Raw genomic sequence first — 72,089 nt, 5'->3', positions numbered from 1 at the left:
AAAGCTATGAGATTAACAGCACTCAGCTAAAATATCATGACTAGGACATGATATCAGGACACAAGTCAAGATCACATGCCATCCTTACTTACCAGGAGGGACAGGTGTCAACAACCTGAACAGGGCTACCCACAAATGCCACCCCCAGCCTATTCCAGGGATCAAATGATCGTCCCTGGGAGCCATCCCTCTGAGTAACAAAGCTCAATAGTTGCAGATTGCAAATTTAAATTTTTTTGAGTTACTCTTCAGCTCACAGGCCCAGAGAGATGGGGGCCTTGCTACAAAGAAAAGGAAGGCATAACCCTGTGCCTGGCAAGTGGAGGCCTGCCAGTGGGGCCCTAATGGGGACTGAGTGCCTTTGAGCATGGCCACTCCAAGAGTCCTACAGATGCAGAAATGGACAGTGAGATTGTCTTCTTACTGTTTGGAGTCTTCCTTCAAAAAAGGCATAATTTGAATGCTGGCACGTGCTCCTCTGCTGTATATTTCAATGGCCACTGTGCTCCACTATGGGCAGCATGAAGAAGGACTAAAGAGATCTTATAGAAGAGTGTTACTTGCGATAATATTGCTCCTCAAAGCCACCAACTGTTGTTTTTCCATCAGCACAGTGGTTGCACCTGAATCTACAGCTGTTTTAGCCAGTAATTCGCAGCTCCACAGTTACTGACCCACTTCTCACGCAGCAGCCTGGCAGGACTTTAACATCCCGCCTGATTGGCCTCTTGCCACTGCCATCAAATATAGTTCTTAACAAAATCTCTACCATTCTACTTATTAAAAAGACTTGGGAGTCAGAGGCTGGGTGAAAACCTGCTAGCTCAGAGAGGTTAAGGAGCAGCTAGCTGACCTCCCCTCTTCGCCAGAGTCTCCGAAAGAGATTGTCCTGCCATTCTGCCAAACCAAAAAAAAAAAAAAAAAAAGGCCACCACACTCAAAGTCCCTCCTCACTACTTCCTGTACGTCTCTCTATTCATCTTCCAGAGTCCTTCTGACTCTTGCGATTACTTTCTGTCAACGAGTGGCTGATTCTGCCTCCTGACCCAAGGTTAATTTTATCTTATTAATGCAAACATAAACTTGGGAGTTCACAATGTGATTGAATATTTTACTCTGGCATGCTCTTGGAGAGACATCACTTCTGTGTCTTGCTTTAGTCATCCATCATGTTTCCTTAGCACTCCATACTGGCTTCAGGAACTAAAGCTTCCTGGCCATCACTGATTCCCCAACTCCAGTAGCCTCATGGGTGGCCAGCTCTAGTCTCTTCCTGAGATGCCAACTTCTTGGATCAACTTGAGCCCAGCTAAAGTATCTTTCCCTGGAATCTGCTGTGGAATGTTCAAGTATGTCAAATGTGTTGCTCTAATTGGTTAAAATAAAACACTCTGATTGGTTAAAATAAAACACTGGCCAGTAGCCAGGCAGGAAGTATAGGTGGGACAAACAGAGAAGAGAATTCTGGGAAGGGGAGGGCGGAGGCAGAGAGAGCTGCCGGCCACCACCATGACAAGCGAGATGTAAGGTACAGGTAAGCCACAAGCCACGTGGCAAAGTATAGATTATTAGAAATGGGCTGAATATAAAAGTAAGCTAGACAATGGTAGGCCTGAGCTAATGGCCAAGCAGTTTAAATAATATAAGCGTCTGTGTGTTCATTTTATAAGTGGGTTACCAGACTGCTGGGGCTTAGTGGGACCTGGAGAAAAGCTCTTCAGCTACAAGAATCTACTGACTCTTGGAAGTGATCAACAAAACCCTTGCACATTTTTATTCATGACTAGGAATTTTTCTAGAAGATAGCTCTTCCTAGGCTTCATCAATTACCCATAAAGTGACCCACTGTGAAGGTCAATCCCAGAATGGTTTGGCAATCCTTCTACAGAGCTTCCACCAGCACACACGGTGGAACAGAGTGGAGCACTTTCTAGCTTACACTGGCCAGTGCTATATAAGGAACTCAAACAGCCCAGCCTTGGAGGTCAACTTTATAATGAGTTCAATTTTTTTAATGAGGACTAGTTTTATTCACATTTGGTAACTGGACACTAGAGCTGTCAACACATTTATACAGGTCACAAAGTCCCTAAAAATAGCACTTGTAGCCAGCCACTGGATTCCACAATGCTGAGGATTTAATGAAACTATTCTTCCCACGTTGGGAAAATGTCTGCATGTTGATAAACATGTTGTCAACTGTGGAAGAGCAGTGAACAAACAATTAAGTTTTGGGGTTTGTTTGGTTGGCTTTTTAAAAATAATGGCATTGCTGTCTTGTAGGAAGAACTATTTATATTTCCAGATTAATTTTAGACTGGTGTATTTTAAGCAGAATTTTGAAGGGTGACAATTTGTTTTCTTCCACAGAAATAAAATTAGTAAAAAGGATCTTAAAGAAATACTTCCAATCTGGTTCCACGGTCTGCTGCCGGTTGCTAGCTGTACTGAGGGTTTCAGCAGTTAGTTAGAGATCCCAACAATTTAAAAGCAAGTAAAATAACACGTAAAACTGGATGCAGAGAAATGTGTGGCTGACTGTGGCTGGCTGCTTCATCCTCCTCTTCCCTTTCCTGACTTCCCCAATAGTTTTCTGAGCTCAGAACAAGGGATCTACTCCCAGCCAGCTTCCCACAGCCTACCACCATGCAAATAAAGTTAAGGAATTATTGATTCCTGTTTCCCCTGGACCCTACTGGCCTTTATTAGAGACATTTTAGTAAAAGATGATGAAGTGAAAATCTGATTGTGAAGAGAGACACGGCACACATGAAACAAACAAGAAATCCAAGGCAATAGCCAATGAACACTAAGTTGTGAAGTGTCAACTCAACAGGCTATTTCTTTAGAGAACAGAATCGATTTCAAGTAGAGAGGAGGGTAGGAAGCTGGCATGAGGACCTGAACTCAGATCCCCAGCACCTACTTAAAAAGTGAGACACTATAGTGAGTATGTGTCACCCCATTGCTGGGTCAGGTGGAAACAGGTCGATCACTGGAACTCACTGGGCAGCCATCTAGCTGAAGCAAGTCAGCTGCAGGTTCAGTAAGAGACCTTGTTTCAAAAAGTAAAGTGGAGACTGATAGAGGAGAGTGCCTAACATCACCACTGACCTACACACACACACACACACACACACACACACACACACACACACACACACACCAACCCACACACATCCATACACACAAAGAAAGAGATTTGAAATAGAACTACTGAGTTGGACCTTGAAATAAGATGATATTGATAGTATTGATAGATGATATTGATTAGTAGGAAAAAACCCAGACTTTGTATGTATGGCTTCGTTTAATACTCAGAACAACTCATTTCACAGATAAGGAAACCAAAGCTCAGAGAGGCAAAGGACTTTGGCCAGTGATGGAATTAAGTTTATCAGCAGTCTAAGCAGGGATCCTTCCCAGCACATCAGATGTGGCCCTCCCCCAGTGGTAAACAAGAGCTGAGTTTGTTTTCTCTCCATGAAAACTGTCTTGATATTGTGACATTGTAAAACTAACAGTAGTATGATTCAAGAGTCCCTGGCTCAACCTAGGCTTCCAAAAGAAAGGAAGTCATGGCTTGTTAACTGAGTTAGAGACTAGCTAGTCATTCATTTGTTCTGAATGGGTGCCAAATCCCCCACAGAGAGAAATGAGAAGTAGGAACTTCTATAAACCAGAAACAAAAGATGGGAGACCAAAACAAAAGACCTCACTCAGTGGAAAGAAGAGGAAGGAGTAACTTTAAAAATATTTTCTTCTTACATTCCTTCATTGTGTGTTGGCTTGCGCAAGCATGTATGTATCACTGCACACATGCAGCAGAGGTCCGAGGACATTGTATGGAAGTCTTCTCTCTCCTTCCTCCATATGGGTTCCAGAGAACAAACTCAGTTTTTCAGGCTTGGCAGATAGTGCTTTCTTTACCTGCTCAGCCAGCACTCTGGCCCCCAAAAAGGCTAGCTTCTGGGAGACCGATCCAATGATAATAGACTCTAGGTAGAGAAGAGGCATGGGTATCTAGGACCCACATCTGTGTGCTACTACACCTAGGATCATGGATGATGGAATCCAGTCTACCATAGGCTATGTGGGACCCAGTCTCCAAGATGAATCCACATTTGTGTCATCTCCTGCTCTACTGCACCAACACTGTGCTCCCTGCCTCCTCGTGTGTTTGTGTGTGTGTGTGTGTGTGTGTGTGTGTGTGTGTGTGTGTGTGTGTATCTCACTCCAATAGAAGTTAGCTATCATATTATGACAGGTCTATTTTTATAAGTACAAATCAGAGTCCAGAGGGGCATCCACTGAGATTTCCAAGTTGTGTGCCAAAATAACGAATTAGACCAGGAGTATGTGGCTAGTGATAGAAGTAAAGGCATTTTATGAAGAAAGAAAACACTCCAAAAGCTGCATGTCTCTGCCTTCTCAGACCACCATCCTGCAATTGTTAAACAGTCCGACATGGATCAGGTAATGCAGTTTGTTGAGCCAAGTCAGCAGTTTGTGAAGGACTCAATTCGGCTGGTGCACCAAACCCAATAGAAAAGAATTCCACGGAGAAGATTGCCAAGGCCACAGCCATAGGATTTGCTATCATGGGATTCACTGGCTTCTTCATGAAACTGATCCACATCCCTATTAATAACATTATTGTGGGTGGCTGAGTGCTTTCTCTTTGTTGGGAACTAGTGAACAAATGAGTGTGAGCTCATGAAGTAAAAAACTGCCTGTATGCTTTGTGCTTTTCTTTCCTCCTCCCTAAGTGGTTTTCTATTTCTAAATTAAAATAATTGCAAAATAAACATTTTTCCCATAAAAAAAAAAAAAAAAAAAAAAAACAGAAGGCACTCCAGAGGGTAGAAATGGGCCACTGAGCTGGGAAAATACAGAAGCTCAACAGCGCCAACACCTTGAGTTCTGATCCTTTATAGGTCAGTGTACGTATCTTCTCCGGATCTCTCAGGCTCTTCTCCAGCATGTTCTATTTTGTTTCATTTAGCCCAGTGAGCAAGAATTTCCAATCCTTCTGTCAACTGGCTTCTCTCTCTCTCTCTCTCTCTCTCTCTCTCTCTCTCTCTCTCTCTCTCTCTGTCTTTCTCTGTCTCTCTCTCTTTGTCTCTGTCTCTGTCTTTGTCTGTCTCTGTCTGTCTCTGTCTCTCTCTCTCTCACACACACACCTATTCTACTACCACTACTGTGAAGAAAAGCCAAAGCTTTGCCAACAACCAAATGGATTTGGAAGCAGATTCTCTGACCTGAGTCAAATTTCGAGAAGAACTGGCTCAGGGAGCATCTTGACTGTGACTTCATGAGCAATCCTGAGCCAGAACCACCCAGCTAAGCTGCTCTGAGACACTGTGGAGGACGATAAATGTTTGTCTTGTTGCCTGCTCCTTTTAGCATTAGACCTTAGAGGGCCGCTATAGGGGTGTGGGGGAGCTTGCCAATCAGGCAGAAGAGCTGCTCCTGACAAATGCAGAAGGAGGAAGGAGGCTTGGGATTCTGCTTCCTGCTTCCACATAGGCTACTCCTTCGCCTGCAGCAGCATCCTCACGTGACTACCTGTCTCCTCCTTCCGGTGCCTTCTCTCATCTCCTCCACTGGGTACTTCCTCTATAATCACCCTGGCAAGATTGAAGACTATTCTAGAACTCCATTTGTAGACCAGGCTGGCCTCGTACTCACAGAGATCCACCTGCCTCTGCCTCCCGAGTGCTGGGATTAAAGGCCTGCGCCACCACGACCGGCCGAAGATTGTTCTAATGAGAGATGCATGCCTCTCCCTTTGACTATCGTGCTCTAGAAACAATGGGCCACCCGGAATTGGAATTTCCTCAGGAATCCAGAGCCGGTGCTTGCTTCCCAGGAAGAGATTTCACATATTTCTGACAACTTGCTACCACCTTGGACTAGAGCCTGGAACCCCAACAATGATGGGTCTGTGATTGATGAGACCATACCTTGACCCAGACAACTTAGCTATGCATACCTTTTGCCTTCTTTTTGAACCTAAATCTCATGTCACAACCCTGAAAGTGGGCTTGGAGTCACGGGACGGCCTTGTTTGTCTCCTATCTCTGCTATTGCTCGTCTCTTTCTTTGGCATATTGAAGACAGCTGGCCCTAGGCCCTGTCCTAAAATGCCAATAACAATCCTGTGGCCCTTCCCCCACCCCCACTCCACTCGCCTCCTTTTTCACAGCCGGGACTCCTCAGGGCCTGCATCCTTGTCTGTCCACAGCGCAGAACAGGGCAGGGCTGATCCCAGCACCTAGCAAAGTGCTTGTCAGTTAAGAAGGACTTCCAAGTTTCAGTGGCTCTGGGAATGCGGAGCCGTTGCTAGTTCTGGGGAAAGGAAGCCCCTGCAAGAAAGAGCTAGAGGAGACTCTTTGGGTTATGCAGACAAAGGCCTCCCAGTTAGGAGAAGCCAGAATCAAGGCCACCAGGATGTCTGCCCTCAGAGCTGAAACATAATGCCAAGTGAGCTGAGACTAGGAAGCCAGCTCTGGACAGGATCCAGCGTCCATCCAGGCCTCGATGTTATTCCAACCAATTGACCTTGATCTGGAAGCTAAGCTCTCTTTATTTAGAAAACAGGAAGCTCTGCCATGAGGGACAGAGCCCAGTCTAGGTGTGTGACCTGTCGAGTCATCAAGTCTAATCCAGGACTAGGTTCTGGGTTAATCAGAAACTAGGTTTCTGGAAGACACCAGGCTAAGGCAAGGGAAGGGTACTCTAGCACAGTGGAGTTTTCAATTTCTTCCCTTTCTGTGATTTGATTTGGGAAATCAAACTCAAATGATGTTTTTCTTCATCTTGATCACAACCCAGAAGGAAAAGAAAGAAACCCTCTTGCATTCCAGAGTTTCCCTATTCAGTCTTGATTTGCACGCACCGGCTAAATCCAGGTGTGTGTGCTCCTTCAAAGCAACAGTAGCAGCAGCAATGGCTGCATGGGCGGTGCAACAGCAGTCTGCAAGAATGTGAGAGCCAGGCATAGGGGAGGCTAAGGCAAGAGGACTGTGTATAGGTGCCAGGGTACACTACAAGATAAGACCCAATCAAAAAGGATGAAACCAAAGTTTAATGTGGTTGGATGTTTTCAGTCCCTGGTGAAGGATTATACAAATAAAAACACTCTGGGATTGCCAAGCAATTTCTCCAGGAAGCCACGTTGTCCATGGTTAGCCCAGCCCCAGCTCCCTTTGCTACTCTCAGTTCTCAGAACCCAAGGGCCCTATTGCCCTCCCGGGCTCCATTTGGGCCAAGGTAGCTTTGTTCTAATGCCTTGTTTCAGGTAGGTTCTTTAAGAGACAAAGAAACCAATTGCAGATCTTTTTTTTCTAGCTTGTTTGTTTTTCTTCTTTGCAAATGTTTTTCCCAAAGAGAAAATCCTCATTTCTATAATTGAATTTATCTTTCTTTTTTATGACTTAAGCTATATTTAGGTGAGGTTCCATATCAAACTATTACGTATTTATTTTTTAAATCTTTCAAGTTTTATTGTAAACTCTTATTTTCTAATTTTAATCAAATTTCATATAAATCATATGCAATAAAATATAGCCATTTCAAGGATACCCTTCAATGAATTTTGAGAAAATGCATGCCATTAAATAGTCAACACTACAATTAGTATTTCCACCTCCCACTGAATATGTAGCCCTGTATAGACAATCCCCCTTCCTGCCTCCACAGCCAAGCATTGATCTCTTTCCTCACCCAAAAGAAGGGTGACGGAGGAGTTGAACAGTGTGTTCTTTGTATCTTATTCTCTCTTTGAGCCTAATGTCTGTGGATGTATTCATGCTGTCTGTCTTCTTTCTTTTTAGTTACTTCTCATGGTGCTGGAGATTGAACCGAGGGCTTTGCACATGCCAGGCAGGTCTTCCTCCACTGAGCTGCAGCCTTCACCATCCCTTCCCACTTTTTAAAAAAATCTTATTTTGTTTTGTTTTCTGAGACAAGATTTCTCTGTGAAACAGCCCTGGCTGTCCTGAGATTTGTTTTGTAGTCCAGGCTGGCCTCAAACTCACAGAGATCAGCCTGCCTCTGCCTCCCCAGTGCGGGGATAAAGACATGCACGACTACCACCAAACCCCTACTTTTTATTTTGAGATAGGGTCTCACTAAGTTCCTCCAGCTGGCAATAAATTCACTCTCACCTAGAGAGGCTATGAATGTCCCTCTTCCTGCCTCAGCTTCCAGAGTAGCTAGGGTTACAGACTATGCAACCATGCCCAGGTTTTCTTCCTTCTTTTTTTTTTAACTGTTAAATATAATTTCACTCTCTGAATAAACCAGAATTTGTTTATCTACTCACTAGTTGGACATTTCCCAGGGTTTTGTTTTGTCTTGTTTTTATTAATTATTCTTCTTGTCTTACAGTTTTGTTTTCTCATGGGTTAATTTTTAATAGATGTTTTTAAGTCAGAACAATAAAAAGCACAAAGTTCACATATACCACCTATCCTAGGTAAGTTCAGCCTAGCCCACTATCAACTTTCTACACCACAGTGGCACATTCGTTAAAATGAATCAACACAGCATTGTGGACCAATGTTCAAAGTTGACACTGAAGTTCACTCATGCTGTTTTTATATCCAGTGGATTTGGATGATGTATAGTATCACTTATCCCTCATTATAGCATCATATAGAGTGGGCACAAATCCTGTGTTCTGCCTGTTTATACTTGTCTAAACCTGACCACTGGCAACTAATCTTCCTACTGCCTGCCTAGTTTTGTTTATTTCTTTGTTTGTTTCTTTGTTTATGTTCTTTGCTTCCATCTGTATATCTTCTTTGGTTGGGGTGTCACATCTTATACTCACTTTGTAAAATGAGTTGAATAGATTTTTCTGTTGTTGAATTTTAAGACTTCTTCATATAATTTTGTGTTAATGTTTCATGACTGTGACAAAGCCCCAGAAAGAAGCAATGTAAAGGATGAAATGGATCTTCATTCCAGAGCTTTCAGTCCCAGGTCAACTGGATCTATGGCTTTAGGTATGATGCTGGCAAATGATTGTAAGATTAGGAGCATGGGGCAGGAAAGGCTACTCACCTTAAGGTAGTCAGGAAGCTGAGAGAGAAAAGAAAGAGGAATGGGGAAGGGAGATGGGGAGGGAGGATGGGGATGGAGAGGAGGGAAGAAGAAAGGGAAAAGAGGATGAAGGAAGGAGAGAGAGGAGGGTGGGGAGAGATGAAGGAGCCAGGGTAGGACACGTCCCCTGTAACCTACTTCCTCCAGCTCTCCCTACCTTCAGATAGTGCTATCAAATTATCAGCCCATCAGTGGACTCATCCACTGATCAGGTTTGAGACCTCACAATTCGATAAACTGTCAAATGGATCCAATAAATGATTCAATAAACTGTCAAATGGATGAAACATACCTGTAATCCCAGCACTGGAGACTCTGAAGCAAGAGAATTCTAAGTCTGAGAACAGCCTAAGTTAGTTACATAGTGAGTTTGAAGCCAGCCAGGGAGACATAGTAAGACCCTGTCATAGAAAGAACAACTTTGTCGGGTGGTGGTGGCATATACTTTTAATCCCAGCACTCAGGAGGCAGAAGCAGATGGATCTCTGTGAGTCTGAGGCCAGCCTGGTCTACAGAGAGAGTTCCAGGACAGGTTCCAAAGCTACACAGAGAAACCCTGTCTTGAAAGAAAGAGGGAGGGAGGGAGGGAGGGAGGGAGGGAGGGAGGGAGAGAGAGAGAGAGAGAGAAAGAAAGAAAGAAAGAAAGAAAGAAAGAAAGAAAGAAAGAAAGAAAGAAAGAAAGAAAGAAAGGCAGGAAGGAAGGAAGGAAGGAAGGAAGGAAGGAAGGAAGGAAGAAAGAAATTTTAAAAAACATATCTACCAGTAGGGACCAAGCCTTCAACACACAGACCTTTTGAAGAGATCCTTCATGTCTAAACTAAAACATCTTGGATAATAAATAGTCTTGTATTCTCTTGTTGCTGGGAGCAAATATCTGACAAGAAACCCCTTAAGGGATGAAGTGTTCATTTGGGCTTACAGTTCAAAGAACCAGTCCATCACCATGGAAGGGCATGACAGCCGGAGCAGAAGGTCACATCCCATCTACAGTCAGGAAGCAGAAAGCACACAGGAAACCCAGCTAGGCTCTGAAACTTTAAGGTCCACCTCCAGTGGTACACTTCCTCTGGTAAGACTCCACCTCCTAAAGACTCCTTGACCTTCTCAAACAAGATCACCAGCTAGGACCAAGAGTTCAATGAGCCTATAGGGAAGGGCACCTTTTTTTATCCAAGCCACAACACAGTTCTTATATGAGAATGTTTTGCAAATATTTTCTTGCATTCTGTGACACCTTCCAAATCTCTTGATTCGACTTCCATATTTAAAGTTTTGATCCATCCGTTTAAATCCCAAAGAGTGAGGTGGGGAAACCAAGTAAAGTTATTCATCATGTAACAGCATTTCAGCCAACAATGGATGATGATGATGATGATGATGAATCCCCAACACTGTAACCACCAGTAACACAATAGCCATCTTATTTTGTTTAAGTATACTCTATAAAGTTCGTACAATCATCAAATTACCTAAAGACAAATTTCTCAAAATACATCTACAATGTTAAGTGATAAGTGACTATAGTTTTGAAGGTGAGATATATAAATGCACCTTGGTCTAGAGAGAGAGTTCAGTAATTAAGAAAATTTGCAGCCAGGCTGTGTTGGCACACGCCTTTAATCCCAGCACTTAGGAGGCAGACGCAGGCAGATTTCTGTGAGTTCGAGGCCAGCCTGGTCTACAAAGCGAGCTCCAGGAAAGGTGCAAAGCTACACAGAGAAACCCTATCTCGAAAAAACAAAAAAAAAAGAAAGAAAGAAAGAAAGAAAAAAAGAAAATTTGCTGTTCTTGCAGATCACCTGGGTTCCATTCCCACATGGTGGCTCACAACCATCCATTGGCATGCACAAGGTGCACATCCATACACAGGCAAAACCCTCATACACATAAATTAAACAAAAATGTAAATCTAATAAAAAAAAAACATGTTTAAAGAAAGAAATTCACAGCCAGGCGGTGGTGGCACATGCCTTTAGTCCCAGCACTCGGGAGGCAGAGGCAGGTGAATCTCTCTGAGTTCCAGGCCAACCTGGTCTACAGAGCAAGATCCAGGATAGGCACCAAAGCTACACGGAGAAACCCTGTCTCAGAAAAAAGGAAGGAAGGAAGGAAGGAAGGAAGGAAGGAAGGAAGGAAGGAATTTGCTTTTAAAAACTAAGTGCTCATGTACATTTGGATCAGAGTCATTTCCTTGTAGTTGCTCAAAACAAAGGGTGCCTGAGAATCTTCAGACACTGTGAGAAACCAAATTATTCCAGGCATGAGCTCACCATATCCTGGAGTGTACATTTAAACCATTGTGGAACCACATCAGGCCAGAACTTTCCCAAAGGGAACTGGAGCGTCTCGGAGAGCAAAGACCATTAACCTGGAAGTTCTGAGTGCTTCTCTTCCTTTTCAAACTGACCGTTCCGTAAGGGCAGGAATAGTATCACATCTCTCAGAAAAAGATGGTCTTTCTCACAGTCAAAAGGGCTCCTGTGAAGGTGGCGATCCTCTAGGGCGGTCTGCACCACTTTCCTGAATCACTGGCTACCTGTCTGGAATATTGCTCACTCCCTTCCCCCTGTTGGCCTCCTCTCTCCCTGTTAAAACTGTTTCTGGTACTGTGGCTCCCTGTGACAGTGTGCCATAGGCCAAGAGAAATAATGATGTTTCTATGTTTGGTCCAGTGCTTACATTCCTTCTGGCCAGCAGAAAACCATTTGGGGATAGAACAGCCTCACCCCACAGCCAATCATCTCGGGAAGCTTAAATATGCCTCCTGTGACACCTCCTGCTGAGTCTGGGTGGGGAGAGAGTGTCTTCAGCTGGGCTCTGCCTGCCACATCCCTCATCTTTTTCTGGACTACCTTTCATTTTTCACCTTTACCCGCTGCCCTTTTCTTCTTTCTCTCTTTCTCTCTTTCTCTCTTTCTTTCTTTCTCTCTTTCTTTCTTTCTTTCATTTCCATCACTTTGTTTTCCTTCTCACAAAATAATAATAATAATAATAATAATAATAATAATAATAATAATGTTTGCAGCTTTAGTCAGAAGGACAAAGGACAGAACTAAGCAGAATCCTAGGGATGTTGGGACGTTCTGGAGGAACAGCAAAGAGGATCATGACATAGAATCCAATGTGGAAAACGCAAGATGGGGACTCTCAATAATGAAATAAACCAACCGGGCCAGTGGTGCAATGGATTACACATCTGGCAATGAGTCAGAAAAATGACACAAATTAAGTTTACTTAGTGCTGACCAGACTTGATGTCTGCGAGAATTCATGATTAACCTATGATAGAGAACACATTCATACACTGTGCACATAAATGGTCCTTTTTAGCAACACCATCTTAATAAGAGTCTAAAGTGATAATGCCTGGGGCACAAGACAGCACAGAGCACTGAGCTGTCATGGGCTGGGGTTACAGGCATCTACAGCTCCTCATCTTCACAGTGATGATGGTATCACTCAGTTTCCTCCTGAGACTGTCATGATGCTACAAAGTATCTTACATTGGTAAGCATGTGGCACATTCCTGGGACTGTACAGATTTGATTAATGGAAGTTTATTCTAGTCAAATCATCCAATACCTACTAAAGAGCCCTTGTCCTGGTCATGAAGCTAGCATGTCATAGGATAGCTTCTCTATGGTGATGAACTAATTTGGGTTAAACAATATTTTATTGGAGGTGCTGTGCATTTCCTTCCTTATTCCATCCACTCACTCTCCTCTTACTCCTGCCCACCCCCATCATCCGACAGAAAATGTTCTTTCCTCTGAGGTCACTGTCCGAGCTGCCATTGACTGTCCTGACAGATCTCCTAGCTCCTTTCCTGTCCCCCTTGAACCGAACTTCCACATGTTACCAGAGGGATTTTGAGAAAGTGAGAGCTAGGCCCTCACACCACCTCACTTAAAGCACCCGGCAGTTTTCACTTAAAGCCTGAGCTGGCCCGGTCTTGCCCTTCCTGTCTTCTCTGCTTCTACCCCACTGTCTGCCTCTCCCCTTAAACTTACTCAGGGCCTTCATGCTTTCTATGCTCAGATCATGCACTTGGCCTCTCTCTCGCTGTGAAGTGTACCCCCATCAAAAAAATTTTTTTTCCGCATGTTGAACTCCTCCACTCCCTGCAGGAATGTGATTGCTTTTGCAGACAGCACCTTTCTAGAGGTAGTTAAGGATAAAATTAAGTTATTCATGAGGCATCTAAGGCAAAATGATTTCTTTCTTTATTAGAGGAGATCTTGACACAAACACACTCAGGAACAACTCTGTGAGGTCACAATTAGAAGGCACTTATCTGCAAGCCAAGGAGAGGCCTCAGGAAAAAAACTAAACCTGTTGACATTTCGATTGAAGTTCTGTGTTGAAGCCCCTGGTTTGTGACGCTTCCTCTGGGCAGCCCTAATAAACTACTACCACCTCCACCCACGTGCTTGCTGCCTTTCATTCTCAGCTCTCAGCACAAATGGCACATCCTCACAGTATGTCTTGTTCGATGACCATCGTCCTGTCGGTTTTCCACTAGAAACAACTTTGGTAAGAGATGGCTGTCTTAATCTGCCACCTCAACTAGGGTAGTGCCCGGCACAGGGAAAACAACTGGAACATAGGTGTTAAATGTCCACATTGGCAAGTCCCCAAGAGGCTACAAATATAAGTTGCTGCAAGCCTGGAGAAGCATGCTGCCTGCCATGTGCCAGGAATGCTGGCACTCAAAGGGTGCCTGAGTGGAGGCTCTACGTGGAGCATGATCTGGCGAGGTCAGAGAACTGCGCAAGCACAGACAGTGAAGGAGTTGTTCCAGAGGAGCGTCTGCAAGCCCAGAGGAATGGAACAACTGTGCGACAGTGGGCACTGCCCATAGTGCCCTTGACCTGGAGTAACCTGTATTTACAGGAAGGAGGGAGAGGCAAGCGGGCACTTCAGTGGGGAAGGCCCAGTGCCAGAGTCAGTAACTTGAACTTTCTTCTCTCAAAAGCTACTCATTCTTCTGCTTTATAAGTGGGGGGGTGGGGGGGGGGACTACAACACATAGATTTGTTGATAAAAATTAACTAAATGAATTAGTTGCATACCTGTGTACACAAGTTTTGTTTCAGCCTTTGGCCCAAGTGGATTCTGCAGTTTCTCAGCCACATTCAGTTTGGCTAGTTAGTGACTTCTTCAGCTACTTAACCCTTACATGTACACACTTGGTAACTTCATGCCACTGACATGATTTGTTTGCACACCACAAAGTAAAGTTGTGCAGACAATTTATAGGAAACAAATTCTATCAGCTGTAAATTCACTCGAGCCTGAAACAATCCTATTGTTCAGCCCAGAGGACTAATTTCCAATTAGAACTTCTCTGTGCTCAAAGAATGTAGTCTGTGTCCCCAGTCCTCTTAAATTCAGTGTTTTATAGCTCTGATATGATCTGAGTGACATATGATATGGTGCATGTTCCACAAGGTAAATGTTTCATGTGTAAAGAATATGAATTCTTCTGGATATGTAGGAACATGCCTGTAATCTCAGCACTTTGGAGGTGGAGGCAGGAATTCAAGGCCAACCTCAGCTACAAAGTAAGTTCAAAACCAGCCTGAGTTACAAGAGACCCTGCCTTCAAAATACAATGACAGAGTTAGCAAATATGGGTTCAAGCCCCAGAACTCACATGATGAAAAGAAATAACTGACCCCTACAAGTTGTCCACTGATTCTATACGCATGCTGTAGCATGTACACTTACTCTCTGTTCTACATTTTCCATTTTACCTGAGGTGAAAGGCATTAATCTTTGATCTTAACCCCAAGTACAATATAATTCTCCATCACCTACCTATCCAAGTACAATATAATTCTCCATCACCTACCTATCCAAGTACAATATAATTCTCCATTGCCTACCTATTTGCCCAACTATTAAGCCTGCTAAGAGGTGGTGGCCTGGTGTGGAGGCTAAAGAAGATGAAAAGGTGCTGAATCCATTTTCTGAAACACAGCTCTAGAGAGAAGCAGCCTCCTGAAAAATGCAGCTGCCATCACGCTCTTCACCAGGCATTGTTTACCAAGAGTTTGTCCATGCTGCTTCTCACAGCACCGCTGCCAAACTGGACAATGAATCTCTAAACAATGGCCCTTGACCGTGGCTGCTGACTCAGCCTGACCTTGGGCCAGGTGTTGTAGGAGAAGGGAAATAGTAAACATAATTTTGGTTTGGGGAGCTGGAAGACAAGCTGGCACTGAGAAACCACTGAAGACAGTCCAAGGGCATTCCCAGCATTTCACTTTCTCACTGGAAGAGTCCATTGGGGACCCAGCCACAGTAAGTAAGGAGAATCCACCAGCATCCTGATACTTTGTCCAGGAACTTCCCAAAATGGGGGATAACGATAAAGTTCCTAAAGGTTTTTAAAAATGTGAGGCAGAGAAACAGACGAGGAGGTTGGACGAGGAGCTCAGTCTGCATCAACTATCACCAGAACTGGAGTAGCTGAAGTAGAAGCAGTGTGAGGAAGTGAAAGGGACAGAGGGAGGAAAAGCCCCGCACACAGAAATCTGCCTTGCTTTTCTCGTTGGCTAAGAGACAAGAATCTCTTCACCACTGAAGGCAAAACTAAGGAAAAACAAAACAAAACAAAACAAAAAAGCAAGAAAGCAAAAACACCTGAGAGATTGCCCATAGACACAACAATCCCTTTCCTAAGAAACATCTTAAATAGTATCAATACAGAAAAGGAGAGCGCTTCAGCTTTTAAGAGAGCTTCTTGTTGTCCTTCTAGAGAACCCAGGTTCGATTCCCAGCACCCACACGGTGGCTCACAAACATCTGTAAGTCCAGGTCCAGGGGATCAGTCACCCTCTTCTGGCCTCTGGGGGCACCAGTCACACACAGGCATGCAGGAAAAATATTCATATACAGTAAATAAAATACCCCCCAAAATAATAAATAAATAAAAAGAAACGGGAAACAAAGTGGGCTGGGGTAGGGTGGAAAGAGGGCTCAATGGTTAACATTTGCTTCCCTTTGGAGGACTGGAGTTGGGTTCTCGGTACCCACATCAGGCAACTCACAACAACCTGTAACTCCAGCTCTAAGGGATTTGATGTCCTCTTCTGGACTCTGAGAGCATTCAAATACATAGGGCGTATGCACACATGCACACACGCATGCAAAGATAGAAAAGCAATAAAAACACCATAAACTGCTATTATTAATAAACATGGTGGAGTTATTGTCACATCTCCTATCCCAGCATCCCCTGCTGTTAGTGGTTGGTATAAGTAAAGGATCTGGGCTGGGGATTTAGCTCAGTGGTAGTGAGCTTGCCTAGCAAGCACAAGGCCCTGGGTTCGAGCCTCAGCTCAAAAAAAAAAAAAAAGTAAAGGACCTGAAATCCATGTCAGCACACCTCTAATCCAAATCTGGAAAGAATCATCACTTTTTAAAATATATGGTGTGACTAAGGGGGGGGGGGGGGGAATGTAATCTTAAAACAAATTTAAAATTAAGAAAAATGTTGTGCTGGACCCTAAATTGAAAAGAAAAAATTCTTAAGTGACAGGAGTTTTGTTATGTTGACACAGCTGGCCTTCCTCTCCGTAGCTCAAGTGATCCTTCTAAATAACCTGAATTACTTGTGTACACAAATAAATAAATAAATGAATATCTCCCATCAAAGCCTACCACATGTGATGCAAAACCCTGATGCTTGAGAGGTATGCTGACATGGATGTCTTTATGGGTGGCTCTTTCTAACTAACCACTCAGTACCCCTGCCCAACTGTGGCTGGACTTTCATTGGAGTTCTGTGGCCTCTTAGGCTTTTCCCCATTGCTGGGGTTCTTGTGGCCCCTCTACTCCTAAGGTTCTGAGCCCTCTTTCCTGGACTATACCTTGGCAGCAGCTTGGAAAACTTAGGACCTCAAAGGCAAAGAGAAATACAGGTGTTATCTTTTGGTGTTCCCAGTTAAAACTGGATTTCCTTCATCTTCATCCTGTGTGATCCACTCACAAGGCTGGGTCTGGTTAGAAATCCTAACCTCTAACCTAACCTCTCTAACCTCTGTGGCCAGGACCCTGCCTGGCCTTCCTCATCCCCACTCCTGCTAAACTATCAGGTCCCAGTTCATTTTCCCATGATAAAACCAGTTTGATTGCAAGAACAGCACACCCCACATTTAAGTCAGTAACAAGTTTAACTCTCAATGCCATTCCAGAGGGTTCATGGAAAGTTAACCTTCAGCTGACCCCACTTAGTGCTGTGGCCTTCTGGGAAACTCCAAACATATATTCAAAAACAACTTTCTCCTTTCTAGTCCTGCTAGCTAGCACGCTACATACATGGACACCAGTGGCTAACATTCTCGTGATGCATGAATACAGACAACAACCTCTGACTCAAGAATGGCCATTTGACCACTGGCAGGATAAAGGGGAGGGTCTGACATTAACTGCCCAGCTTCATCAAGACAAAACCAGAAGAGAAATAGATACCCATAAGTCCCTTGGGCCTCACCTCCCTCTAACCCCTATCCCACAAAATCATTTCTTTCTAAAAATATCGTGTGTGTGTGTGTGTGTGTGTGTGTGTGTGTGTGTATGTGTGTGTCTGTCTGTCTGTCTGTATGTATGTATGGGTGCCCAAGAAGGTCAGAAGTAGACATAAGATCCCTTGGAGCTAGACTTACAGGCATTTGTGAACCTCCGGACACAGGTTCTGGAATCTGAACTAGGTCCTCTAATAGAGTAGTAAGCTCTCTTGCCTACTGAGCCATCTCCCCCAACCTCCCTATTTTATTTTACTTTATGACCTGGGGGTATCCTGGCTAGTGTTATGTCAACGTGACACAAGCTAGAGCTATATGGAAGAAGGGAACCTCAATTGAGAAAATGCCTCCATAAGATCCAGCGGTAGGGCGTTTTCTTACTTAGTAAGTGATGGGGGGGGGGTCCCAGCCCACTGAGGGTGGTTCCATCCCTAGGCTGCCGGTCCTGAATTCTATAATGTAGTGGTTTGAAAGAAATGGCCCCCCAAAGGAGTGGCACTATCAGGAGGTGTGGCCTTGTTGTAGAAGGCGTGTCATTGTGGAGGTGGGCTTTGAGGTCTCACATATCTCAAGCCACATCCAGTCAGATAGTTCATTTCCTGTTGCCTTTGGATCAAGATGTAGAATTCTCCAGCACATGTCAGCCTGCATACCTCCATACTCCCAGCGCCATGCTTCCTGCCATGATGATAATGGACTTAACCTCTGAACTGTAAGCAAGCCACCCCAGTTAAATGTTTTCCTTGATAAGAGTTGCCATGGTCATGGTGCCTCTTCACAGTAGAAGAAGTTGGTGCCAGAGACTAGGGTATTGCTATGATAGGCCTGACTATACTTTTGTTTGAAGGACTATGGACTTTGGGATTGTGGATTAGAAAAGCTTAATGGACCATCCTTATAGTACTTTCTCTAAATTGCTAAACTCGTACCATGTGACAATCTCATAGGATTGTCTTTCTAAATTGTCCTTATATCCTATCTAGGACCGTCACTAATCTGTTAAACTTAGAAACTTTTCCCTCTAAACTCAGAGACCACGACCCTCTAAAGTCTATAAATTGAGAAACTGCCTTTGTTCTGCATGTGTTGTTGAGTCTCTTATTCTAGCTTCCCCTGTTGTGAATGGTTGGCCTTAGGAAGGACCCAGCCGCCTGACATCTGTCTAAGCACATCTGTCTATTGGACATGAATCTTTATTATTTACAACACTGAGCATGGGGATTCTAGGCCCATGACCAAGCCCGGCTTCCACCTCAACCTTCTTCAGCCAGTGCTGACATATCGATTCCTATCACCATATAACCATGACCATTTCCAGATTTCCCCATTATCCCTAACTGAGCATTATCCTCATTAAAAATTAAACTTCCTACAACCTCTCTCTCCCAGGAGCTTCTATTCTGTTTCTGTCTCCATGAATTTGCCTTTCACTCTCTTTTTATAAGAAAAAGAGGAAGAAATATGGAACTAAAAGCTAAAAGAAAAAAGCTTATAAATAGTTACTCATAGAGACAAAAATAAGGAGCTAGGAAGGTTGGGGATCTGATATTTTCCTTGTAACTTTCCTAGTAATATATATTTACTTTATGACCATGTGCACTGCCTACATACTTTTATTGTGGTTAAAAATCTATAACATAACATTTTACACATAACCACTATGGAACATAAACTTTATTGGTGTTAAGCACATATGTGAGCTAGATGTGCTAGTGTGTGCCTGAAATTCCAGCACTCAAAAAGATAAGGAAGGGGGATTTTAGGTTTCAGCCCATCCTGCAATGCATATAGCAAGTTCAAGGTGAGCCTGATATACATAGTAAGACTCTTGCCTGAAAAACTAAAGAGCTCAGCATGTAATTCTGTGGTAGAGGACGTGGCTAGCCTATGAAGACTATGGGTTTAATACCCAGCAACATCACACACACACACACACACACACACACACACACACACACACACACACACGGCGGGGGGGGAAAGACAGAGACAGAGAGACAGAGACAGAGAGACAGAGAGACAGAGAAACAGAGAGACAGATAGGTGGGTAGAGGAAAAAATAGTGTACATTCACATTATTGTATGGCCATCGTCATATATCAATGCCTGAAACCTTTCTATCTTAAACTGAGATTCTGTACCATCAAGCAACAGCTCCCATTCTTGGCCTCTCTCTTCCCCTACCCTCGGTGATCATTTTCCCACTTTCTTTTTTCATGACTTGACTATATATTAGGTGCTTCCTATTAGTGAAAACATAGAGCATCTGCCTTTCTATATCAGGCTGATTTCACTTAAAGTGTCTTCATGCTGCAGCATGGGTCAATTCCTTCCCTTTAAAGATGAGTAACATTCTTCTGCATGCATAGGGCATCTGGAGTTCATCCATTAGTGTACTTATTGCTGGGAAACCCCTTCAACTACCCTGGATGATGCTGTTATGAGCATCCAATCATCTCTTTGAGTGCCAGCTTTCAGGTCTTGGGGTGTATGCCCAGGAGAAGTGCTGGAGACTATGGAGATTCTGCTTGACTTTTTGAGGAAGCACCATGAATCCCTCCCAGCATTTCACATTCCTTCTAGCAGTGAACAAGAGTTCCAACTTCTCCACTCCTAGCCAGCCCTTGTTATTTGGGGCTCTTTGTTTGTTCAGCCAGCCTATGGGTAGAGGAAGTATCATTCTGATTTTGATCTCTATTACCTTGGTGGTTAATGACATTAAGTGTATTTCCACAAGCTTTTGACCATTTATTTTTAAGTCTTTTTTTGTTTTGTTTTGTTTTGTTTTTTTTGATAATGCTGTTCAAATTCTCTCCTCATGTTTGATCTGGATTATTTGTTTCTGTCAGCTGTTTGTTTTTTCTTAGCATTTAAGAGATTTATTGATTTCATCCTATTTTGTTGTTTAATTTCCTCCATTTCTTTAAGGGATTTTTTTCATTTCCTCTTTAAGGACCTCTATCATCTTCACAAAGTTCTTTTTAAGATGATTTTCTTATGTTTTGGCTGTGTTGGATTGTTCAAGTCTTGCTGTTGTAGGATAGCTGAGTTCTGGTGGAGACATATTATCCTTTCTGTTATTGATTATATTCTTACACTGGCATTTAGGAATCTGGCTTTGGGGTGACTATAGGTCTAGGCGTTGATTCCTATGTTTGTCTTTATTGGATGGGTGTTTTGTTTCTTAGCATCTGTTTCCTCTCTGTTTTTTTGGCCTAAGTGGCCAAGGGTTCTGGTGACTGATGAGTCTTCAGGTCCAGTAGGGTGTCTTCCCTAGAGTTTGGGGGGCCTTGGGTCCCTTGTTCCGGCCTGGCCTCCTGTAAAGCCTGAGTCGTCTTCTGGGGTACCTAGGAGCAACTTGGCCACCAATACAGCTGCTGGGGCTGCTCTTTCAGATGGCATGAACTGTATGCAGGCCTATGATGTCTGTTCTTCCAACTGGTGTGGACTGTGTCTGGGCCTATGCAGCCTGCTGAAGTTCCATTCTGGTTTATGTGGTCTGTGCCTCAGTGGTAGAAGCCTGCTTGGATTGGGAGCCCTGAGACAGTATTTCCCACAAGTAAACAGCTGATTCACCTTAGGGAAACTCCATCTTTGTAAGGAAAGTATCTTATCTACCTCCAGTACTCCCTCTAGATGCTTATCACCAGTGTTCATAGCTAAGTCATTAAATGTCACTCAGTATAAGCATCACAGAGTGGCTGATATGAAGGTATCCCAGGGAGATTGAACTGTATAAGGAAGCTATTACCCTGGGATTTTCCACTTGGAGCTCAGATATAAGTACACACTTCTTCTCCAGACCTTTATCTTCTGCTGTCTCTCCTCAAAACTGCTCACGTTTTTGTAGGAACTGCAGCTTATGTTCTGAATGTGGGGAGGGGCTCCTGAGCTATCAGTGTGGACTAGAGGACGTGAGAACAGACTTTAGAGCCAGACTTCTTCAGTTTCCAGCCTTGCTCATCACTTGCAAGTTGAGTCAGCTTACTAAGTCCCACAATCTCTCTACATCTCAATTTCCTGTCTGTAAAATGGGACTTCCTTATACTGTGTGTAGAGAGGATTAATTTAAATATTTGCCAAGTATTTGTAACACTGCCTGGTACATAAGAGGAACAAAAGCCTATGTTGATGCAAATGCTTGACCATGAATGTTCATAATGACTTTATTTGTACTGACTGGATACTACATGCAACTTAAATGGCTGCCACAGACCAGAAATGAGCTACTGATTCATGCATCAGCCTAAGAATAGTTATGCTCATCAAAAGAACCCAACACACATATGCACATGTGGTATGTATGTATACAAGTATGCATTCTATCATTTTATTTAGATCAAATTGTAGACAAATGTAAGTGAAAATATAGTGGTTGCCTAGAAGGGTTAAACAAAATTGGAAAAACCACAATGGCAGGAGATTTAGGGATGGGGTGGAAGGGAGTTGATAGATATATCATTTACCTTTATTACAGTGGTGCTTCTGATGTATACATATAACATATCACCAAATTATATTACTTAATTGTGTGGTTTACTACATGTCAATTGTAATTCAAGGAATCTTCAAACAAAGCAATCAAAGGCTAGCCATACATAGTGCTATATACATATAAAGTGCTTCAAGATTATTATCACCATGGCACAAAGTGTCCAAAGGGAGAGTCACCCAACTGTGGACAATGGTTTCCATTGAAAAGCAGGATTTGGGAAAGGTTACTGGCAAGATTTTAATTTTTTCTTCAAACCCTTCTGCATTCAAAGCACTGATAAAAGTAAAATGAGGAAGTAGGGATATGGCTCTGCTGGTAGAGGGTTTGCCCAGCAGCATGAAGCCCTGGGATCCAGCAGCAGCACTACATTCAAACCACAGCTTTACATAAAAGCCGGCACAGAGGCCTAGACCTGAGATCCAGCTCTTGGGAGGTGGAATCAGGATCAGAAGTTCAAGGTCATCCTCAGAGAATTTTAAGTTTGAAACCAGCCAGGGTGCCTGAAACCCCATCTCAAAAATCAAAGGAAGGAAGGAAGGAAGGAAGGAAGGAAGGAAGGAAGGAAGGAAGGGGAAGGAGAAGAAGAAAAGGAAGGAAGGAAAAAGAAAAAAGAAAGAGAAATGCCACATTTGGTAAAAAGAATCTACTTACCCTTTGAGATGGTTTGGATGAGAAATGTCCCCCACAGTTTCTGGCATTTGGATTCTTGGTCCTCAGTTGGTGGCACTGTTTGGAGACGTTTAGGTGGCAAAGCCTTACTGGAGGACATATATCATTGGGAGCAGGCTTTAACACAAAAAGACATGCCACTTCCAGTTGGCTGTCTCTGTTTCCAAGGTTCCCATTGAGGATCTGAGTGCTCAGCTTCCTGTTCCGGCATCAAGCCTACAGCTGGCTGCTATGCTTCCCCACCCCACCACGATGCACTCTTATCTCTCTGGAACCCTAAGCCAAAATAAATCCCTTTAAATTGTTTTTGGTCATGGTGTGTTACCATAACAATACAACCATATACAACAAAAACCCACCAGACATTTAAAATTGATGTTGCCAAACTACGGCATGAAGCTTATAAGAATTTCTAAACCTACAAGAAATAAAAGTAACAGGGAAAAAATTTTAAAAAGGAGATTAACATCGTGGCATCAGTCTAGCTGTGCTCTACTGCACCCTACCCCATAGCTGCTAAGAACCTTCTTCAACTCTTTAGCAATTAAAGTTAGAAAGCATTACTAGCCAGGAAGTTGAGGCCTTTGTTCTGAGGGACTCATCTGATGGTGACTCACCATCCAGAAGCCCTTTTGGTAGATATTGGGAGAGAGTGGGCAAACTGGTGGGAAGCATCGTTTTGGTTCCATTCACCTGGTCCTAACACCAACCTTCAGGAAAGCACACAGAAGCTTGTAGAAAGGGCAAAGGGGGCTGTAGGAAGAATTATTTACTTATACGTAATGTGCAGCACAGGCAAAACCAGAGGGATAGAAACTAGATGAGGGGTTTGCAGGGAGTAGGAGGAGAGGAGAATGGGAGTGACTACTAACACATACATGTTTACACTGGGGTGAGGAAGCTTCCAGAATTAGGTAGGTGAGGGTTGCACAACCAGGAAAATATACTGAAACCCACCAAACCACACATTTTAACCACCACTGTTATGGGAATTGTGTCTCAACAGAACTTCTGTAGGATTTCATGCCAGAATTTCTGGCATCTGGCCAGGGCTGTCACTCTGGGATTTTGCTCCTCCAGTTCTGCCCGGTTTTTGTTTTTTGTTTTTCCCTTTCTTTTCTGCTGTAATAGACAGCTACTATTTTAATAACTAAAGCCCTGAAGTCAGACTCGCCTGGATTCAAATCTTCTAGGAGGAAATGGGTAACCTTGGGCAAAGTACTTTGACTGCATGTGCACCTCCACCAACAACAATAACAATCAAACTACGAAGGAACACAAAATCACTGGCACTTACTCCGAACCGTTGAGGTTCTTTAAATACTTTTACCCACTCAGTTCTCTACTGTGGCGTGAACACTCGCAGTTTGTACATTTTGTAGGATTTTAGGTGCAGGTCAAACGTGGAGAGAGCTAAGGCAATTAGAGACCTTTGTCAAGGAAGTGGTGCCGCCAGGAAAGCGGCTCTGGAGAATTCCGCGTAGGCTGGAAAGGGTGAAAGGGTCCCTGTAGCATGAATCTTAAAGAGTCTTATTAATAAAATTCAAACCCGAGGCCAGTTATTGGGGTGAACGCTGGTAGATCAAAGAAGCAGAACAAGCCACAGCTATCTCACCTTGCTAGTTCCTCAGGTGATCCTGTTTCCTCAGGCTGGAAGCTTCTGAGTCCTCCTCCACATGAATCTCAGCTGAACTGTGTTGCTCCAAAGCCTGAACACTTAACCAACCAGATGCTTAACTAACTACATGCTTTACTCCTCAGTTCCTGGCCCTCACGCCTTATATACCTTTCTCTTTCTGTCCCCACTCCCTGGGATTAAAGGTTGGGTTTCTGGGATTAACGGTGTGGGTCACCATGCTTAGCTGTTTCTAAAGTGGCCTTGAACTCAGAGATCCACCTGGCTCTGCCTCCCAAGTGCTGGGATTAAAGGCGTGTGCTACCACCGCCCAACTTGTGTTAAGGCTTGCTCTTCCTATTTTCTAGCCACCATTTTTGGCTTTGTTCTAGTGGCTGTCTGTTCTCTGCCCCCAGATATGTTTATTTTGGAGTACACACAATATCCACCACAGGGTCCCTGCAAATGGAAGGGCAGTTATATGAGGAGGAAAAAAAGACAACAAAATTTGTTTTACTTTTTGGGGGGCCTGCCACCCAGCTCCCAAATAGATTACACACAGAGGCTTATTCTTAATTATGAATGCCCGGTCTTAGCTTGCTTAGTTTCTAGCCAGCTTTCCTTAACTTCTCCCGTCTACCTTTTGCCTCTGGGTTTTTCCTGTTCTCTTCTGTATCTTACTCCGTGGCTGCTGTGCGTCTTCTCTGGCTGTTCTTAGATTTAGATCTCTCCTCCCAGATTTCTCCCTCTATAAAGTCTCTCTGCCTGCCAGCCCGTCTATCCTTTCTCCTGCCTTGCTATTGGCCATTCAGTTCTTTATTAGGTGTGTTAGTCAGGCACAGCAACACAGCTTCACAGAGTTAAACAAATGCAACATAAACAAAAGTAACACACCTTAAAATATTCTACTACATTGTTCCTTCTGTGTGATTAGCATATTGGTGTCTATTATATTATTTTGCCTGTTCATTTGTGCCTCGGAAATAATTGCCAGTTAACAAAAATTAAAAATAATGACCATTTTCTAGAGAAAGAAAACACTTTCCTTAGTCCTAAGTATACATAAAGAAACATGTGTTGACCAATAAAATAAGTAGTTATTTCTTCCTGTAGACAACCTTCAGATTAATCTACTTGCCCTTTCCTTAAGACATTGAAGATTACACCCCTCCCACTCACCCCACCCCCACAGGACTCTACCTTATTCCCATCAGGAATTCTCCGTCAGCATTCCATCACAGGAATGAATGTTCTGCAGAGTATAGAACGTCTTTAATCCCACCACTTAGGAGGCTAAGGCATGCTTGGTCTCTGTGAATTGGAGGCCAGGCTGAACTTCATTGCGAGCCCCAAACCTACCAGGGTTAGTTTCGCAGTGAGGCCTTTGCACCCCTCTCCTGACAAAAAGTTTCGTGATTTATCTCGCCACTGCCCTACAGATCCCAATTTAACACTAAATGTTTAATGATCACGTTTCATACTGTGCTGTTTGTGAGACTGCACACGCGGATCTGTGCACAAGCCTTTCCAAGCACTCAGCGATTTCCAAGGCAAACACCGGTCTACGCCGCTAAGCGGCGACGGCTGGGCAGCCTCCCGGATTAGCGGATCTGGTGCGAGGGCCGGTCGACCGGACCGACCACACTCGTGCACGCGCTCCCGTCCTGCCCCGCGGCCCTTCATTGAGGAGCCCCCCCACACCCCTCCCCCCCCCCCGCGATCACGTGAAAGAGGCGTGCGGGTCTCGTGACGTCACGCGGCCTAGACCAATAGGAGCTTCTGTTTATGTAGGGACGTCCGACTCCTCGGGACTCGGGCTGCGCAGTCTGGCGGAGGTCGCTGACTCAGGAACGCCGCCGGGAGGGTTCGCCGGTGGCCTTCCGTCGCTGCGGCTCCGCCCGCTCCCCCGGCGTCCCCTCTTGGCCCACGCCTCTGACTGTGGCGGGCTGCTGGGTCCGCGTCCCGCCTCTGCGCCCGGAGGACATGCAGGAGAGAGAATGAGCCAGAGGGACACGCTGGTGCATCTGTTCGCCGGGGGGTAGGTCGGTGGGGCGCGCGCGCGGTGGAGGCTGCGGGCGGACCCACCCGCGGGCCCACGGAGGCCACGCCGGGCCTGGGCGGGGGTTGGGCGTGAGCCGCGGCCTAGCTTGTCTGCTGCGGGCCGGCCGAGGCGCACGGACCCCGGCCTCACCTAGGAGGCCTGGCGACAAAATGGGAGCCGCCTCGGCCGCCTCGCCCCGCGCGCCTGGGCCTCACGTTGCCCACGTTCGCGGGCCACCTTGTTTCCGGCCGCCGCTGCGCGCTTGCTGCTGGCGGGCGGGCGTCGCAGCCGTCGGGGAAGGCGTTGTTAGAGGTGCTCTCACCCGCCCGGACCTGGAGGTTATGTCCAGCCCTGGGAATTTTTTTCTTTTCCCTAGCTTGTCCCGGTTGCGGGAGATGGTGCAAAGCGGTAGTGGCTTTGAAGTCTTTTCTCTTGTTATTTTTACTTATTTTGAGAAAAACCAGCCCTCTGTGCACGCGCCGCTTTGGAGAAGGGGTGGGTTGAGAGAAGTCATGATGAATGTTTAACTATATATGTGTACAGGATTAGGATGGAGCCAGAAGTCTCATGTGCTGATGCCACAGCCGTTTTGCCGAGCCAACTTTGTTCCTCCATTCGATATGTTCCTTCCCAATTACTTAGATAAGTGGAACAACGTTTTATCTGTAAGATTATAACGTCATAAAAACAGCTATGGTGAATTAACTTTGTAATCTGTGTAGCAGAAATAAAGTACTATTCTCAAACCCCAAGGGTTTGATTTTTTTGGATCAGTCGCTTTAAGAATATCAAAGGAATACATACGCATTCTCTTCATGGTTGTTTGCTTTGAGTTAATTAGTTCTATTGCTAATAATGACAATGCTTTCCTTAGTATGCACACATTTAATCCAACATTTATTATTTACCAATTTTGAACCGTCCACTACTCTGGCATTAAAACAACTTCTAATTTTGTGAGAACCAGTTTGCTTTTCATGTTTCTGAAATATTTATTGCCAGTAAAGGGCTAATTAAATCTCTGCTGTACCTGAACTTTGCACATGCTAGGCAAGTTCTCCACCACAGGGCTCCATCCCCAGGCCTTTAAAACATGTTATTCAATTCTGTGTGTGTTGCAGGGTGGGGTAAGGGAAAGTCAAGATGTATTGCCCCGAAGTTACTGGATTTCTACTTGTAATTAGATCTTCTGGCAACACCTGCAAGTTAGAAGACCATAGATGTGGTTCAGGCTGATTTAATTTGAGTAAAAAGTAGACAAAACTCGTTTTAATCACTTCACCTGTAAAACAAAGTTGACGTCTCTTCTAAGGCAGGCCCTTCTGTGGCTCCTAATATTTGTTGTTCTGTGTTCAGGTTTCATGTTTTGCAAGTTTTGTTAAAGATAGAGTGCACTTGTATATGAAATAAATGTTAGCACGAGTGCATTAATTTTCCAGTTTGTATTAGGATCATCACGTTGTGTTTATTAATACTTATGAATTTAGGCCATTCTATTTAGTTTTTTTGGTTGAGAGCTGGAATGGAGGATTTTTATGGGATGCAAAAATATCAGTTTGTTCCCTGCTTCCCAAAGAAGTCTAGAATGTGCACAGTGGAACGTTAACTGGGACAAGATACAGTGTTTTGGCTTGTAAATTCCCTTCCTTAGCATTTCATCTCCATTTCATATTTGTAATAGTGATTGCCTAAGTGATTTAACATATACTCTTCACAGAAACATAGAGTGATAGGTGATAGCAACGGTTATTTTGATCAAAATATAGAAAAAATACAGATGTGAAAAAAAGTTCTCTAAGGTCAAACATTTCCATAATATGTAAAATGAGGCATAGGTAATTGTAAAAGTCTTGATGATTCTACATAAAGTCTGTTCTGTATCATATTCTGGCGGTATTGTATGTGATAAATGTGGAGATGCAAGGCAGGTTATGTTGGAAATGTTCTTAATTGAAAATGTCTAATTTATATATCAGCATTGCTTATTTTTGGCAGTAATTTAGTGTGTTTTTCGTAAGTGCTAGCTTTTTTTTTTTTTTTAATCATGATAGGATCAGCTTTATACTAGAAGTCGTAAGTTGTTTTACTACACAGAAGAGGCGTGTCTCTGTAGCTTCTGTCTGGGCTTCCTCACATGGTATTCTTTGGATCACACTCAACCTTTCCTAGTAGCACTTATTCTTAGGCAGGAGTTTTCTTAACACAAGAGCCTTTGAGTTCCTTTGCTGATAATTAAAATTGTGTATTCTCAAGTGTGCACATCAGGATCCCAGGAGATTTTTACTGGAGGCTGTTGTGTTAAACAGGAACGTTTGAAACAGACTGGTATGGACCTTGGTTCTGAATGACACATCACGTGCTTAACTCGTGCTTTCTTTAAGGCACCCTTTGATCTCATTATGCTTTTGTCGGAGTTAATATTCAGAATTTGTAAGGTCATTTGTTGGTTTAATTGAGTTACAGAGACATACTATGGTAGCTTGCAAAAAAGAGAATGTTAAGTAAGATTTAGTTTTCACTATACTTCAGATATTGTATGTCTGTTTATAGATATAAAGTAGTATGAAGACAATTTTATCAAGTTACTTATTAAATTATCATTTATTGAGTAATGTGATTTTTGTTTTATTGTGAAATTATTTCACCTGGATCCATGTAAGGTCAGACCAGAATAGAATACTTACTTAACCAGGGTTATTTTAATTATACTATGATTTTTTCACTATTCTCATTTCCTCCATCTCCTATTTTTCCTCTGGGGTTTTGGTGTGTGTGTGTGTGTGTGTGTGTGTGTGTGTGTGTGTGTGTGTAAGAGAGAGAGAGTGATGGATTATGTGTGGCAGGAAAGATGGCTCAGTGGTGAAGAACACTTGTTGCTCTTGGAGAAGACCCAGGATGTTTGATTCTCAGCATCCATACAGTGGCTCAAAACTCCAGTTGCAGGGAATCTAACAGGCACACATGATACAAAACAAACCTTAAAAGTATGCATATATTTGTATGTATGCATATTTGGGCATGTGTGCGGGAACCCATGCAGGCCAGTCAAAAGCGGGCATCAGGTACACAGCTGTGAGCTGCCACATAGGTGCTGGAACTGAACTCAGGTCCTCTGAAAGAGCAGTAAGTGCTCTCAACCCCTGAGCTGGGTCCCCAGCTGTGTCCCAGCCTGTGTCTTACTTAGACCTTTGGGCTTCTGTAACAACCATAAATCAGGTGGGGTCTAAAAAGTTAACATTTATTTGCTGCAGGTCTAGAGCCTTAAAAATCCAAGTGTTGGTGGTGGAAATTGCATGCCTGCCTGGTGAGGGCCCACTTCCTCAGACTGCCTTCTCCTTCTGTCCTCAGATGGTAGAAGGGGGACTAGCTAGCAGCTTTCTTTTACGACATAAAGCTCTGTCTCAGCATCTGTCACTTCCCCAAAGCCCAGCCCTCCTTCTCAGTGCTGTCACCTTTTAGGGGGTAGGATTTGAACCTGTGAATTGGGGGGGGGGGGGGGGGGGGAATCTTAAACATTGAGATATACTCTCCTGTGAGAATTTCATTCCAATGGATTAGAAAACTAAGGGAAGTTGCTTATTCTGACAGCATTTTGATGTTTTTTGTTTGGTTGGTTTTGTTTTTGGTTTTTTTGTTTTTGTTTTTTTCCTCTGTGTAGCTTTGCGCCTTTCCTGGCTTTGGAGACCAGGCTGGACTCCAACTCACAGAAATCTGCCTGCCTCTGCCTCCCAAGTGCTGGGATACAGGCTTGGGCCACCACCTCCACCTCCAGGCTCTGACAGCATTTGTTAAACTGTTTCCCTATAGTGGGTTAGTGTAGCACAGCAGGGAGGTGATGTTTCACTTAAAAATACTTATGAAGGTGGGGAGGCTAGGGAGTCCCTGCTGCTCAAGCATGAAGACTTAAGTTCAAATCTCCAGTAAAAGATTAGAACCAGAGGAATCATCAGAGTAGAAGAGCCGGATGAGTGTGGTGGTGTGTGCCTTGGTCCCAGCACTCAGGAGACAGGCAGGCAGATCTCATGAGTTTGGGGTCAATCTGCTCTATATAACGAGATCCTGTCTTAAAAGAAGCTAGAAGAAGCAGAAAATGTGTTCTGAAACCGAGTGAAGTAAGTATCCTGCAGGAAGGAAGAAATGGTGAGCTTTCTAGTGTTACTGCCATGTCAACTATGTTAAGAGCCCTTAGCCATTGGGTCTGATTTGACTGGAGACCGTTAGTGATTTTGATTAGGTGTTTACAGGACAGGGAATTAAAAATGTGATTGGAACAGGAAAGAAAACAAATGGACAGCTTTGAAATTTGAGGCAAAGGGAAGCAAATGACTTAAGCTACACTTTATGAGGGAAATTTAATTTTTAAAATATCACATTCCTTTTGTTTATTTTGCTCCCATAGTGGATTTTTTAGTCCTTAGTCTGGTCTTACAACTGTATTTGATCTGTGTGTTGCCCTTTCACACGTCTGTTTGTCTAACCTTTTGGCCAGCATTTTTCTGATTCGGGTATTATTAGTCCTTATTTCCCTCTAGCATTCAAAGAAACAGTAGTCTTAATTGTTTTCCTACATCAGAAACACCACACATACCTTAAATACCCCTTTATTTTCAACAGTTTATTTAATTTTTTTGTGGTAATCTGTCACAGTATCGGGAATGTCCCTAGCCATTTTGAAAAAGTGTGTTTTGCTGGGCGGTGGTGGCACACGCCTTTAATCCCAGCACCGGGAGGCAGAGCCAGGTGGATCTCTGTGAGTTTGAGGCCAGCCTGGGCTACAGAGTGAGTTCCAGGAAAACCCTGTCTCGAAAAACCAAAAAAAAAAAAAAAGAAAGAAAGAAGAAAAGGCATGTTTCTTGCCTTAAATCCTAAAGACTTGAAGATAGTGCTCAATCTGTAGTATTGGTTAACAAATTAAGCTACAAAAGAAAGGTTGGGAGTAAGAATTTTCCTTAGTGAGATTTATAGGATTTTAGAGGTGACGCATGTGTTTTTAAGATACAAACCCCCTTAAGATTAGTTAACATTTTTGTGAACTGTTTTTTAGTGTTGTTTCTCATGAAATGGTGTATTGCTTAGAGACAGGAAAATGTGTCAACCTGTTCATTAAACTGCATTTGTCTGAGGAAATAGGTTTGTGTAAAGATAAGAAAGATGAATTCCCAAGCACCTTTTAAAATGTGCACACAACCCAGATTTGTGGACCTACTTAGGAAATACTTTGCACATTTAGGAATGTCCTTGCCTGCCCATCAAGTGTCCTGACCCAGGCATGCTCAGAACCTCAAACTGAAGGCAATCTATGTCTGACAGTCACAGTCTTGGAATCAGTTCTGTTCTGTGTCCTCCCTTTCCTTCAACACAATCTTGAAGGTTCTTGGGTTCCTCTGCTCCCCTGACCCCCCAATTTGGTTAGCAATTTGACTTCTTTATAGACAGCGGAACTGGTTCCAGTGGTTCATCAGTTTGAGACTGTGTGACTGTATTTGTGTGTGTACCTGGCAGGCTCATGAGTCTTAGCATGGTTGAAGTGGATCTGCTTGGTACTTCAGTGCTGTATAGTGAAAACTTCTCCTTTGCCTTCCCCATCCCTCACTCTCAACTTTCAGTCCTCCTTCCCTGGGGTAAACTTGTGTGGGAGAACACTGAAGCCCTCAGTGGGCACATTGATTGCTTTCCTACAAGATCTGTTTGCAGAGGTTTTGCTATTCTGTGCTTTTAAACAGTCTCTTGGTTATACTGTGCCTGACTTACTCAACCATGCCACTTTCTCAAGAGGTTGGTAAAAAGTACTAACGTAGTTGACCACTGGTATGCCTGAATTTTTCTCTTAGGTACATAAGCAAATAGAAGCAACTCCTCAAAGTTGGGTAAACTTACTGCACAGACAAACATAAAAGTAGAAATTTCAATTGTCTTTATAAAGTTGCGAATTTAACAATGATGAATAGTCTATAGATCGATGTATAGAATACATGATAGTCTAGAACACACAACTGTCTTATCTCTGAGTGATCTTGGTTGTTTACTCCTTTAGTTCCTTTTCCTTCCTGTTTCTTTTCTCCTTCCTTTCTTCCTCCTTCCTTCTCCCTTCCTCTTTCTGGGTGGCAGTGTTTTGTTACATGGGTCTGCAGTTCTTGGTCCCCCTTGGCTTAGCCTCGAGTGCTGAATTACAGGTGTGTACCATTCACCAATAACTGCCTATATTTATTTATTATTTTATGTGTATAGAGTTTTGCTTGCCTGTATGTCTGTTCACTGTGTGCACTGGGTACCGTGGGAGGCCGTTGGATCCTCTAGAGCTGGTATTCCATACTGTTGTGAACCTCCATGTGGATGCTGAGCACTGAACTCCTGTTCTCTGGAAGAGCCACCAGTGCTCATAACTTCAAAGCCATTGCTCCAGCCCCTCCTTATAAATTTTTAAAATGCACATTGGCCCAGGTAATTTGACTAAGAAGAAAAAAAAAATTGAGGTTACTTTGGATATACCAAAGATATAATGCCATTTTATAGTTAAAAAAGATTCACAATCTAGAGATTTTTGATGCTATAATGAATTTTTAATGCTCCTTGGTCTCAAACTTGGATGTTCTCTCCCTGGAATTGCCAGTGAAGAAAAGATAGAGTAAATGAGTAATTGTTTTACAGAAATAACTTTAAATTGTAACTTGTAAATAGTAAAATATTCACATCAGCAGATTAATTGGCTGCCACACTAGAGTTGCTCTAACTTATGGCGGCATCATTGGCCCAAAGGAAACTACCTGTAGAAGGCAGGAAATCAGTGCTAGGGGCGTGCTTTAACGCACTTGGAGTGGGGTGCTGAGAAGCAGGTCCACAGCCAGTGAGATTTGACAGTAATTGATTTTTCTTATTTTGTGATTTCTGTGTGTTTCCTTTGCTAGGTACAAAATCTGCTAGGTACCCAAGTCCGGCCTGGAATTTGTTATGTAGACCAGGCTGCTCAGAGATCCATCTGTTTCCCAAGTCCTGGGACTAAAAGTGTGCACCACCACATTTGGCTGGTGTGTCTTTTAATTTTACTTGTGTTTTTCTGATAGTTGAGTGTCAGAAAACCTTGAATCCCTTTTTACCTTCCTGATGATTTTTAACTTCTAGAACTTCCTGCGTGAGTATAGGCTTCTCAGCTGGTTTTGATTTGAGGACTTCCTCGTCTTGATTCTATATTCTCCTGTTATTCTGCAAAGTAAACCAAGAGCCTCATGCTCTTTTTACCTTGAGATGGGATCTCACTAAGTTGACCTGGTTCATCTTGGAATGGAGTAGCCTAGGCAGGCCTTGATCTTGTGATCCTGTTTCTTGACTTCTTGCTATTTAAAAAACACAATTATATTGGTCATGCAAGTTGGTGTTTCTGAAAGGTTTAATTATTGCCTTATGAAAAGTTTTTGTTTTTTTTTTAAGCGAAGGATCGAATCCAGGGTCTTGCGCTTGCTAGGCAAGCGCTCTACCACTGAGCTAAATCCCCAGCCCAGTATTTGTTTTTTTAAGATAGGGCTTCATGTAGCCTAGACTTGTTTGAAACCACTGTGTAGCTCAGGATTACCTTGAACTTTTGATTCTGCCTCCTAATTGCTGAAACTAAAAGTCTGTCACGACACAGCTCTCAGGCCCTTTCCATTAAGTAACTACTTGCTTAGTTTAGAATAATTGTGCCGTTCACGTCTTTGATGCATAAATGAGCTAAATACTGTATATATAGTTTCATTGCGCTCATATTCATTAGACTAAAGCTAAATGCATTATAGCACAGTGCTTTAATCTTGTGCACAAAGTTGATGATGCCATAAAAATAAAATAGCGCCAGGCGGTGGTGGCGCACGCCTGTAATCTCAGCACTGGAGAGGCAGAGGCAGGTGGATCTCTGTGAGTTGGAGGCCAGCCTGGTCTGTAGAGCTAGTCCAGGACAGGCTCCAAAGCTACAGAGAAACCCTGTCTCGAAAAACCAAAATAAGTAAATAAATAAAATAAAATAGCTTTCACATAAGTTAAATAAATACAATGTTGCTGAGCACTCAGGAGGTAGGTAGAGGCAGATCAGCCAGGGCTGTATAGAGAAACTCTGTCTCAAAAAGCACTTTTTTGAAAATAGATGCATATGATAAGAACAAAACAGTTGCTGAAAGATAATAGAAGCAGCCACCGGGCCACCTCACCCTTACTTAGTAGTGGATCTCTGTCCAACTCTAGGTTTTTCTTGTAATTCTAGTTGACTTTTTATTGATTTTTTTTTAATTACTATGATGTTCTGATAGATGAGAATTTAGTTTAGTGTAACATTCCTCCCTCGTGTCTACCTTTTCACCATGGTTATAGTACAATTCTTAGTAGAATTGTCAGAACTTACCTTTTTTTTTTTTTTTTGGCTCAGTGTTTACCTCTTGTAAGAGTAAATATCTGCAAAGCTAAGTTGTTTTCTTAGGCTTATCTTCTCTTACTTGAATGTCACTTTCTCGCTGAGTTAATAATTATGCTTATATATGATTTTTTTTTTCTTAACTATGTGAGTATTCATACTTGTATGTGATTCTTTTGTTGTTTGCTTGGCTTGGTTTTGAGACAGGTCTTCTGTAGCCAAGGATAACTTTGAACTCCTGACCTCCCTTGGCTTCCCAAGTGCTGGAGTTGTAGATGTAAGCCTCCACACCTGACTTCTATTTTCTGTGGTCAAATATATTAGTTTTATTAACTCCCTTTTAGAGGTTTTTGTCCTTCTGAGCTCTCATATAATAATCCATCTGGATTGTCACTTTCTTACCATTTTGTGACCAAAAAAAAAAGTGTGTTGTGGGGGGAGGGTATTTTGTTCCTGCAACTGTCCAAGAGAAAAACGGTGTAGGCCATTCCCACGCATCAGTATCCTTTGTCTGTATAGTAGTTTGTTTTTGTTTAGGATTGAGAAGTCTGACATTGTGATGTTTTCTCCTTTTTGTGTTATCTTCTCTTCTCTCTGGGCATGAAGTCTGCAGTGGAAAAGATTGCAATAATGTATCTGCATCCAGTGCAATTTGTTAAACGTGAACTCAGATTGTTCAGCCCATCCGGGAATTAGACTCCTGCCCAGGAATGTAAGGAATGTAGTGCCCGTGTCTGTTCCTACTTTATCTATCTATCTATCTCTCTCTCTCTCTCTCTCTCTCTCTCTCTCTCTCTCTCTCTCTCTCTGTCTGTCTGTCTGTCTGTCTGTCTGTCTGTCTGTCTCAGCTCATTTCCTGGTAAGCTGGTAGCCAGCAAACTCCCAGAATCTACTAATCTCTACCTCCCGGTTCTAGGACTACGCACATTCACTCACTGTATGGCCATGATGTGAACCATTGTGCCCTGCTTTTGTATTTAAAGAGAATAATTGCTTAGGTTATTACTTAAGTTCTTTTTTTCTTAACCAGTTTAAATAAGACATTTTGTTAAACGTTTTTATTTGTTACTCTGATGATCAGTCTTTATTTAAAAGGGCTTTGTTTATTTTTTTCACTAATCCTGCCTGTTCTGCACATGTGCACATAAGAGATAGTGACTGAAACTATGTTTGTAGGTAAAGGCCTTCAGAGTGTTGGAAGTACTTAAATTAGAAATGCGAATATGTGTGATTATCCATAAGTAGTTGATCTCTGTCCTACTGCTCAGAATTATTTTTGGGATCTTAAAGGGTTAGAAATTTGAAAGATGGGGTGTGTTTCAAACACTGGTATAGACTCCAACAGAGCTACAAGTGATACGTGGGCAAGGAGCACTAGTCAGCTCTTGGGGTTTTAATTCAGTTGGTCAGTCGTTTAGGTAACAGTCATCACTGGAAATCTTCCTAATTGTGTATAAAGTACTAAACTCAGCTTTCTTTGTTGTTTGTTTGTTTGTTTATTCTGATGTGTGGGGACAACATGCTGGGTGCTTTCCATAGCCCCCTCAGTTCTTTGTAGTGACTGAAAGTGTTCATTTGTAATCAAGTAAGTGAAACTTTACAAAAATTAGTCTTCAGATTTTTAAATTTTAGTAAGGTTGCAAAACACCTTTGGGTTAGAGCACCAGGTAAGAATATAATATTCTCATTGGCTGAGATACCTAAATTCTGGTCTTGTTGGTTTTTTGTAGATGTGGTGGTACAGTGGGAGCTATTCTGACATGTCCACTGGAAGTTGTCAAAACGCGCTTGCAGTCCTCCTCTGTGACACTCTACATCTCTGAAGTTCAGCTGCACACCATGGCTGGGGCCAGTGTCAACCGAGTCGTGTCCCCTGGACCCCTGCATTGTCTAAAGTGAGGGCAAAGCAGTCGCGGATGTGGCCACTGCTTATCTTAGTGATCGATCCCACACGCTTAGTTTTTCCTTCACATCTGACAAGGTTCTTTAGAAAAGTTAATGACAGAAGTTAGTATGAATCAGGCCATAGGCCATAATGGGGTAGAACAGTTATAAAGATTGTATATATTGAGAATATTTTTTCTTATTTTATCCAGTGGGTTTCTTTTCTAAAGTTATTATAGGGATTTTGTTTTGAATTGATTTTAGTTCCTTTGTTTTCAGGCAAGGTCTCACTGTGTAGCCCTGACTGGTCTGGAATTCAGTATCCAGAACACCTCTGTGCCACCATATCCAGATGATTTTTCAGTTTAGTTTTGAAATGAAGGTAGTATTGGTGCTACTATTGTGTTTAATGTTCACACATGTGCACAAGTACCTGCATCTAGTTGCTTATAGTCTGTTTTCTTTTACAAAATATATAACATACAACCTAAAAAACTTCAGCTTGAAACAGTTTTAAAAATCTGTGTTGACATTTTCTGATGATTAGAAAAAGATTGGCATATTTCTATTACTAGACTTAATTAAGTTGCTTTCAAGACTAGCCATGGTGGCACACACCTTTAATCCCAGCACTTGGGAGGCAGAGGCATACGCATCTGTGAGTTTGAGGCCAGCCTGGTCTACAGAGCGAGTTCCAGGACAGCCAGAGCTACATAGAAAACTCCTGTCTCAAAAAACAAAACTCAGATCAGTTTCTATGTCTTTTATATTTGTATTAGAGTTCAGTGCCTGTGTGTCTGTCTTATCAGCTCACTTGACTTAAATCTGTTTGAACTTAGTTCAGTAGTATTTATTTTGTAGTAGCAAATGAACTCATCCAGTGTATTTACATTTGCTACTAAAAGATTGCATCACACCCATTTCAACTTGGTTACCTAAGTACATGAAAGGTAGGATAAAACTGTCAGCAATTTTGAATTAAAATGTCATAATTACAGAAAAGTACTGATTGATGTGGGAAATGTCTCCTTTTTTAAAATATTATTTATATATTTTATGTATATGGGTATTTTGTCTACATATATGCATACTAGAAGAGGACATCAGATCCCATGGGACTACAGTTATAGATAGTTGTAGCTGCCATGTGGGTGCTGGAATTTGAACTCAGGATCTCCAGGATCTCTGGGAGAGTAGCCAGTGCTAATAACCACTGAGACATCTCTCCAGCCCTAGGAAATGAATCCTGACGTAATTCTGACATTACCATTGATCATGTCTTAAAATTCTCCCTTATACCCCTGAGATATATTTTGTTCTGGTTTTCAGTAATTTTGTTTTTCCTTCATCATAAGAACTTTCAATTTTTTTTTTTTAATTTAGATTTCTTGAGTGTTTGTTTGAGACAAAGCTTCATTATGTAACACTGGCTGACCTTGAACTCTATATATACCCAACTGGCCTTGGACATAGACCCAACTGGCCTTGGACTCACAATGGTTCACCTGCTTTTGCCTCTCTGGTGGTAATGGGATTAAAGGCATGTACCACTACCACCATTTCCTCAAGTTTTTCATGCCCTCCTTTAATCTCTTTATAAATTAATTTACTCAGTCACTAAAGTACCCAATAACTGAATACTGTTTTGTTTTCTTATCCTAAAACTAAGGTGGGTAAAGTTAATTTTTTCATACAGTTATTCTCCACCTTGGACTTGGTAGAGAAAAGTCTTGCTTTCAGCTCATACCTTTAATTAACTATTACACTCCTCTGCCATTTAAAAGATCTTTCTTAAGTATGTGGGTACACTCGGAGGAGCACTTGATATACCTCTTTCTAAACTCTAAAGTGTCCTTTGCTTTATTTTTATTTTTTGTTCCAAGTCAGTTCTGATCAGACTGGCCTGCCTCAACCTCCCGAATGTGGATTATAGGCATCACATCTGGCTTCTAAATTAAAATACCCTGTCCCTTCTCACCTCTGCAACTTCATTGAACTACTTAATCTCAGAAAGCCTTTTATGTGTTAGACTCTGTCCCTTTTTCTTCTGGGGATAAATATCTTGTACAATATTTGCTTTTTGTGACCTATTAAACTATTTGCCTTAACACGCTTTTTTTTTTTTTTTCACAACTATTCAAAGTTTTCAGTGTGCAGGGCTCTATCTTTTCTATTTATCTAGTCAAAATTTTTTTTTTTTTTTTTTTTTTTTTGGAGCTGAGTATTGAACCCAGGGCCTTGCGCTTGCTAGGGGAGCGTTCTACCACTGAGCTAAGTCCCCAACCCCCAAAAAGTCTTTATACACTAAGTTCTCATTACAATGAGTGTTAACTGATTGGAGGGAAACCAAGCATTATAGTAACCCATGAGTGTTAGGGTGATAGAATTGCCATAGCATCTCACTGGAACTGTTGATTGGTATCATACTTCAGAACTTGAGGTAGTTTCTAGGATTGTGTAGACTTCAAGAATTGGGCTGTGTATGAGGCTGAGTCAGATCCCCAGCACCAGACAGAACTGTGAGAGCAGGAAGAAGCTGCATTTCTGCTTGTGGAATTGAATTTGATGATAAAATGAAAAAGAGAGAGAAAGCAAGTCAGTGTCGTAATCTGTCTTATTTCTTCGTCTTTTCTATTATTTTGAGACAGGGTCTCACGGAGCCCAGTCTGACTTGAAACTCACTCACACTTAAGATGATCTCTTGTCTCAGCCTCCCTCCTAGTGTTGGAATTACAAGCATGAGCCTGCATAACTCAGTAAAACTATAATTTTTAAAATTGTGTGCATGTGTATATATATGGGTACTTACATGGCACAGTATACATGTAGAAGACAGAAGCCAGCTGTGTGGATTCAGTTTTCCTTCCAACATTAGAAGAGTTCCAAGGATCCAAATCAGATCCTCAGGCCAAAAAGCAAGTGCCTTTACCCACTGATACCCACTGAGCCACCTTGCTGGCCACTTTAGAAAAGAATATGTACAGAGTTGTATTATCACTAGTATCACTTTGATTCTTTGGTAATTTTTCCTGTTCCACCCACCCCCTAAGTTTTTATGAGTAATGAAAATCGACCAGAAAGATACATTATAAACAGGAGATGATTGGCTTTGCTCTGGGGATATTAGTGAAGGGTGTGATAGAGTATTTCTTTCTAATAATTTCTTTTTCTCTTTTCAGAATTATCCTGGAAAAAGAGGGTCCTCGCTCATTGTTTAGAGGATTAGGCCCCAATTTAGTGGGAGTGGCCCCCTCCAGGTAAAAAAAAAAAAGCTAAAATTATGGCAGTCTTTATTTCAAGGTATCTGGATATAATCATCAGTAGATACAGTTAAATTTATAAATGCTACTTTCAGTATTCATGGGAAGGTATTTGAGAGTTTCTGGTGCTAATCAAGTATTCTACAAAGGAAAGCTTGATTCTGGGACTGACCGATTCATTGTACTAAGGAAATGTTTCATGTTGTAAGGGAGAAGGGATAATGTTTGCTTTAAACTATTAATGCTCACATTTGGAAAATGAAACGTAGAATAAAATAGTTCTAAGTTAAAAACTATTTGTAGACAGTTTTGATTTTAAATTGTTATGAATGGATCTGAGATTTGAGGGGAGAATACTATATTCAAAACTATAAATTGAAATAGCATCTTTAAATTGGATTTGCTTTCAAAATAAATCTAAATTTTCTATTATGGTAACTTCTGAGAAAATGCTTATATTCTCTTTTGACCTTAGGAATTAGAGGAATTTTATAATTACGGGAAGGGCTGGATATTTACCCAGGGCAAAAACTATAAACTGATATGTATGGGTTGTTCTTATTTTTTTTGTTAGTCTGTTTTGAAACTCAGTCTTACAGTGTAGCCCTGGTTGGCTTGGCCTTGGTATATAAACCAGATTGGCCTTGAAATCACAGATCCACCTGCCTCTACCTCCCAGAGTGCAGGGATCAAGGCCAAACTGACGCTTTATGATAAATTGTTGGAAGTTATATTTTTTAATTTAACTGGGGTAACAATTTTTTTTTTTTAAGTCTTTAAAGAAAATAAAGGGTTTGGTGTATGGTTGGGGAGGGGAGTGCATGCTTTTGTTTTGAGACAGTCTTACTGGGTAGCCCTGGCTAGCCTCATTTACCAACTGCCTGCCTAAGACACCTTAGTACTAGAATTATAGAGGTTCACCTGACTATACTAAGTATTTTAAAAATATGTTTATTCTGTATGAATGTTCTTCCTGCATGCATGTATGTACACCATGTGTACCTAGTCAGAAGAAGGAATCAGATCCCCTGCAACTGGGTTCTTCTATGGTAGAATGCTATACAAAAAAGTTCACATTTAGAATGTATATGGACACCTAGTTCTGTACTTTAAACCACATGCCTCGTTCACATCTTTTAACTGGATTTCATATCTTTCATTTTAAGAAATTATTCAGAGCTGAGCTTATCTGCCTACATCTGTAATTGGGAGGCTGAGCAGCATTATCTTTGTTTTTGTTTCTTTGAGACAGGGTAGTACTATATAGCCAGGGCTGGCCTCAAACTCAAAGTCCTGCTTTTGCATCTGGAATGCTGGGATTACAGTAATACACAACAATACCACAAAGATAATATTATTTTAGGATGACTACTGAAATAAGGGAGCTACATGCATTGGAAAGTAGAGATTGCTAATTTGTCCTCTGTAGAGGCACATCATGTTTTTATTTTCATATAGTGAACTCATTGCTCTTAAGTCACATATTTATGAATGCTGACTACTGTTCATCTTTTTAATACTTATTAAATGTACTAAACATAAAAAGTTTCTTTTGGTATTTGACATGTATTTAATTTTTTGTGTAATTACGCCCTCTATTATAATTTGATCTTTTTTAATTTATATTTCCTATATGTATATTCCATACCTATTTTCTCATTAAGATGTCTTCTGTGATTCCTTCATGGGAATGAGTTTATTCTCCCTAATGTTTTAGAATTGTGTATCCTAAGGGTTTTGTTGTTGTTGTTGTTGCTGTTGTCTTAAAATTGTGTATCAGAAGGTTTTTGTTGTTGTTTTCCTCATAAATAGAATGTTTTGTTTCAAATTTTGAAACAGGCTTTCACTTAGTAGTTCAGGTTGCCCTTGAATTTAGGATCCTCTTGCCTTAGCTTGCTGACTGCTGAGGTTGCAAATGAAAGCCACATGCCTGGCCTGTTTTTTCCTTAAACACTTTTCTTAAAACACACACACACACACACACACACACACACACTAGTGAAAGCTGGAGAGATGATGGTTTTGTGGTTAAGAGCATTTACTGCTCTTGCAGAGGACCTGAATTTAGTTCCCAGTACTCTCATGGAGGCTCACAATCATCTATAACTCCAGTCCAGAGGATCTGACACCCTCTTGTGGTCTCCATGGGCTCTGTATGCACCTGGTACACTTACATGCAGGCAGAATACTCCTACAATCAGGAGGAAAAGACAGAATAATGAAACTGTCTCCATTACCAGTTATTAGTCTATTTTGTTACTGATATGTAAATCCTCATTGTTGAGAAATAACGCAATATTTAATTCAGGAAGCCAATAATTCAGTACTTCAAAGGCTAAAAGAACTCCAGATTTAATGGAGTATTTACATACATTGCAAAACAACCTGACCTGATGGGCCTGATTACACTTGTCAAAATTAATTTTGTCTTAAGAATACTGTGGGCTTGCCGGGTGGTGGTGGTGCACGCCTTTAATCCCAGCACTTGGGAGGCAGAGGAAGGTGGATCTTTGAGAGTTTGAGGCCAGCCTGGTCTACGAGTGAGTTCCAGGAAAGGCACAAAGCTACACAAAGAAGCCCTGTCTCGGAAAAAAAAAAAAAAACTCCAGCGTTAAAAAAAGTAGAATATATGAACCTTTTCTTTGTATGTTTATAGTGTAGACTATACCACAGAATCTCAAAACTGTCAGACCTCTAAAATTCTATCCACCCAGCTCAGGTTAAGTACACTGGCACAGTGCAGACACCACAGCCTCACTGGTGCATAGAGTCTCTAGTTATCGGGTGCTCTGCACGTTGTCAGTATTGAGTACAGCTTGGGAGCTGGGAGAATGGTTGCTAGGAACTATACATTGGAGTTGGGTTTTCTAATGTATGAAACATGCTTTGTGGAGAAGATGGGTAAATCTGATGTTACATTGAATATGACTCAGACTTTATTAGATTTCTCCATTCTAAAATTAGGAAGATTAATGCTTTATAATTATTTTATTTTTAGAGCAATATACTTTGCTGCCTATTCAAACTGCAAGGAAAAGTTGAATGATGTTTTTGATCCTGATTCTACCCAAGTACACATGATTTCAGCTGCAATGGCAGGTATGAATATTTAATAGTAAAAAACTCTTCTGAAACCTGGAGATGTTAATATTTTATGATGACTTTATATCAAATTAAGGTGGTTAGTGTGCTCTTTAATAATTAAAATCTACAAAGATGATGATTTTTTGTTCATTTGAATAAAACATTTGCTATACATAAAATCTTACCAGTTATATCTTTGTAATTAAGGGTTTAAGTGGCAAACTAAGTTAGTATATATACTTTGTTGTGTAGTGCCTAATATTAAATGCATTCATGCTTTAAGAGTCCAGCCATAATCCCACTGGAATCAGAGCTACCTCTTGCTCTCCTCAGTTTCCATTAGTGCCTTCCTGCTGCATGTTTTAAAAGGCTTCTGTCTGAAATGTGCCGCCAGTACTTGGTAAAGTATTCATTGTGTCCTGTGCTTAGATGCTACAGTTTTTTGTGGTGTTTATTATGACCCAGTTGCTATAATTTGTTTATGCTTCAGAATATGTTTATCATTCCTCATAATCTAGACTACATACTAGACCTGAACTTTAGACACTGGCTTATGTGTACATTCTTGAGTAGAAGTGTTTCCAGGAACTTAATGTCATGGTGAGAATGATTCTGAATCAGAACAGCCCTCACAGGTCTTTGCACTACCTTCTAAGGCTAAGTGTAGAGATGGTTTGTCATTCTGGTTCTGGAATCTTTTGCTGCCATGCATGTTAAACGAAGCCTTGAATTTTAGTTCTTAATAGAAAATTCTTCAAATTTTCCGAGAATTATTTAATCTACCTAGTTCCAAATTGTTCTGTAACTTTATAAAGAAAACTAAGGCTGCTTGTATCAGCTGTTGATTAATAAATTAATGTCCCATTGTGTGCTTGATAAGTGCCTTAAGCTGCTGATCATTTTCTATTTAGAATAGTTTAATTTGAACCACATATTTAACTAAGTGTAAGTTTGAAATACTTTGTGATTTGTGAAAGATTGATAGCCTTTGCTATATAATAAATCTAGCATATAACTTACAAATTGTTTTCAAGACTTTTTATATTTGCAATTGATGACTGATTGACATTTTGAAGCTGGAAGGGACAGTGTTTAAAGTCAAGATAGTATATACTCTGATTTTCCAGTCTGGAGATCTTGATTCCTGGGAGTTTGGGGGACCTTATCCATGGAATTACTGGATTGATCTGGATAGATTTGAGTTTTGAGAATTAGTTCTTAAGTGTAATAGTATTTACCTAGTAACAAACTAGAATTTTTTAATTGTACAATTTGTAGATGCTGGTTATGGATGTTTTCCTTTCACAGATTTGATTGGGTATAGGTGAAAATTGGACCAATTAGTTATAAACCCAGTAAACATTACATTAGGTTAATAATCATATATTTCTAGATTATCAGCATTTGTGTTGGGGGATTATTTGTCTCTAACTCCAGAAAATTAAAAACAAATGTTAATATTACTTTAAAAAATTGAAATCAAGAAACTAGATAAGCTAGGCGGTGGTGGCTCACACCTTTAATCCCAGCATTTGGGAAACAAAGACAGCAAATCTCTGAGTTCGAGGCCAGTCTGGTCAACAGTGAGTTCCAGAACAGCCAAAGATACAGAGAAACCCTGTCTCAAACACATACACCCCAGAAAAAGAAAAAGAAACTAGATAAGCAGTCATTTTAAAGTTGACAGTGTTTATTATGGATTCAGTATTGCACATTTAGAGGTTCAAAGTATCTTAATTCTTACTGGAACATCTTATTAGGATATCGCACCCAAATTTATTATTATTTTTTGTAGCACATTGCAAAGTAATTCAGTAAAACTTATTAAAAATTCTTTTCTCAAATGTATAATATCTTCATTAATACTGTTTTCCAACTTGAATTCCTTCAATTTTGGTAAATTGATAAGCATGCCTAGTCAGACATTATACTGTGCACTTACTGTGTAATTTGAAAATATTTTTTCATTTGTTTGCAGTTACATTGTCCTGAAAATTATGCCTTCAGCATTTCCTTGCACTGTTTGTTAGCACTGGCATCTAGCTTTGCAGGTTTTTATGTGTAGCTGCATGGCTGGTGAAACAGAATGGTCCAGTACAGATTGATTAAGGTAGCTTTTTGCCCCCTTTATTCTTACCTGCACCAGATTGCTCTGGGTTTTCTTCAAGGTCATATTTTTGGACATCAAAGAATGATTGAAGAGGTACAAAGTACTTAAAGATAAGTCATGTGAAAAAGATTTTATCTGACTGTTAACAAAAAAATGCTAACCTTGTCACCTTAGTAGCAAAAAATGCATTAAAAGAGGCAGTTAGCCATAATGCTTGGGGATTTTGCCACACCAGTCAGCACACATCTTCAGTTTCATTTTACATGTTATCCAAATTGACTAAAACATATAATTTAAACATTAAAGTGCAGTTAGAGTCATTTTTTACAGTGTTATAAGTGGCCACACCTAAAAAGTACTTAATATTTTCATTTACTAAACATTTTCCAGTTACAAAGATATTTAATCCAAGTAATCCTGATTGCTTTTGTGTTTTAACTACCCCTTTCCCACTTACACATGACTTGACACTGTTTACTATTGCTATTGAGGTTATCTGTTTTATTGAAATAATCTTGAGTAGCCTTCTGAGTACACCATGACACCTGTTAGTGTGCCAAAATATATTGTTTCTTCTTTCTTTACAGTAATTCTCAATTTTTAATTTGGCAAACACATATTTTTATATGTGACATAAGTATAAAGGAAATGAATTCTGTTTTTATGTGTATTCATATAGGTTAGTGTGAAATTTCTAATGTGTCAATAAATATAATCATTTAGTGTTGTCAATATATCTAGTGAGTAGTATATGCTTACAGAATACATCATTATTTTTGGTTTTTTTGTTTTTAAGAACACATTTTTTCAAGGTATTTTTTTCCTGTTATTTTAATTTCATTATTTAAATGTAAGGTTAGATGTTTTTTTCACTCCTTAAATATAAAGTTTTCCTTACAGTATTCAGCCAAATGCATGGTTGGACAGCTGCTTTGTATGCTTATTTGTGAACATTTTTCCTGTTTTCTGTTTTGTAGAACACAAGAATTAATACAAAATAATCCAAACTATTCCATAACTATGGATGTGCAGTATTACTGCTAGAGTCAAAAGGTGACAGGTACTATTGTTAGCACTGTGTTCTTTATTAGTTACACAAAGTTCCAGACTTTAATATTCTGTTGGGGCTCTTACTTCTGTTTGGTTGGTTTTTAAATTGCTAGATAATCTGATTATTAAAGAACAGTTAAAAATGTTGGCAACTCTTTTCATGGTAGATAACAGTGGCAGGAAATGGAACATAGAATCCCTTCTAAACTTTTGTTAGACTCTCCTTTGACAAGGTTAGCATTTTTCTTTAAGACAAAATTGATCGTCTTTTTAGGTAAGTATTTAGACTCGGAATCTGCTGAAGATGGTGGGATTGTCAGTACTCTGTACTCTTTCATAATGAAACACAAGGCCCATTCTGATATTCTTCTAACTTGAAAATTTTCAAAAAAAAAAAAAAGATCTCACAGTCACTATTTCTTAAATCCTTCCAGTGGGATTCAGTTTGTACACATGTATCTGATGAGGTCACTGCTTGTTGTTATGATACAGAAAAGCCTGTGTCTATTTTAGGCATTTACTGTACATTTCTCCCGAGAAAAGAGTGAGATCGTGTCATCTCATGCTCCCCATCCGCAGGTCACTTCCTGTAGAAATATGGACTAACTTAAACCTCGTGAGTACTGATCTGAGCATCCCTTGCAGCCTCTAGTATAAGAAACACACCCTGGGATTTTATAATAGCTGTGGAGTAGTAGAAGGTGGGACATGGATTTGTGTGCATTGTTGAGTATTTCATAAAGATGTAACTCTGGTCCCTTTGTTATCCTTCTAGAAGGAAGCATGGGGTCTTCAGCTTGGCCATAATGGTCTTGACCTCCACAGAATGACAACAGTATATATTAATATATTAGAGAGAGCTACAGTTGGTAATATGCTGTCCTACAGCTGTTACACAGTAATGGTTGTCTTGTCTTTGCTTAGCTAACCTTTACAATTCTAATAAGGTGCTTTCCACTCCAGTCTATTGGTATTTGAATGACTTGATTACTGCCCTTTGTTGAAAAGACTGGTGTCTCTGCTTCTGAGAAGTGCAGGCTATAGTGAGTGAGGTCTTAACTGTTTTAGTGTAATTTTACATTTTAAAATAGTTGATGCTTTTCTCTTAGGTTTGTATATGTTTTGTATTTTCAGAATTTAATTGAAATGTACTGAAATGAAATACTGCAGGTATCACTCACTTAAACATTTTCAGCAAGTATCTGTAGGTGGGATTTGTTTATGTTTTTAATTGACGTATTATCAAGTGGAGTTTTAAAGTTTTCTGATAAAACACTGACACTACTAACTAAATGCCTGTATTGGCACTTTGCTTTAGCTGATTCTGGAACAATGCAGATTATAATAAGTGGATTCTTCACTGTACTCTTCAGTAGATTTTAATGTTTTACTGGGTGTTCTGAATACATTAGCCTTTTATCAAAATGTAACAAAACTAAAATGAAAAATAAAAAGTGATAGGCAATTTCTAAACTTCAGGATCACCTTGCCCAATAGCTGTGTGTGCTTGTTGTAAATGTAGGAAGATGACATGTTTAGTTGTGGCTAACCACAAACTGCCTTCCCGCATAATTTTGCTAATGGTAAAATTTTGTTTTATTCCATTTGTTTCATTTCTTGGGTTGATAGGTTATATTTTTCCAGATTTAATTAGTCTAATAATGTCTATTTGCTACTTAAACTATTTTTTGGTTAAGAGAAAGTAATACTGTGAAACTCAAGAACCAGTCAGCATTTTTTTTTAAAGGACCAATAGCTTAAAAACCTGTAGCTAATGCCTAGCTTCTTTATCCAAGCCAGTAGTAATTTGTTGATTGGCTGGTTGTCTATCCTGAAAATTGGTGCCCATTACTAGAAGAGGTAAGCCAGAACAACCACAGTGAGCATAGCTTCCAGAAATACCAAGTACACGCTAACATTCTCTCACTGACCTGAATCTTTATTTGGCCTCTTACAGATTGTATCTGGAAATGCATTTTAGTTAAGTGAAAAATACCAATTGTTTGCTTTCTGGCGTAGTTTATTAACAGAGACTTTTAAAGTTACCATTGGAGTCTTAAAAGTTTTGTATTCTGAGTAATATTTTAAAATATTTTTATATGTATTGTTCCTATCTTAAAGTGAGGGATTTTGTGACTTGGAAAGAGATTAAGGGCAGAAACTTGAATTAAAAGTTTTATTTCAAACTTTAAATTGGTGGTAATCTTTTCAAGAAAAAGTTAAATGAAAATTTTTAATTGGATAGCTTTATTTTTAGCTTAAGAGAAGGATTTCTACTTTATGCCTCTTAAGTTTTATAAGAAGTCAGGGTTTTTTTCTAGAAATAATTAAAATTGTTGTGAATAATGAATAATTGTGGATTTATGCTACTCCCCATCTTTTCACTTAGAAACTTTCACTTAGAAATTCTTACTCTTGCTGTGGACACATAGCTACTATAAATGCTTAGGAGATAGATTCTTGTTTAACTAGGAAGAATGGGCTTAGGGATGTGGCTTTGTAGTTGGATCACTTGGCTAGCAGCTGTGAGACCCTGATTCAGGCCCCAGCAACAAAGAGTCACTTAGTTGGTGTTTTACTTGTATTGATGTCTGATAATACATAATTTTAATATGTTGAGCTTAACTTTCTCATTTAGAAAAATGGGGTTCAAAGGAAGAAAATAACAGTGTAAGTTCATTCTCAGATTAAGCATGTGAGGCAAACATTTCAACTAGTCTGATAGTCATGTTTTTCTTTCACCAAGAATATATTCATGAGAAGAACCCCTTATTTAAAAGATGTTCCAGGGGCTGGAGAGATGGCTCAGAGGTTAAGAGCACTGGTTGCTCCTCTAGAGGTCATGAGTTCAATTCCCAGCAACCACATGGTGGCTCACAACCATCCATAATGAGATCTGGTGCCCTCTTCTGACCTGCAGGTGTATATGCAGACAGAACACTGTATATATAATAAATAAAATAAATCTTTTTTTAAAAAAGTCTTTAAAATAAATAAGATGTTCCTTGGCAATCTGATCCACATTTATTATGTTATTACCACCTAATGCTGCCATAGTGATTGGCCTCATTCCTCTTTATGTATGTGGTATTAAAAGCACTTAAGAAAAGCAAACCATGTACTAGTCACAAAATTATTAAAAAGTTAATAAACCATATTTCATTTTTCGTGCTAAGTAGGTTTAATTGGGGCACCCTCTGTGTGTCAGGTGGCTATCTCTACAGTGTTAGAGCATAAAGTAAAATGTGAGTAAGTTAATGATCTTATATTACAGAAGGGAAAGAGCACTGTGGAACCAAATTTGGCTTTGTAAACAGTTCGGTAAAATTATTTCACTTATATAGCATCTCCAGAAGCCAAGGAAAGTTTATGATTGAGTCTAAAGCTTTTAAAGTAGTATTAAATTCGTCACAGCACTTGTGTCCATAGTAAGTGTGATGAGCATAGTGTATCTCTAAACACAGCCTGCTTGACTTGATAATATGTGGTGGGAAGTATCAAAATAACTAAGTCCTTTATTTCTGTGTTAGTGTCCAGTTGAGTAAATGTCTTTTTGTGAAATTTATATTTATTTACTGATCCTAAATGTAAAAGGAAAATAAATACCATCCCTGTTTTGTGTAGATGAAACATCTTTATAAATTCCTGTCATTAAGATTGCACTTTCTATGTTGTTTTTTTAAAAGTAGGAAGACACCAAGTAAAAAATAATGTATGGTCCCAGAAACATACTGCTCCAGAGACCCTAATTTACTGTCTGACTCTGACACCGTGGGGACTGCTGCTCTGCGGTAGTAGTTACGAGGTAGACTTGAATGACAGGAAAGGAGGGCTGCCTTCTACCCTACTGACTTTCTTCACTGTCTGTAAAAGTGAGAGGAAAATTCCAGTTTGTAACTTTTTGGACTTTAGAGTTTTTATTTGTTTAACTGGATGACAAGTAGATCCCACCTATTAACCCTAGCAGAAACCTTACCTCTGTGCTAATACTTATTAAAAAAAAAAAAAAAAAAAACTGGGCCAAACAAATCTTTTCTGGCCCACAGACCTAAGTATTAGCAAGTAGTGCCATTTGTGTAGGATTCCATTTGAATGTAGTGTGGCAGGTGATGTGACTCGCCCCCAGGCGGCTATTTTAGAATGCATGCTTTTTAGCTCTTGAATACACAAAATTTCTATTTGTGAACTCGGTTTACAGGGTGGAGAGCACCCTGTTTTCATGTAAGTTAGGGTAACACAAGGTGAGATAAGACTATTCCTGAAAGACTCTTCTAGGAAGGGCAGAATTGAGAAGTTAGGTAGATGAACAGGTGTTCAAAGTGTAAAGCTTGCTTCAGTTAATAGTTTAAACGTTTGTAGACATTGTCATTACTGTAATGTATGTAAAATGTAAAGATCCTTAGTGTGAACAGTGTTGTTCCTTTCTACTGACATTTATTTTAAATATATTTGTTTAGGTTTTACTGCAATCACTGCAACAAACCCCATTTGGCTTATAAAGACTCGGCTACAGCTTGATGCAAGGTACGTTTTTTATTTGGTTGGTTAGTTTGGTTTGGTTCGGAGACAGGGTCTTAGTGTAGCCCAGGAGGAGCAGGGGCTGCGCCCTTCTTGCCTCAGCCTCCCAATTTCTTGTACTTACATGTGAGTCCCCATACCCAGCTGAAGGTATATATTTATTCTTGAAAATGAAATCGGCTAACACAGATTTAACTGATTTTTTTTTTATATCAATTTGTATCAGTGATGCCTCACGGCTAGGTTGCCTTAACTCATTTTATCCTATTTATACATAAAAATGGGATGGCATTATGACATTTCCACACATACACATGATGTATATCTATCGTATTCACCCCCATTACTCTCCTGCCCCATTTTCATGATCCCCGTCTCAACTAGCCCCATCTCTGCTTTTGTCTTTTGTGTGTATGCAACTGTGAATTTCTTTAGGATTATTTACAGGAGCCCTGAGTAAGAGTTTATTTGCAAGAGGGTAGGCCCCTTAAAATAGCTACACCACTGAAGAAATTCTCTCCCCATCAACCTTCATCTGCATCTAAATCTTCAGAGAATAGTAGCATCCCGTGAACCCCCTTCCTATCCCCCAAGAGTCTTGTGGAGATCCTGTGCAGGTCATTCACAACTGCCACACCACAGTCATATCATGACTAGAAATCGGTGTTCCACACCTTTCTCTCTCCTCTGGCTCTTACATTCTTTCCACCCCTTCTTCTAACAGTGTTTGCTGAGCTTTGGAGGGGTTATGTCTCGTTTATAGCTGAGCATTCAGCAGTCATTTATTGGTATTTTGACCAGTCTTGTAGTCACTGCTCACCATTACAAAAAGAAGCTGACATCAGCATTTTTCTATGGACATGAGCATAGTTATTAGAAGGCAGTTTGACAGGCATATCATGTCCACTTAGCAAAACAGAAGTCGCTTCCCCACTTAGCCATGGAGTTTTGACCAGTTTTCAGAATCAGACGAGATTGGGCGTGTTCAGGGTGGTATGGCCGTAGACCAGTTTTCAGAATCAAATGTGAATCTTTCCTATGCAGAAAGCCTCACATTCAGTCAGAAAGCAGATTGAGTATCCCCTAAAATTGACTTGCCAGTATTGCACCAGTAGGTTCAACTTGCCTAGCCAATCAATATTGTTGCACACAGGGTCTACAGCTGAGTAAGATCTGGGTGACACATCTTACCTGGCATCCTGAATAGCACTTTCTGGTGCTGTGAGGGCTATCTGCTGAGTATTTATTGTTGCTTTTGTTTCATTTTGAAGCGTGGATCTCCCATCACAAGCAAAAAGTTATATAACAGTTGATAATGAGACAATCTAAAGAAAACTGCATGTATGTTAGAGTTTCTGTGCTTTTTATTGTAGGATAATCGGTTGACCAAGCCAGAGAAGTGTTACTCTACCTACCTGTATGAGTTATAAGGGCCTCCCAACAGCTAAATAAGCTACATGGTAGCTAGTCTAAAGTGAAGACCATTGCTCAAATCCAGGGACCTATATATAAAAGACCCTGAACTAGGGGGTAGCATTCCTATGATGTATTCCAGTATTTTTACGAGGTTATATACATATGAAAGACTAGATTCTGTACTTCTATGTGGCACTAAAGGAGATTGTGTTGGGAAAGATACTGAGTAAGCACCTTGTAACTTAAGGGACTGAATCATCGTTTACCAAGCTACTAGCAAGGACACCACATAGGATGTCAGGCTTCCGTTTATCTGGTAACTTCAGGTGGACCTGGGTGAAACTAAAAAGAAACTCAGTCGTACTCCTTAGTGAGGCAGCGCCATGATTAACACCTCCCTCAATTGGTTCTTATTTGTTCTCTTTTGATTTTATTGGGGGCTTTTTGGTTTTTTCTTGTTGTTGTTTGGTTAGGTTTGGGGGGTTTTTTGTTTTTTTTTGTTTTTTTTTTTAGAACGGAGTCTGTATTATGTAGCATTGGCTGGCCTAGAACTCACAAAGATCTACCAGCCTCTGCCTCCCAGAGTGTTGGAACTAAACGTGTGCGCCACCATGCCCAGCCCTCATGGTTTGTGTGTTAGTAAATGCAAAGGAATTTGAGCGTCACTAGGACTGGGGTAATCACAGTGTAAGGGGTTTGGGGGTTTTGGGGTACTTTGAGTCTTCCTTGAGTCAACACTTGAGCACGGAGTTCTACCTCCTGGATCCCATTGAGGAGCGCGGGAGGCTGATGAGTCAGTGTAGTGGGTGGTGTGTTTGGTAAGATAATTACATGATATCCATGTTAATAGGACAAATTTAGTAGAAAAGATGAGAAATCTAATAAATGTATACTTTGAAATTCTTAATGAGTTGACAAAAGACCATTGTTTAGTAGAGTGTCAGATTAAATATATATATATGTATGTGTGTGTGTGTGTGTGTGTATGTATGCATACAGTCAACTTTGATAAAAATCTTCCAGTACTTAATGTCAGTAACGTTTTCCCTCTTTTCCTTTCAGGAACCGTGGGGAAAAGCGAATGGGTGCGTTTGAATGTATTCGTAAAGTCTATCAGACAGATGGACTAAGGGGATTTTATAGAGGCATGTCTGCCTCCTATGCCGGCATATCCGAGACAGTTATCCATTTTGTTATATATGAAAGTATAAAGCAAAAACTCCTGGAATGTAAGACTGCTTCTATGATGGAAAGTGAGGAAGAGTCTGTGAAAGAAGCATCAGATTTTGTGAGAATGATGTTAGCTGCTGCCACCTCAAAAACCTGTGCCACAACCATAGCATATCCACATGGTAAGGGAGTAGCCTGGGTGATAAAAGCACATGCTCTTTGGAGCATGCAAAATTTGACTTGAATGACATACAACAAAATGCTATTCTTGCCGGGTGGTGGTGGCAGCGGCGCACGCCTGTAATCCCAGCACTCAGGAGGCAGAGGCAGGCAGATCTTTGTGAGTTCGAGGCTAGTCTGCTCTACAGAGCGAGATTCAGGAAAGGTGCAAAGCTATACAGAGAAACCCTGTCTCGAAAAAAAAAAAAAAAAATGCTATTCTTAATAGTGTTAGGTATGCCATCATTTTCAAATTAGAAACAAGAAGAAATGTAAAAATTAAGTAATTTGCCCAAGGGTACATCAGAAATGGATTCAAATTTAAAGTCTATAAATTGCAAGGACCCAAGCAATTTTATTTTATGTTGGCACATTAAGCATGCCTGCCAAAAAAATTTCTATATTCGTCCTTCCTATATTTATGAATATTATTTATTCATCATGCTGTATATACACCCTTTTATCTGTTTGTGCAACAGGTACTTTATATGATCTGGGCTGTATTAGTTTGGTGTTTTCTGTAGTCTGGTTAGTAAGCTATACATTAAACAGATCAGGTATGGGTTCAGTATGATGAGAGTGGAAAGGTAAGAATAATGTTTCAGTAAAATGATTTTTCTTTTTTTCCCTAAACAGAAGTTGTAAGAACAAGACTACGTGAAGAAGGAACAAAATACAGATCTTTTTTTCAGACACTGTCTTTAATTGTTCAAGAAGAAGGTTATGGGTCTCTTTACCGTGGTCTAACAACTCATCTGGTGAGACAAATTCCAAACACAGCCATTATGATGGCCACCTATGAATTGGTGGTCTACCTACTCAATGGATAGCAGCATGGGCTGCCATGCCACAGCGCAGGAAGACCAAAAGATGACAGTGGACCATGGAATCTTGAAGCCAGCACGGTGGACCGGAGACAGTAGTTTGGGAAGATCCAACTACTATGGCTGAGTGGAAGTTTGGTTGTAGGAAGTAAAATACTACACTACATTAGTCTTTCAGTGAGGAAACCCTGGGCCACCTGTAAGAGAATGCTTTAAAAAGCATTCCTTTTCCAAAATTGCCATTTTCTCTACCATTGTTTACCAGCTATGGTTTTGTTTTGGTTTTTTATTGATTTATGACGTTCAGAATGTAGTGTTAATTCCATGAGCATTCTTTCAGGCTTCTAAACAAAGTCATCTCGAAGTATGTATCCAAAGATAGTAGTGATGATTACAAATGTCCAACTTGACATCTTCTGTAATACTGTAAATACCATTTCCCTGAGAGGGCTCTGCCTGGTACAATGTTTTAAGTTATTTGGCATCAATAGTCAGTGTATTTTGACAGCCAGTGAAATATTATCTAAATCCTATATGTATTTTCATCATTAAAATGTTTTGGTTACAGCTAGCATTATTGTGAACTTAACATCAAATATGTGTGGTTAATATTGGGACTCTAAATAAGCTAGTGGTCGCTGACTCAGTGACTTAAAGTATATCGTCATGCCTTCTCCAGTTAACATAATGCACGAATAGAGCCATAATGTGATTATCACATTCTCATACCCACCTATTTACTTTAAAAGTAGAAAAGTTAATGACGAGTCTGTTCTACTTACTGTCACAGTAAGAATTTTAACCTTTAAATTATTTCCACATCTGTATAGATTATTCTTGGATGGTTGAGAAAATGGTAATTTTGCACTTTTGCCCTTTATAGGTTCCTTGAAGTGATACTAATATTTAGGACAATATAAATATTACAGAGAGAGGTCCTCAGCTACGCGATGCAGCAAATCTTTGTTGGCAAAGAGTCTGTCACTGAGTGTGCTGCACTGGACAAATTTACTCTGACATAGTTTCCTGAATGCTCTATCATAAAGTCAGGCTAATTTTAGTTCAGTGTGTTAACAGAATATAGTTTTTAAATTTTGCTATTGAGTCAGCGACACCTTTGAACACTTAATTGTATTCTATATGGCCATTATGAAGGTGTTTGCTGTAATACTGTAGATTTCCCAATGGATGTTGCTATACTGGTATATAAAACTTCCACAGTTGAACTCCACTGTGCTACTCATCAGTGTACCTTAACTTTCCATTGTGTGCAATGGCTTTCTCTTCAGAATGACTGTGTGAATGCACTTTGTGGCCTTTTAAGGGGGTAAGAGTTAGGAGAGAATTCATGTTCATTTTTTTGACATTGTTATGTGTATTAGGCAGAAGCAGTATTCATAATATTTTTCTGGATTTTTAGATATGTTTTGGAGATCTTACAGTATTTTAAGTGTGCTGTGTACTGTGTAATGCCACAATACTATGGAAAAAGCCACATGCCATTGAAAGCTTTCTCTGCTGTCACAAATGAAGTTTAATGCCCTCTTAAATTTCTCACCTTGACTTCTTTGTAATCAATAACTGGATGTTTTTGAGGTGCTCAACTGGAATTTACAATATTCCAATATATTTGGAGACCAAAGGCAAGTTCAGATTGTTACCTTTGGAATTATTGCAGCTTTGACATTTATTACACGGAACATACCAAAAATAAATCCTCACCTGGGGGTTTAACTTAAATCTGTAGAGAAGGTCTCAGACTAGAGCGATTGCCTCTTCAGGTGCCATTGATACTGCCTAATACAGTGCCATTTGCTCTGTGAAGATCCATAACTCTTAAGTTGTGTTGAATGTAGGACATGTTCTCCTGTGTTACAGAGATCTCCGATGGTGAAGACTGACAATAAAACCAGCAGCTAAGGAACAGTGTGTGTAGTTGGAGCAAATCCATAATAAGTGTCCTTCAGGGATGAACATGTATTACTCTGTACTTTGCAGAAATGTAACATTAACCTCTAGTGCGTTGTGCCCAGCTTTCAAAGTGTTGGTGTGTGTCCTGCAGGAAAGGGTGGGAGTTAGAGTCTTAGTAGTTGACTTGGAAAGCAGTCCTTGGAAAGGAGCAGTGAGGTCTGTTTTGTTTTTCCCCTGAGTACTGTCTCCGTAGTTTACTTTATGACAAATAATTTAAAAAAAAAAAAAAAAAAAAAAAATATGTGTTACATATAGTTTGTCTTTAAGTATTTCTTTGAAGATCTTCTTAAACCAATTGTAATGTTTAAAAAGCTGTGCATACTCAGAGCATTGGGTTTTTAAAAACAGTTTTCAGATACTCTTCTTAAAATGTCTTAGAGAGCTAGTGTGGACCTTGTTGTATACTTTTGTTATGGTCTTCTCAGAAAATTGAACTTAGTCAAGCGGAGCCATAGCTACTAAAAAGAAGCAGACCTCACAGCAGGAACTCTACTGCTGTGGCTCAAAGGCTTGAACTGTGGCTGTTGCAGTTGTTGAATTGCTGAGCTGTGGTGGGATCCCATACAGTGCTTTAAACTTGCAGGGAGTGATCTACCACTTCTGTCTTTGTTTTGTGATAGGGTCTCTTGTTGTTCAAGATGACCTTGAATCCCGGATTCTCCGACCTCTGCCTACTAAGTGCTGGCATTACAGACCTGCCTTCATGCTCACCAAATCTGTCCCAATTCTCATATGATTCTGTAGAACCAGCCTGACTCACTAGAGCGGGCTCAAGCCAGCTTGTAATTCTGAAACCGTGGCAGCATCATTAGGTCATTTAGCCCAGCCTTTTGTCTCCTAACCTGGATGTCTCCTTGTTAGGATGAGCACAATTTGGGGTGTTCAAAAGAATAAATGTTCATTTATTAAAGTGGCTTTCTAAAGTCACCAGGAAATAGTGGTTTCAGTCTGAAGCTCTTAAGTGGTAGGGAATCAATCTCCCCTTCTCTAAGGACTTCGTTCACTCCTCTCGGTTTACATGCTCTTCTGTCCAAACTGCTAGTGTTATAGGGACCCCTGTAGGGCTGACACATAGCTCCTTTATCCTCATTGATCATGACTTTTAACATTCCTAAGAAGATAGGTAGATCTGATTTAAATGGGACAGAATTTTATCATCTGAAATGAAGTGTGCTTTCTGCCCCCTCACATACCTTCTCTTCCCTAACTTTGTGTCTCCTTAATTGAACCTTGATTTTTATGATACCCATTTTAGAAACTAAAAAGTCTAATTCTGCTCAGTTATGTTGAACTTTTTGAATGTACCCCAGTGGATGTGAATTAAATTATACTGATCACTCATAGTTCAGTCAGCTTTAAAAGAGCTGATGAGTTTTGCCCTTTCATAGGAGTGTTGCTATTGTTGCAATTTTGTACACGGCTGCAGATGATGTGCATTTATTCTGTATTTATGTTAACTAGCTGACTTGTACTTGAATTAAAATTCAGAAAATTAAAATACTTTTGAAAATGTGGTTTTTAAAATATCCATCTTCATACTTTGTTATGGTAAAGATACAATCATTGTACTGTGTGTAAAACAGATTGCTTTGCTCTCTGAGTTAGGCATTAGGCTCATCTATTCATACAGTGAGCTGCCTACCTGTAGACCTGATGGGTACCAAAAGGTCAGGTAGTATAACTCCTTCATAGCTTGATAAAAAATACCTGTTCTTGTATGGTCCTACGAGTCTTTTGATGCTTAAGTCCAGTAATTTTCATGTATCAAAACATCCAATTTAGAGAACATTGAACAAGTCAAGTCTGATTAGATTGTTAAATTGATGCACTTTGTCTGGGTTGTAACATTTTTGTATCAACTTTTTTGTTCTAATTGTAGATTTCAGGAAAGTTAATATTTTTTAACCCACAGGGCTTGTAGAATAACCAAGTGAATCCATAAATAGTAGGTGATGTAGGTAAAATAGATGTTAATGGGGAAGCAAGATGGCTAAGCAGGTGGAGTTACTTGCTGCCAAGTCTGCCCTGGGTTAGGTCCTTGAGATTCACATGGTGGGACACAGAAAACCAATCCTTGCAAGTTGTCTTCTGACTTCCCCATGCACACCATGGCACTCGCTCTCACACATACACACATAATAATAGTTGTTGTTTTTAACTGAGTTGTGCACCTAGTGCCTACCCACTTTACAATTGTAATATTGTCCCTGAGTCCCCGTCAACAACAAACATGGCACGGTTTTCCATGCGCGGAAGCCAGGTCAAATTGGTCCTGCTCCATGGCTAGTGGTATTCTTCACACTAAAGGTGCACTGACAAAATAATGGTTGAGATTGGTGGATTTAGTTCCTGTCTCATGAGGAGAGGTTGGAGTGTGGGTGTATGTGTCTTACTAAACATCAAAAGAGCTGTGGCAGGGAAAAGAATGAATTTATGCTTTCTCAGCCTCAGTGTCACGTTTGTACAACTTGTAAAACTCATTTTCATTGTGCAGTTCTTTCCTGTCCTTTGTTAACTTAATGGAATTGTTTTCTTTATTGCCTCAAATATGTTATTTGTATGTAGGAGGCTGCTGGGTTTTATGTTAATTCTATATCCAGTCATTTTGCTGAGTGACGTCTTCATCAGATATGAGAGTTTTCTGGTGGTGTCTCAGAGTCTCTTGTGTAGAATCATCCACAAGTGCAGGTGCTTGCACTTGAACCTCTTCCATTTGCTCTGCTTATCCTGGGCTTTAGTCTAAGACTTCTTATGCAATTGAATAAGAGAATGGAAAATGGATGCCTTTGCATTACATTAACAAAATACAAGTTTGTTGTGTATCCTTCATGATGGTGAGATAGGTTCCCTCTGTTCTGAGTGTCTTTAGGACTTTTAACATGAAGGGGATGACATATATTGATAAATGTACATTTAGCCATCTCTGCATGCCTGGACTGAGTAAACCCAGCTTGATAATTGTGAATGATCTTTTTAAATGGATTCTTGAATTCTGTTTGCAAGAATGTACATTGTGTCTATGTTCATCAGAGAATGGATCTGAAATTTTCATTTGTGACTTTTTTTTTTTTTGGTCTGTGTTTGGTATCATGTTAATAGTAGCATCATAGAAAAGTTTGATAATGCTTCTTCCTGTTCTGTCTTGTAGGATATTTGGAGAAACACTGGTTTTAGTTCTTGGAAAGTCTGATAAAACTCACCAGTGAATCCATCTGGACCTTAAATTCATCTTCATGGTATTTTTGTAGGTCATGCATCTATATTCATCCATTTCTAACAGCATTTCCAGTTCAATGGAATGTAAGTGTTTAAGTTCAGACCTGCTGACGTTATTAATCTCATCAGTATCTCCTGTAATGGCCCCCTTTTCATTTCTGTTTTGTGATTCCTATTTCTTCAGGTCTGGCTAAGGCTTTAACAACTCCATTTAGCTGTTCAAATCATTAAGTAATTCATTTGAGATGTCTCTGTTTTTTTCCCAACTCAAATGCTCCTCCCTCTGAAAGATTTTATTTTTTCCCATGACTGCATTTGTCTACCGCATGTCTTAGACTTTTCATTTCTAATGTCTTAGTGCATAGTTTAATCTTTTTCTTCCCTTTTCTTTCAAGATTAGTTCAATGTAGGGATTTTCATATCTAATTTGTTAAATGGAATTCCTGAATATTAATTGAGTTAGAAAATTAAAACATTTACAGATTTTTTACTTTAGTCATTGTGGTCAAAGGCATGTCTGGCATTTTCTTTTTCCACAGAAATAAAAACGATATTAAGAGGAATCATTCTTGCTTATTTCTTTTTTCAGTTTATTTTTTTATTCATTTTACATACCAACCACAGTTCCCCCTCCCTCCCCTCCTCCTGCCCCCTGCCCCATGTCTCTAATTTCTTACTGTAGGAACCAATAAACTGTTCTCTTAGGACCACCTTCATTGTTTTCCATGGTTTTAAGGATGTTGTGTTTTCATATTCATTCTTTCTCTAGGAATTTTTTTAAATTTCCTTCTTGATTTCAGTTATTCATCATCCAATGTGGTGGTGTTTAGTTGTCTTAAGTTGGTACATGACTGACAGTTTCTCTTTTTTTTAACTACATTTTACTTACTTTGAGTGTGCACAACAACCAAGGAGGAGAGAGACTGAAGCACAGTGGGACGGTAACCCCATTCCTGCCTGCACCCATTTGTTTGCCCTAGTCAGTGGGAGTCTGCCAGAGTGGCGACTGTGTGGACTTCTGCAGTTCAGGTGGTCCCATGGATCCCAAACTCCCCTTGTAACCAAATGTGAATTGTCCTGTGGGGCCGTAGAACTCAGCCAAGGTCATGTGGATTGAGGTGGGACCTTACCTGGTGAATGTCAAGATATCTCTGTAAATATGCTCTTAAGAATAAAAATGTCAGCCTGGAGAGATGGTTCAGTAGTTAAAAGCACTGGCTACCCTTGTATAAAGGACCTGGGTTCAATTCCCATCCATGTACATGATATCTTTAGAACATAACTCCAGTTCTAGGGGTTCTAGTGCTCCCTTCTTGCCTCCAGACAGCAGACACATATATAGTACGCACATACATGCAAGCAACCATGCACACACAAAATCATCAAAAGGAATAAAAACATACAGAAGTAAAAGGTTGAATATAACAGCACTATCTTGATAGAACAAAAGTCAGTATATAGATGTTATAAGCAACACTTAAGCAATTTGATCTAGTCAACATTTATAGAATACTCTAGAAAACAATGAACATCTTTTAAATGAGTATAGTATATTCACCAAGGGAGTCATAGGATGTCTTAAATTTTTTTAAAAAAAAATCACTTTAGGAAGGAATAAAGATAGCTAGAATAGCCTCCCCAGTACATGAAATTAAACATCATACTTCTAAGTAACACAGGTATCAAAGAAGAGGTCATGAGATCTGTTAGGAAACAATTTTGAAGTAAACAATAGTAAAAACATCAATTTTCAGAAAAGAATATGCCCAAAGAGTAAGAAGCACTTAAAACTGTTGCATTAAGGGAGAGACACAGAATTGATGTAAGCTGCTACCTTAAGCTAGAAAAAGATTAAATAATTCCTAAATAGAAGAAAGGTGATAGGAACGTCGTCAATTAAATAGAAGATGAACTGTAACATCAACAGCTACATTTTTAAAATATCAGTGAAACTGCTAAAAAGAGCATATACACACCAGATGAAATATGATGTGGTAGCCATCACCGGACATGCAGAAAGAACCACATCATCTTTGATCTAATGTGTGCATAGGCCACTTCGGTGTCTCATGTATGGGCCTTCACTAGACCATGGCAATGACCTTTAAGGCCAGAAGCTGAGGTACATTGCATGGTACAAGGGTTCTGTGGTCACAGGCCCATCTCCCACACTTCTTCCCTGTAATGTGGCCCCCAGTTTGACATGGAGACCACATCTTAGTTCTCAAATGGTGGTGCTGGTGAGGCAAGCAGAAAAATCAAACACATGGAATTCAAGTCTGAATCAGTTATTCCTGAACTTTCTCAAATGCAAGACCATGTAATTGGTTTCCTGGTCTCAAGAAATGGTACCATGCTTGGCACTTAGCTTCAGCCTCCATTAAAGGAAGACTGCCACTGGGTGGCAGCAACAGCTGCATCAGACCTGGCAGGCAGGCCCATACTGTTGGACCCGAGGATCCTTCCATCTGTGTGGGGGTGAATACTTTGCTACAGTACCTGTTTGGAGCACTAGGGTAGGAGTTAAAGTTTTTCAGACTCATCACTGCCAGATGACCTTATCTAGGATCCTGTTCCTATGAAATCACAGCTCTGATCCTGGACATACTAGACCTATCTGGTTAGGCATTTAGTCTTAGAAGTTGGTTCGTTTCATGTTGCTGCTGCTACTCTCTGGTTTTCATCTTTGTTTTCAGCTGCCTGCTAATCACTGCAGCCTCGGCTAGAGCAGTTGGAGAGCTTAGTCCACGTATTTGTGCCTTTTGAGTGTATCCTATGTACCCATTTAGTGTGCTTGTCGCCACAGTTTTGACAATGAATAAAAAAATGATTTGCCTGGGCTAGAGACATGGCTCAGTAGTTAACACTGACTGCCCTTCTAGGAGACCCATGTTCAATTCCCAACACCCACATGGTAGCTCACACCTGTCTGTAACTTCAGTTCCAGGGTTTCTGACACCCTCAGACAGACATGCAGGCAAAACACCAATGAACATAAAATAAATGTTATTAAACAAAATGTGTATCTCAACATTACTCATTTCTTGTTGCCCTTCTTTATATTATTTTGCCTGGAATGAGACCATCATGCCTTAAGCCAACCAGCCAGTGACAAGGCAGTCACAACATACACTATGGGACTGAGCAGAAAGACTAAGAAATCTGGGTGCCAGACAGCACAATGGAGCTATCACAGCACTCCATAAACAACCCACTTCTGAAAATAAAGCCTGCTTAAGTCACTAGATTTTTGGATTGCTTTTGCAAAATGAAAAAGCAAAGTGCTAGTTGTATGATCGTGGAAATGTTAAAATTGCGAATTATAAAGATCACCGAAACTATTAATACTTGCACATACAAGCATCCTTGAAGGTTTTAATCATGTTTTACCAGCCACACAAGGACCAGATCATTCCAAATACACACATTTTCCCAGGGTGTAGGAGACAAGGCCATCCTTTGGATTAGTAGATCTTGATATGAAAGTGGTGAGAAAATGGTAGATCTCACTCGTGGACTTGGAGCAAACTCAAGTGACTCCTGGCTTTTAAAAGGTCTTTTTGGTTCCTTTTGAAAGAGGATCTCTGTAACTCGGTCTGGCCGGGAACTATTTATATAGACCAGGCTGGTCTCCAACTTAGAGCCACCTGCCTCTGCTGAATGGTAGGATTACAAATCTGATCTACCATGCCTCGCATTCATGACATTAAAAAAAAGTATTATGTATGTGTGCCCATGTATGCATGCATATACCTGCAGAAGTCAGAGGAGGGTGTCAGATCCCCTGCACACTTAAAACACTGAACCAATTGTCAACTCTATTCCTGGCATTTTTGTAAAAAGATGGCAAGTCTTGACAAAATGGGCTTAATCCCAAGAATTCCAGGTTCATTTATTGTTAAATTTGCCACATCTGGCCGGGCGGTAGTGGTACATGCCTTTGATTCCAGCACTCAGGAGGCAGAGGGATCTCTGTGAGTTCAAGGCCAGGCTGTCTATTGAGAGTGAGTTCCAGGGCAGCCAAGGCTACACAAAGAAACCCTGTCCCGAAAAACCAAATAAATAAATAAATAAATAGATAGATAAATATCGCATCTGAAGCTTAGTGAAGAAAAAGCATATGATCCTCATGGAAAAGCATTCAGCAAAACCTGGTGTTTGCTCACAATTACTTATCAAAGTAGAGATAGGAGACAATTTTCCTTGATTTAAAAATATTTTCCCAGCATTAAGGGGATGGATCTCTGAGCCTCACTGACTAGCCAGTATAGCCTAGTCACCAAACCCAGTGAGAGACCCTGTCTCAAAAAACAAGGTGTTCATTGAAGGACACCTGAGGTTGACCTCTGACCTCCACAAACACTTAGGCATAAGAGTGCATGCCCCCATGAACACATGAAAATCCAAAATAACCAGGAGAACAGAAGGCCTAAGTAGCCTGGATGCTTGTCAAGTGAACAGAGGCAAGTGATGTTGCAATTACAAAGGTTGGGATAATTAGAGACCATACGGCTTGAAAGCGGATCTAGAGGAAACTGGGGCTGAAGGCGGCACCAAGAACAGACACGCATGCTTAAAACAGAATCCTGACTGAAGACGGGTGTGGTGTGGAGGCCTGCTGTCCCAGCACTTGGAAGGCTTGGGCAGGAGATTGAGAGGTTGAAGCCAGCCTGGACTACGTAACAAAGCACTTAAAAGGAGAAAAGAAAAAACAAGAAAATGTATTTGGGTCATAAATGGCATGACAAATAAAAACTCAATGGACCATCCAACAAAATGGTAATGGCTCAATAGTTATCCATGTGAAAAGATAGCAAACTGTACATTCATCTTCAGTTGGTACACATGTCCTAGAATCCTTCCCAGGTGGATTAGACCTAACTAGGGCAGGCTAACCTTTTACAAGTGTAAGAAATCATAGAACAGTCCGTGTAGCCTGGTGGAAGAAAGGCTTTTCTGAGCACAATATTTAAGTGCACAGCAGACAGGAAATGACTGGTAAATTAGTCTCCATTAAACTTCAGAACTCCTTTTCCTCAAAGTATTTCACAAAAAGGAAAATCTAATCCAAAGCCTGGAAATATTTGCAATACATATAACTGTCAAGGGATAGAATCAGAATACATAAAAACTTCTATGAATCAGTCAGCTAAAGCAACCCAATAAAAATCTGGACAAAAGTCCTAAGGCATTTTACAGGAGAATCAAACCATAATAAATGGGAGGGGGGTCATCTTAGTGGTAATTATGAAACAGCAAGTTAAATTGCAATGAAATGTGATTTTTAAATCTTCCAGAAATGCACAAATTAATAAATCAGACAGTATGAAGTGGATGGGGGACAAAGGAATTCTTAGGTGCTGCAGTTGTCTACAGTGAGGCTGTGTCAACACTAGAAAAAATATGTGTTGTACAGTTGATGCTAATAGCATAGAAGCTGGCCAGTTCGCTCCTAGACACAGACCCCAGAGAAAACATAGCTCAGATGTTCCAGGAGTCACACAAGAATGTTCATAGCAGCCGGGTTGCCATAGCAAAACAGTGAAAACACTCTCTGTGTCCAAGAATAGGAGAATGGAGAAATTCACATGAGGGAAAATGAATGGACTCCAAGACGAGGCTGACTCAGTCCAGGACCTGATTTTGAATAAGAAAACTAAATCATATCAGTAAACGGAAAAGTAAGCCACAGATGAAAGATCAAACCCACAAAATGCAACAATGTATTTAGGCAAGCAAGGTTCCTGTCAGTATGGTACGAAACCCAAGAGAATGATAAACAACAAATTCTTGATATAGTAACCTTAGGCAGGAGAGAATGTATTTTTCTATCACCACATAACTAACTACCCCCAGACTTCACTTAGATATTAGGTAATAAGATAGTCACTTATTATCACTTAGTTTCTAGAGACCCGGAAGCCTGGGTCCCCCATCTCAAGGACTCTTCTGAGCGGCATGATATCTGCTGGGGCTGGAAGGCAGTTGTGGAAGGATCTGCTTCCACACCCTCCTGTAAGAACAGCCAAGCCTTGTCCGCCTTTGCTGGACTGAGGGTTCTGGATCTGTAGTAGTTTGTCCTTGACTTCCTGAGCTCAAGGAAGCTCTAAACCCCCAAACACTTTACCATGATGCCCATAAAAGGAACAACTTGGTGTGGCATTTCTGGAAGCCGGTCTCTCCAGTGACTCTTCTTTCCTCACCTGCTGGTCACACCCTACCCATCTCCTGGGCTGGTTGGCTCACAGAGCTCCAAGCGGACAGGGCTTTGTCCTTATTTACATCCGGGCACCTGACAGGAGACCCAGCACATGAACAGATAAAGCAGTGTGAAAGGATGCAGGCGTTTGTGGCGAAACGTGGTTTCCATGAAAAAAGGATTAAAGAGCTGTAAAGTTCCCAATGAGGTGGGGTTATAAATAAGAATGGTTGATGGGGGACGCGGCGGGGGATGGGGGTGGGGTGTCACTTTTAAGAGCTTTTGAATTTCACATAACAGGTTGTATATTTGTGGTTGCTTAAAATAATTCATCATTATTGGGAGACATTTCCTTTTTCCAATGAGACTTTTCATCTTGAAAAAATTTAAACCTACAAAAGTTGCTTAATATATGTCCTTCAATTATTAACTCATTTGTTAACATCTTTATACATTTACTCTGCGTGTGTGTGCACAAACACAGCACACACATGTGTTAGGCAAGAGTCCATGAAGATATCCACATCCTAACCTCAGGACATGTTGTGTATAAGGCAAGGAGGGATTAAAGCTGCTAATCAGCAGACCTTAAACTGAGAGACTATCCTGGGCTAATAAGGCAAGCCCAGTTCAATCTTAAGTATCTTTGTAATTGGGAAGAAGGAAGGGAAAGAGAGGGTGAGAAATATTCAGCCAGCTCTTACTGGTTCTTAAGATGAGGGAGGCCATGAGCCAAAGAATTCAGGCAAATTCTGGAAGCTGAAGGCAAAAAAAAAAAAAAAAAAAAAAAAAAAAAAAAAAAAAAAGCACACAGATTTTTTCTGCTGGAGTTTCCAGAAAGGAATGCAGCCTAGTGGGGCCCATCTCAGACCTCTGGCTTTCATGACTTTGAGACAGTAAGTCTGAGTTCCATAAAGCCACTAGATTAGTAGTAGTAGTGTGTGTGTGTGTGTGTGTGTGTGTGTGTGTGTGTTAGTCAGTTTTCTTTTGCAGTGAGACACAGTACCTGAGAAAAATCACTTTATATGGAGCAAGGTTTATTTTGGTTCATGGTTTTGGAGGCTTTGGTCAATGGTCGGTTGGTTCCATGGCTTTTGTGCCAATGGCAAGACAGAGTATCTGGGCAAGGGCACATGGGTAAGAAAGCTGCTCAGTGCGCGGCAACTGGAATCACAAGAGGGGCCAGCTTCCTAGTGTAGCATGAATCTTAGAGTCTTATTAATAAAGCCAAACTCAAGCCGGGTATTGGGGTGAACGCTGGAAGATCAGAGAAGCAGAACAAGCCACAGCTACCTCACCTGGCCAACTTCTTAGCCGAGCCTGTTTCCTCAGACTGGAAGCCTCTGAGTCCCTATTCAAATGGGTCTCAGATGAACTGCTGCTCCAAAGCCCAAAAGCTTAACCAGCCAAATGCTGCTAGTTTCTGGTCCTCATGCCTTATATTTCTTTCTGCTTTCTGCCATCACTCCCTGGGACTAAAGGCTCACTTCTTGGGATTAAAGTCATGTGTCACCATGCTTGGCTGTATCCTTGAACAGATGGATCTCTGCCTCTGGAATGCTAGGATTAAAGGTGTGTGCTACCACTGCCTATCCTCTGTTTAATATTGTGGCTGTTCTGTCTCTGACCCCAGATAAGTTTATTAGAGTACACAATATTTCAGGGAACACAATACCACCACAATCCTAGCATCCCTCTACAAGGACACACCCTAATCTTGGTTGTCATCTTGACATACCTGAAAAAGGAATCTCTATTAAGGAATTGTCTCCATTAGATTGGCCTGTGGGCTTGTCTGTGGGGCATTTTCTTGATGGCAAATTGATGGAGGGGGACTCAGATCTCCATGGGCAGTCCTACCCCTGTTGTAGAATATTATTTTCAGATGTGTTACATTTGTTTATGCTATGGAACATTTGTTTAATGATGCAAAGATGTGTTGCATTCTTTTATGTTGCATTTGTTTAACTCTGTGAAGCTGTGTTACTTTGCTTGGTCTAATGAAGAGCTGAATGGCCAAGAGCCGAATGGCCAATAGCTAGACAGGAGAAAGGATAAGTGGGACTGGGAGGTAGAGAGAATAAATAGAAGAAGAAAAATCAAGAAAGGAGATCAAGGAATGAGAAAAGGAGACAAGGATGCCATCCAGCCAGCCACATAGTCAGACATGGAATAAGAAGGAAATATATACAGAAATAGATAAAGGTAAAAGCCCAGAGGCAAAAGATAATTTAAGAAAAGCTGGCTAGAAACAAGCCAAACTTAGGCCATGCATTTATAAGTAAGAATAAGCCTCTGTATGTGATTTATTTGGGAGCTGGGTGGTAGGCCCCCAAAGGAGCGAAGAGCCAAAACAGGAAAAGAGTAAAAAACAACAACACACCCCTGAGCAGGTAGTCCCAAATTAGGTAAACAAGCTAAGTGAGCAAGCCAGGGGAAGTGAGCCAGTAAACAGTGCGTTAGGTCTCAAACCTGGGACAAATGGCTAAGGTGCCTATTTAACATATGACAGCAGCCCTGGCCACCAGGTTCTCCCAGCATCCCTCAACCCCACCTGCTACAGGGCCCTCCTGCCTGGCATACCCTGCCTTACCCTAAACTTCTCCAGTCCAGGGCTGAGCCGCCCTTCCCCCAGCTGCTCTTCCGTATGTAATTCAACCATTTGGTTCCCTGGCCTTTCCGTCTACTCTTTGGGCCTCTTGGCTGCTGGACCTGGATCCTCTCTTTCCCCTCTTCTCTCCCCCTTCTCCTCACATAACACACAGCCCAGTCGGAACATGTCCACTCTGGACTGGCCCAGATGTCCCCGCCTTTAGCTATGCTCTCCCACGTATTTAGAATAAACGTCTCCCCTAACGTTCCCAGGAGCAGTCACGTACTTCGTTTCTTTTTTCCTTTCACAGCGCCCCTCCACGCTCAGCGCCCCTCCACGCTCAGCGCCCCTCCACGCTCAGCGCCCCTCCACGCTCAGCGCCCCTCCACGCTCAGCGCCCCTCCACGCTCAGCGCCCCTCCACGCTCAGCGCCCCTCCACGCTCAGCGCCCCTCCACGCTCAGCGCCCCTCCACGCTCAGCGCCCCTCCACGCTCAGCGCCCCTCCACGCTCAGCGCCCCTCCACGCTCAGCGCCCCTCCACGCTCAGCGCCCCTCCACGCTCAGCGCCCCTCCACGCTCAGCGCCCCTCCACGCTCAGCGCCCCTCCACGCTCAGCGCTCCAGTTCCTGCTCTAACTTCCCTGACAATGGACTACACCCTGTAAACTAAGTAAGTCCCTTTCTCCCCAAGTTGCCCAGGTCAGAGTGGTTTCTTTCAGCAACAGAAAAGTGTCTAGGACTTCCCCAGTGACCTAACTTCCCACTGCCACCCAATAGCACTAAGGCTGGGAACCCAAACCCTTAACACATGGGCCCTAGGGAGTCCCTCAAGAGCCCAACTACAGCATTTGTCCAAGTAACTACACAGTGGGCAGGTCATATGTGTATTCTTACTCAGATTTTTTTCCTTCTAAGTTTCTTCTTTTGTTTCACTTTTGATCATTTCACAGGGATCAGCACATTGTTTTATATAATCACAATGTAATGGTTCAGTTCAGGAAAACTGGTATCAGGCAGTACAGCAGCTATCAGTGTTGAGCACACACTCAATTGTGCCTGTCCAGTTCACAATCTCATGTACTGATGGCATCTCTTTGAGACACTGATATTTCCTAGTGCGCAGGCTAATTGTTGCAGAGGATGACCCACACTTACAGTCTGTCTTATTGTGTTACAGGAACAGTACTATGTTGTTACTGTGGGAGTTACAGGGTGTTTTTTTTTTATTTTAAATTTTGTTTATTATTGTCACATCTGTCTCTGCATGCATATGATGTGTGCATGAACATGTGTTCCATGACATGCATGCATGAAGATCAAATGACTTTCATTTCTTTCTCTCCACTGTGGGTCCCAAGAATCAAGCTCACGTTGTCAGGCTTGCAGAGTAAAGGCTTTTGTCCTCTAAGCCATCTCAGTGGCCCTATTGTAAGGTATTTAAAGAGCTGGTCATTCCTGAAGCAATCAGAAAATAATTACCAGTACATCTCAGCTTCTGAATTTAGTGAATGATTCAGAGAAGGGCTTTAAGAACTGAACTGAGTAGGCACCACCCACTCTCAGTCTCTAGGGGGTGCCAGCGCCTGCTGTGGGGCGTGGAGCCACTGTCTGGTCTCTACATTGTTCCTGCCCTCTGCAGAGCAGTCACCAGGAGCCTGCAGAACCTGGGGACAGCAGAGTGCACAGAGGAGTGCCCCTAAAGTATAGAAAACGCTCCAGATACCAGGAGTCTGATAAGCGGTACTCACTGAAACACAAAGGGAATAAGAAATTATTTTATAGCCTAGTGTAGTAAAGGCCAATTAAATGTAGTTTGAATACATGTATTTACCACTGGGCATTTACCCAGTAGTAACATTCTATTTAGGCCAGGTGTGGTGGCTCATGCCTGGAAACCCAGGACTTGAGAGGGATTGCCAGAAGTTTGAGGGTAGCCTGGCCTGGGGGACATAGTGAGTTTCAAATTGGCCTGTGCTGCAGTGTGAGACCCTGAGCCATAAAACAAATCCGTGAGCAAAACCCCACACTATTAGTACTGTTGAGTATATCCAAATTTTGTGTGGCATATTAATTAGTTTATGATTGACTATTGTAATTTAGCTACAATGAGACTGTAGTGTTGGAAATAGCAGCCAAGTATTCCCAGATTTCCCATCTCCCAGAAAAGGGGGCTACAAAATATTGACATTGTATCTTTAGCAGCAATTTAATTCTTATCTAATTGCAACTCAGACAAGTGCCCTCTTCATCTCCTGCTAAGCCCCTTTCTCTTTCCTGGGATGGGATTTTACACCGACTTGAGCAGCATTAGCACAATACTTTGCCATGTCACTCAGGAAACCAAGGATTTAAAGTAATATTGTGTTTATTGGTGCAATTTCCTCTTCATTCCCTGGGAGTTTCAGTTGAAAGCAGGTGGGACAAAGGAGAAGAACCCAGGCCTTCAGTAGCCATTCCAGTCCCTCCCTTATCCGTAACTCACTGAGACTGTTCACAGCATGGGGAAGTATGGGAGGCCATCTTCAGCTTTCTTGTGTATTCCTTTGTATTCAGCAAGTGTCTGCTGAGTTAGACACGTCCTGGAAGAGCTAGCTGGCGTCTGGAACTTCCTTCCACAGCTCTATATGCATATGCTGGAAGACCACTAAACTATGCTCACACCATATCCTGAAGAGAGCTGGCTCTGGCCAGCAAGCTCGTGTAGAAAGGCCTTGAGGAAGAGTCTAGATTTACACTGTGCTCCTGGAGTTCCATATTTGGGAAATGAGACAGATACCAAGGACAAGAAGTCTGGCCTATGGCTCCCCACAAACTACTATATTCAATAAGGCAGTGCACACTATGGCCCATGTGAAATGAGGAAGGGGATAAAGGCATTCAAACAACCAAGGACCCACTGGTATCTTAGATCACGTGGTTTTCCAGTTCCAACAGGTCTTCAGACCCAGAGTCTGTCACCTACTCTGGGAACTTGAGTAAGTTATTTTCTTTTTTCCCCGACTATAAGACTAGATGATGGGGGTTGGGGATTTAGCTCAGTGCTAGAGCACTTGCCTGGCAAGTGCAAGTCCCCGGGTTCGATCCTCAGCTCCAAAAAAAAAAAAGAAAGGGGGAAAAAAAGGAAAAAAAAGACTAGATGATGGAACACCACAGGGCTGTTCAGAGCATAGAACTTGACAAGCACTTATGAAAAGGCCTGATGTACAGAGGAAGGGCTGCAGGTATGGCACCCCTCACAGTCCCACGTGGAGGAAACAGCTGGATGCAGCTTCCTCCAAACCCCAAACCATGTGTGCATGCTTAGAGAACCTTCTGGCCTCAGTCTTTGTTGGTTTGAGAAATAAGACAAAACTGGCTTTAGAAAGGAAAGAATTGGGTAAAGGAGGCAAAAATTTCTTGATTGGAAAATAAAATATACAAAAACAATGAGACCCTAAGATTCACCTGCAAAAAGTTCTGCACAGCCAAGGCCTTGTTGAAAGCTGAGGGTGAGCTGGGTGTGGTGGCACATGCCCTTAATTCTAGCACGCAGGAGGAAGGCAGATCTCTGATTTTGAGGCCAACCTGGTCTACAGAGCGAGTTCCAGGACAACCAGAGCTACACAGAGAAACCCTATTTTAAGAAAGAGATCGATATAGATAGATGGATGGATGGGTGGGTGGGTGGGTGGGTGGATGGATGGATGGATGGATGGATGGATAGATGAGAGAGAGAGAGAGAGAGAGAGAGAGAGAG

The 72,089-nt window shown here is 41.2% G+C and overlaps 1 protein-coding gene and 1 pseudogene across 1 annotated transcript; both read left to right on the top strand.

The window, feature by feature from the left end:
• Window positions 1-4,467: 4,467 nt before the first annotated feature.
• On the top strand, window positions 4,468-4,670 carry LOC118586653 (annotated as a pseudogene).
• A 21,545-nt stretch (window positions 4,671-26,215) lies between these two features.
• Window positions 26,216-57,871, top strand: Slc25a36 (solute carrier family 25 member 36). The gene is made up of 7 exons (XM_036192244.1): window positions 26,216-26,459; window positions 36,570-36,734; window positions 39,903-39,980; window positions 42,982-43,082; window positions 50,685-50,751; window positions 53,224-53,513; window positions 54,187-57,871. The coding sequence occupies exons 1-7, from the start codon at window positions 26,419-26,421 to the stop codon at window positions 54,378-54,380; spliced, it is 936 nt and encodes a 311-aa protein (XP_036048137.1). The 5' UTR covers window positions 26,216-26,418; the 3' UTR covers window positions 54,381-57,871.
• The last annotated feature ends 14,218 nt before the right edge of the window (window positions 57,872-72,089 follow it).

This window comes from Onychomys torridus, chromosome 7 (genome assembly GCF_903995425.1).
Source record: "Onychomys torridus chromosome 7, mOncTor1.1, whole genome shotgun sequence".
NCBI lineage: Eukaryota > Metazoa > Chordata > Mammalia > Rodentia > Cricetidae > Onychomys > Onychomys torridus.
The sequence above is the reverse complement of the archived record's forward strand: the minus strand, read 5'-3'. Positions and strand labels throughout refer to the sequence as shown.

Bases quoted from the DNA above. Each gene is read 5' to 3' on its own strand.
- Slc25a36 (XM_036192244.1), top strand. From the start codon at position 26,419: ATGAGCCAGAGGGACACGCTGGTGCATCTGTTCGCCGGGGG. The intron at 36,735-39,902 runs GTGAGGGCAAAG...TTCTCTTTTCAG, and splicing joins GGACCCCTGCATTGTCTAAA to AATTATCCTGGAAAAAGAGG. The intron at 39,981-42,981 runs GTAAAAAAAAAA...TTTTATTTTTAG, and splicing joins GTGGGAGTGGCCCCCTCCAG to AGCAATATACTTTGCTGCCT.